The sequence below is a fragment of the Euleptes europaea genome, chromosome 11 (assembly GCF_029931775.1).
Source record: "Euleptes europaea isolate rEulEur1 chromosome 11, rEulEur1.hap1, whole genome shotgun sequence".
In the NCBI taxonomy this organism is placed as follows: domain Eukaryota; kingdom Metazoa; phylum Chordata; class Lepidosauria; order Squamata; family Sphaerodactylidae; genus Euleptes; species Euleptes europaea.
The window spans coordinates 3,087,727-3,159,815 of record NC_079322.1 but is presented as its reverse complement, the minus strand read 5'-3'; positions in this window follow the sequence as shown (position 1 = coordinate 3,159,815).

Sequence of the window (72,089 nt, the reverse complement as noted above, 5' to 3'; positions counted from 1 at the left end):
CTTTTAGCAGCCTAGTCACTGCAATACCAAACTGGATGTCATCAGCATACTGTGAAGGCCAAAGTAGGACCTACTGGAGCAAACAGACTTCAAGGCAACAGCTTGGAGCATAGATGTCAAACATACAGCCCGCAGGCGGGATCCAGCCCCCTGAGAGCTCTTATTCACCCTGCAAGCCAGCTGAGGCAGCCACCCCCCACTCCTAATTTGGGCCACTCCTAGGATTGCTATGTCCCTCTTCACCACTGGCAGGAGGCTTTTGAGGCACAGCCTGAGGAAGGCGGGGTTTGGGCGGGGGGGGGGGGGGACACTTCAATGCCATTGAGTCCAATTGCAAAAGCAGCCATTTTCTCCAGCGGAACTGATCTCTATTGGCTGGAGAGCAGTAGTAATAGCAGGAGTTCTCCAGGCACTACTTGGAGGTTGGCATCCCCAGCCACTCCCCCCACTCCCACTGCAGGCTCACCAGCCGAGGCAGCCACCCCTGCAGTCCTGTGGTGTCAATTATCAAAGATTGTTAAATAAAAGTTAATACTGTTAAGAGTGTTGTTTTTAAAGCATGTTTGTATTTTAAATAAAAAATAAAGTAAAAGAATAATATAATTAAGTGGCTGTGCCTGTGTCTTGTCATCTATAAAGTTTGTTATCTCCAGTACCTGGCATTAAATTTTATAGTTACACATGGCCCAGCCTGACAAAGTGATATTTATATCATATCCAGCTCTCGAAACAAATGAGTTTGCCACCCCTGGCTTGGAGAATCAAGGAAGGATTGTCTGTCTTTCCCTTCTTGCTCTGGGAAGTGGCAGAAGGGATGTGTTCTGGGGATTAGGACCAAAGAAGGACTGGACTTCCTGACGTACCAGAAAGTGGGTCGAATCCACTAGAGAACCCAACCACACTATCTACATGGTGCATACAGGACTTGAGCTACAGAATCAATTAGACTTGCCTTCAAAGTAGCTTTATTTAGACAGCATATCTGTAGGAAGTGGAACCTTCCTTCTGATGGCTTCCATTTATTGGCATTTAAAATGTGCTTATCACATTAAATGGGTACCCAAAAAAATGCTGCCTTCAATCAGCCCGGAATATCATAATTACTTCTTGATTGAACAAGATGCTTGATTGCAATTTGCACTGTATCTTGTTAATTATAGATGACCCTCTTAAATTGCTTTTTATTTCTAAACTTGGAAGCTTAAGTGACATTGACAAGTTTCTCCCCTGATTGTTTCCCTCCTGACTTTAATGACATATTTAAAGCAGCCTTCAGAATCAGTTCAATCCATCCTGGAATTTTGTTGCGTGGCTAGTTCAAGCGTGGTCCCCACCCTCTCCCTCCCAGCTTGTACCTTAAAACCTTATTGCTTTTCTCTTCAAAGAGTCACTGATCAATTCTTCTGAAACTTAGGGGTGCCACTTGCAGATTTCAATAAGGCTGGGAAAGATTCAACAACACAGCTTCACCTTATTATAAGGTTAAATTGTGAAAAAGTAAGGTATTCAGAGCTTTTTTGTGGTTGTATTTTAAGTCATTTGAAATGTGGTGTTGGAGAAGAGTTTTACAGATACCAGAGACCACCAAAAAGACAAAGAAGTGGGGCTGAGATCAAATCAAGCTTGAACTCTCCCTGGAAGCTAAAATAACTCAACTGAGGCTACAGTACTTTGGTCACATTAGGAGAAGACAAGACTCACTGGAAAAGACAATCATGCTAGGAAAAGTTGAAGGCATCAGGAAAAGAGGAAGATCCAACATGAAATATATTGACTCTATAAAGGAAGCCACATCCCTCAATTTGCAAGATCTCAGCAAGGTTGTTAATGAGAGGATGTTTTGGAGGTCATTAATTCATAGGATTGCCATAAATTGGAAGCAACTTGATGGCACATAATATGCAATGTTCTAAGAAATTTTTGGAAAGGGTGGTACTGAGGTTTGGCTCTGCTCTCAGATTAGCATTCTTAGCTTCCTTTTCCCATTCCCCGCAAATTTTACCTTCCAACAGGGATTGGATGGCAGATGTGTCAAGGGAAGAACTGCATTCCATGAGGGAGATACTTGGGAATTGTATTTGCTTTGCATGTTCAGATACTTAGTGCCAAGAAGCTTTAGCAAACTACAGTTCCTCAGAATGTTTTACCTGAAGCTTGGAATTGGTTGAGTGTTAAATGATATCTTTGGGGCCTGATCTGAAATGAGCTAAAATTAGCTCATTTGAGGAGAGTTTATTCCAAATGGAAAGAGGAGAATCTCACTTTATATGCTGCAAACTCCTTTGGAAAATGTTCAGAGCACATGGGCAAAGAAAGCTATTCACAGTATTCAGGGGATTTCTGCAGTTTTCTCCTGGCCTCGCTGGCTTCTAGTATCAGAGGACACCTGGGAGAAAAATGTCAAAATCAAGCAAGCGAATGCAGTCAGGTAACATACAGGAGGGGGCAGGGTTTAGACCTGCTTGTGTTACAGCAAGCACAGGGCATTTTGCCCCCAAAACCTCCCGCTGGTAGCAAAGAGGGACCTGGTAACCCTATTGGTGACCTCCTCTTCAGCCTGTCAAAGAGCATTTTCATTTATAAGACCAAGATTATGGATGATCTGATCAAGGAGGTATCTTTACTCATATTTTCATAGGATACTTAAAAGGGTTCAGTTTCCAGGAGACTTTGCTGAAGACTGATGTGGTTGGTGGATATCTTACATGGAAGTTGTTGTGTATTTTAGGCTGCTGAGGCTTTCTTGCATATGTTATTGAGCATGCCGGGACTGGTCTTATTGATTTTCTTTTTCTACTGCAACCTAGCATAAGTCATCTCGAGTCTACAGAGAAAGACAAGCTATAAATATTTGCCTAGATAAATAATATATATGTTACCTCTTCAGAGTTGTGAGTTATTGGACCACGTGGGATGATGCACAACAAAGACCATGTCACGACACATCATGTGAATTTGTTGAGGCAAAATACAAAACGGTGGCATTTCTTTGACCAGTATGTGATGCTCTTAGGGATGCATGAAATGCTCTCTAAAAGAACAGGGAAGGTAGATGAGACAGGGAAATATGACAATGTGTGGGAAATGGTGCATTACATTAACAGGTGAACTAAACAGGGAGTGTGCAGTGGGGTACTTTGGGGAAGAGGTCTCTAAGCCAGAGACAGTTTCTTTCAGCTGAATATAAACAGGCAGGGCCAATCTTTATCTTCTCAGGTGCACCTCTGACTTTCTACTCTTTCCCAGGCAGGCAAAGCTATGAAACCACTAAAGGGAAAAGTTGCACACTTGTGACTTGACATGGTTTCTCCACAGAGAACAGGGATCCCTTTGGGAGAAAGGCTCAGGCTTTTGTGTACTATTTTATGCATTGTGTAATTTTTTTTGAAGAGAAAAATGATAGAGAATTGTATCCTGAACACATGAATCATGAACACATGAATTTGCCTTATACTGAATAATACCCTTGGGCCATCAAGGTCAGTATTGTCAACTCTGACTGGCAGCGGTTCTCCAGGGTCTCAGCTGATTGCTTTCACATCACCTATTGGCAGATCCTTTTAACTGGAGATGCCAGGGATTGAACCTGGGACCTCGAGCAGGTCAAGTAGATGCTCTACGACTGAGCCACAGCCCCTCCCCTACCACCCCACTCAGCCACATTTGAAGCTTTTCTCCAGTCCAAGGAACTTCCTTCAATAGGCTGGGGGCTCTTCCACCAGCAGAAGAGTGCTCTTTCATTGGAGGAAATCTCCTTAGGCCAGAGTAGGGTTGCCATTCTCCAGGTGGTGGCAAGAGATCTCCTGCTATTACAGCTGATCTCCAGGTGACAGAGATCAGTTCACCTGGAGAAAATGGCTGCTTTGGCAATTGGAGTCTATGGCATTGAAGTCCCTCCCCTCTCCAAGCCCCACCCTCCTCAGGCTCCAACCCCAAAAACCTCCCACCGGTGGTGAAGAGGGACCTGGAAACCCTAGGCCAGAGTAGGGTTGCCAACCTCCTGGTACTAGCTGGAGATCTTCTGCTATTACAACTGATCTCCAGCCAATAGAGATCAGCTCGCCTGGAGAAAATGGCCACTTTGGCAATTGGACTGTATGGCATTGAAGTCCTTGCCCTCCCCAAACTCTGCGCTCCTCAGACACCACCCCAAAAACCTCCCGCCGGTGGCAAAGAGGGACCTAGCAACCACAGGCCAGAGGAAGGCTTCGGCCTTGGCTGAACAGAGTTGCAGGATACAAGCCAAGGTCTTTTATTTGTTGACAGAACCTATTTCTCCTTACTAATAGTACTGCTGTCACTGTTATTTCTGCTACCATTGTGGGGGGCTGTGTTTACTGTTTGCGCTGCCCGTGTGGCAAATTTTACATAGGCTCATCAATTAGACCAATTAAAATGCGCATATTGGAGCATAAATCCAGGATACGGGCTAAGATAGTATCTGCCCCGGTTGTAGAACATTTTCTCGAGATGCACCATAATGAAAATGAGCTTCGCTATTTTGTAATCTGGCGACTGCAGAGGAAATGTTTTAATATAGGTGACAACGAAAGATTGTTAAGGCAGAAGGAGGCTTTCTTCATTCACCTTTTGAACACGATGTCTCCAAATGGATTAAACCTGGATAATGATCTTTCTTGCTTTCTATAGGGTAAAGCCGATGTTAAAATGCTGTTAAAATATACACTGTCACTTTAAGAATTCTAACCAACTACCCACCACAAATTGCATTATTGGGGTTGCCAGTTTGTGACCTGAAGCATTACTCTTTGCCCTTAAATGGTGGACTATATGGCATTATACTAGGATTGCCAGTTCTAAGATTGCCAAGCTCCAGGTGGGGCCTGGAGATTTCTTACTTTCTATAGGGTAAAGCTGATGTTAAAATGCTGCTAAAATATACACTGTCACTTTAAGAATTCTAACCCACTTCGGGGATGCATCATCAGCAACACCTGGGTTTTCCTATGTATTTGATTAAGACTCTGTTCTAGTTTACTAGCTGGACTATGTGATGTACTTTACTGACGTCTGATTGTAATTGCTTATACTTACCCTGTGTGGGAAGAAATGATGAATATGTAACAGCACTTTTGTATTGTAAGTATATTGTATTGACTCATTTTTTAATAGTCATAATCTTTATATATTTATATACTGATGGTAATATATTAATTTTTAGAAGGACTGAAGAAAGATTTCCACTGCTGTGGATCTGAAACGGCCGTATCCATCGATGATTGTGGCTCTATATGAACTTTACACAAGGATTACAATATTAGCATTCATTTGGTACTCAGTTGAGACCTTTGGAACTTCCTCTATATATTTTTGGTACTCAGTTGAGACCTTTGGAAATTTCTCTACATTTTTTGTGTGAACTGTACATATTGTATATAATTGTGTTGTGTATATGTCACGTATATGGTCTATGTTTCACCTCAGTAGCTTATAAATATTTGCACTTTGTGTATATACAGTTTCCTGTACTGTTTTTCTAAACCTTTTGGTACGAGTACAGAGGTGCCGTTTTTCTCCCCCCTTGTTCAAGGTGGGGGCAGCTAGCTTTCACCTGTGGTTCTTGGATGCCGCTCACACATGTCTCCTGCCCACTCCATTCACCGCTAGGGTTGCCAGCCTCCAGTTGGGACCTGGAGATCTCCCAGAATTGCAATTGATCTCCAGACTGGAGAGATCAGTTCTCCTGGACAAAATGGCAGCTTCAGAGGGCAGACTCTATGACATTATGTCCTGCTCAGGTACCTCCCTTCCCCAAACCCCCACCCTCCCCAGTTTCCACCCTCAATTGCCCAACCTGGAGCTGGCAATACCTCTTCACCGCAGTAGTTCAAGTGAAGTGGGGCTGTTTCCAGATGGCAGCGGCACAAGGCGGGGCAGTCAGCTCACAGTGGCAGTAGCTCCTGCCCACCTCAAGTGGGAGGTAGGGTAGTCCATTGGGGGCGGTGCCCATTGGGACTTTTCCTGGTAGCCTTCAGGCCCATCTTCCCAACGGCTTCTGCTGCTACTGCTGATGCTTCCACTACCAGAAGCTACTAAAGTGCTTTTCAAGGGAGCAGCCATGGTGCATTTATAAACTGTTCAGGCCCGCCCTTTTGTCAGGAGACACAAGGTTCTGGTCACCATTGCAAAATTGTTGAAATTGCCTGCAGGTCTCCGAACGGCTTTAGTATGTATTGTTTCTGTTTAGTATCTCTTGTGGCTCTCGCCCCTCTCTTCAGCGGCATCCCTTTCGCATGCAGGGTCTACCGTCATCCTCAGCCGGCATTTGTCAACAATGACTCTTTCTTTATTTCCTCCCCATGTTATTAATCTGCCTTTCTGCCCCTCTTATTATGTTCCTGTTATCAACAGAGTAGGCCCGCTCTCTCAATATGGCAATATACAAATATTCCATGGAAGTGCTTTTCTTTCTCTGTCTTTCAGATCAGTGAACTGATACCAAAACTTGAATCAGTCCCTCCTATGAGAAAAGAATTTCAGGCTCCGTGTCACCATTATTTCATTTTCCACTGGTGCTTCTGCTCCATCAGCATTTTGGTACCTAATTAACAGAGATGAATATAGCTGATACAAGTACAGATTAAGTCTTATAATGCAACACAGCAAAAAGTTTGCTGACCATCTAATTTGAATATTGATACTTCTAATTTTCAACTTGGACTGTGGATACTTAAATCTGTAGACTGGAGATGGGCAGACAAAAGAGATCTTTCTACAAACCTGAGAAAAGCCCCAAGTTTGCCAGAAAAATCTGAAATAAATAAAAAAAAACTTGGGGGGGGGGGGGTAAAGATCCTAAAATGATAGAAGCAGTGCCTGTAGCTTTAAGAAACAAATTACCTCAGTGGCTGTTGTTAAGCAACCATAACAGCTAGCCTTCCAGTCTTAGTTTTAGTCAGGAAAAGGTGAAGGGAGGGAGTAGGGCCCTTTCCAGGGCTGTTTTGGCCTTTGAGGGAGGACTTATTGGGACCACACCTTCAAGCAACCAATAAGCAATTTAATACCACACAATTTGCTTGACTTACCCAGGCCTGGCTGCTTGTTCAACAGCAGTCACCTGATGAAAGCCAGGGTGATGAAGTGATTAGAGTTTCAGATGAAAATCTCAGAGACCCAGTTTTGAATCACCACTCTGCCATGGAAGAAGAAGCAGAGTTGGTTTTTATATGCCGACTTTCTCTACCACTTAAGGGAGACTCAAACTGGCTTACAATCACCTTCCCCTCCCCTCCCCACAACAGACACCCTGTGAAGTAGGTGGGGCTGAGAGAGCTCGAAGAGAGCTGTGACTTGCCCAAGGTCACCCAGCTGGCTTCATGTGGGGGAAACAAATCCAGTTCACCAGATTAGCCTCCGCCGCTCATGTGGAGGAGCGGGGGAATCAAACCCGGTTCTCCAGATCAGAGTCCACTGCTCCAAACCACCGCTCTTAACCACCACACCACGCTGGCTCTCTTAAGCTCTCTGGGTGTGACCTTAGACCAGTCATACTTTCTGATTGAGTACTAAAGCTAACAGATTTGTAGAATGTGCAATAGCATATTCCAGTTCAAATTCACTCTGAAACTCAGGAGCATCCTCTCTTTTCTAAATAATAATACGACATCAAGTTCACAGAACCATCCTTGTTTGCTTAGTTCCTGACACTGGAATTGCTGTTAGTCACGACTCGGGACAGCTTTCCTCTCATTATTTGAAAATCAGTGTCTCCTTCCTTTGTTTTGAATGATGACACACGTCTCTTGCAATCTTTCAGGAAAGCTTCACAATGACAGAGCATATTTATTGGCTCAGTCTTCTGGTCATGGGTCTCCAGAGCTGCTGATCTGTATTTGTCTCAATTTCCCTATGTATTCTCCCTTGCCTGCTTTTAACAATAAATATTGCAAGATATCTCAAAAGGACTTGTCAGCTATCCAGCATTTCTCCTTCTTTTTGAGGTCACCCTTTCTGAATAGTAGCCCAGGCAGGGTTGCCATCCTCCAGATGGGGCCTGGAGATCTCCTGGAATTACAGCTGATCTCCAGGTGACAACAATCAGTTCCCCTGGAGAAAATGGCCGCATTGAAGGGTAGACTATATGCTGCTGAAGTTCCTCCCCTTCCCAAACCCTGCCTTCCCAGGCTCCACTCCCAAATCTCCATTTCACAACCCAGAGTTGGTAGCTCTAAGCCCAGTACAGATCCCACCAATGGGAACCTTCCTTTGGCTTGTACCTAGGGTTGCCAACCTCCAGGTACTAGCTAGAGATTTCCTGCTGTTACAACTGATCTCCAGCCAATGGAGACCAGTTCACCTGGAGAAAATGGCCACTTTTGCAACTGGACTCTATGGCATCGAAGTCCCTCCCCTCCCCAAACCCCGCCTTCCTCAGGCTCCCCCCCAAAAAAAATTTCCAGGTATTTCTCAACCCAGAGCTGGCAACCCTACTTGTACCTTGGAAACGTGGGGCAACTGGGGGGGGGGGAGGAAGAGGGCATGGGAACAGCTTTGTGTACATATGTCAGCATTTTGCAGGTATCCTGTGGCACACTTGCCAATGCCTGTCAAAACTTCTCAAATATTAAATGGGGATCTTTGGACCATGCCAGCATTTACCTGTTGAGCATGGGGGTATTTGCCAATCATCATTTACAAGGTAGTGTGGAAGCTTTTGATGGGAAACACGAAGGCCCTTTCACAATATAGCAATCAAGGTAGTGGTGGAAAGTGCTGTCAAATCACAATTGACTTATGGAGAGCCCGTAGGGTTTTCAAGGCAAGCAATGTTTAGAGGTGGTTTGCGATTGCCTGCCTTGGCATAGCAACCCTGGACTTCCTTGGTGGTCTCCCATCCAAGTAGAAGAGTTGGTTTTTTATACCCCGCTTTTCTCTACTTTAAGGATTCTCCAAGCAGCTTACAATCTCCTTCCCTTCCGCTCCCCACAACAGGCACCTGGTGAGGTAGATGGGGCTGAGAGAGTTCAGAGGGAACTGTGACTAGCCCAAGGTCACCCAGCAGGCTTCATGTGGAGGAGTGGGGGAATCAAACCCGCTTCTCCAGATTAGAGTCCACCACTCCTAACCACTACCCCATGCTGGTTCAGCCAGAGCTCACCTGGGCCATCCAGGCTCACCATCAGGCTCACCTGGGCCATCCAGGTCAGAGCAATAGCAGTCCTAATAGCAGCGAAATAGCAACGCTAAATTTTAGGATTGACATGGAAAAGGACAGTGTTATATAGTGGTTAGAGTACTCAACTAACTCCGAGGAGATCTAAGTCTAAACCCAATGCTGACTATTGACTCTCATAACCTGACCTACTTGGCAGGGCTGTTGTAACGTTACAGTGACAGAAGGGAAACCACGTAAGCCTCCTTGGGTCTTTGGAGGAACAGCAGGGCCGAGTCAGAGACGCAGACAAGATGAGTTGCTCCTCGGCACAGAGGATGTCGATATGCAGAAGAGCTTGGCTTGTTAAAGACTAGAGACAGGCTGTGCCTTGTGTTGGTTTAAATTTATATTGACCCTACATGGCTGAATCCCTCCGATACAGGAATGTGCTTCAGGAAAGGGGGAGAAGGAGGGCTGATAAACAGTTTCCTCTTTCCTGTTATGACCGTGTGACCATTTGCTGTTTGTTCTTACGATTTTGCCACTGTCTTTGGTTTGTGAACCATGTGATTTGTTTTGAGCAGCTCTTGCTATTACTCATTTATTTCACTTATCCACAATGGGTATTGTGCTCAAACAAAAGGTTCATTCATTCCATTGAATCAGTAGGGTGGACAGGTCCCTCTTCACCACTGGTAGGAGGTTTTATGGGCAGAGCCTGAGGAGGGCGGGGTTTGGAGAGGGGAGGGACTTCAATGCCATTGAGTCCAATTGCCAAAACAGCCATTTTCTCCAGGGGAACTGACCTCTATCGGCTGGAGATCAGTTGTGATAGCAGGAGATCTCCGGTTGTACCTGGAGGTTGGCAACCCTACCACCAATCCATTGCCTGGCTCGGAAGTTGAGATCACTTGCATGCGTAGCTGCACCGATGCGATCGTGTCACTTCCGGTTTACACCTGGAAGCACCACACTGCAAAGGGCCTTTTATGACTCAAACTCACAGTATGAGTGGTAAAAGGCCTCAGATCCACCCCAAAAATCACCTGTCAGAGGATAGGGAGGAACCTGGCAACCCTACTTTTCTTTCTTTTTATCCCTTAGAAGCTCCTTGATCAATTGATCTTGAGCAGCATATATCGAGTGTTGGAGGGATATAAGGACTGATATAAGGACTGAAACCTGGAAGCACCACACTGCAAAGGGCCTTTTATGACTCAAACTCACAGTATGAGTGGTAAAAGGCCTCAGATCCACCCCAAAAATCACCCGTCAGAGGATAGGGAGGAACCTGGCAACCCTACTTTTCTTTCTTTTTATCCCTTAGAAGCTCCTTGATCAATTGATCTTGAGCAGCATATATCTAGTGTTGGAGGGATATAAGGACTGAAACAAATCTTGCCACTGACAATGTAGCCTTGGGGACCCTATCACTTAGTAAAAAAGGCATTATGTCAGTCACAGAGGCATTGGATTTGTATATTAAAAGGAGGGAAATATAGTGCGATCGAAGTTCCTCGTAAAAGCGGCATTCCAAAAGGGCATGGGCTAATGTGTCAATAGAGCCAGAAGAGCAAGGGCAGATCCTGTCTGAGTATGGTATATTCCGAATTCTGCCCTGCATTACCATAGAAGGATTAGCATTCAATCTAGCCAAGCAAAAAGCTCTACAGAGACGAGGAGTTGTCAGATAATATGTATAGGCAGGCAGACCACGTGGAGGGGGTATTCCGAAGAACTGGGATGAACAGACGCGACGAGCACGAAAAGTAGTGCTGTTATAATCGAGCTCTTTAATGCGCTTTTTAATTTTGGCAAAAGCTTCAGTTTTCCCAAGATCTGATATCATATCCTGCGAGAAGCCCAGCAACGCCAGTTTCTCATCTAAGATTTTTTGCCATGAGGATTTGAAAGGGTCATGCTTCAGAGAAGCTAGGAACCCCTCAGTGCTAAAGCACAGTTTAAGGTGGAGTTTAAAGGCGGCCAACCATGCCCTAGCTTCAAGTGACATTTGGCCAAACTCGGAATGAAAAGCAACACATCGAGGGGCAACACATCGAGGGGCATTTAGGAGTTTTCGTAAGAACTGAAACAAGTGGACGATCTATAGATTCATTGATGACTGTAATCCAGATGGCAACACCAAAGAGGATAATTGGGGTAATTTTCAGGTTAAAAACCTGAATAGCCCCTGGAATATATTTGCCACCTTTGGTGTGAAAAAAATTGACAATGGCACCAACCCCAGGTTTAATTTTGTTGGACACTGCTTTTTGATGGGCATTCCAATTTAGGTTATGGGGAAACAGAATGCCAAGGTAAACAAACTCCTTGACTTGGTCAACCTCAAAGCCATCTAATACCTAGCGAAAAAGAGGCATTTTTCTCCTCTTAGTGAAGATCATGATCTTAGATTTATTATGGTTTATTTTAAGACCTTCCCTAGAGCAGTACTCAGAAAAAGTTTGCAAAGATCTTTTCAAACCAATTCTTGTGCGGGACAGGAGAACTGCATCGTCAGCATAGAGTAGAATCGGGGTGGAATGGCTTGCAAGCTTTGGGGGGTGGCAAAACTCTGAGAAATTGGTTGCCATATCATTCAGGTAAAGATTAAACAAGAGAGGAGCAAGGAGGCAACCTTGTCTAACTCCCTTGGCCAGTTCAAAAGGCTCGGTTAGTTCTCCTTGGTTGCCACAGCGAACCTGAGCTGTGAGGCCAGTATGAAATTGCTGGATAAGCCATAGTAACCTCCTATCCATAGTAGAATGCGATAGTTTCAACCATAGCCTCTCCCTCGGGATGGTATCAAAAGCTCCCTTAAGAACCATAAAACCCGCATAAAGGGGCAACCCTACTTGTGAGGGATTTGTCTCATGGACATTTTAGGGTGGGGGCATGGCTCAGTGGTAGAGCACCCACTTGCCATGCAGAAGCCCCCAGGTTCAATCCCTGGCATCTCCAGCAAAAGTATCTGGCCATAGGTGATGTGAAAGACCTCAGCCTGAGACCCTGGAGAGCCACTGCCAGTTTGAGTAGACAACGCTGGCTGTGATGGACCAGTGGTCTGATTCAGTATAAGGCAGCTTGATGTATTCCTCTGGCTGAAGAAGGGGGAGCACAGTGGCTTAGGATACACATGAACACATGAAGATGCTTTATATTAAATCAGACCCTTTGTCCATCAAAGTCTGTATTGTGTACTCAGACCGGCAGCAGCTCTCCAGGGTCTCAGGCAGAGGTCTTCCACATCACCTACCAGTCTAGTCCCTTTGACTGGAGATGCCGGGGATTGAACCTGGGACCTTCTGCATGCCAAGCAGATGCTCTACCACTGAGCCATGGCCCCTCTCCATGTGGGTGTGGGAAATCCTCTTGTTCTCAGCTCCCCCATAGACAGAAGGGCAAACTGTCATGGCTAAGTGCCACCAAAGAGTCTGCGGCTCTTCAAAGCCCTCTCAGTGTAGCTATAAATAAGCACCGTGCTCTCAAGGATCACTCATGTGTCCTAGCCGGCCACAGTCGCTAATTTCTATTTTCCTTTTAGGGCCTTTTAATTGTTTTTCATCAATGTGAAAGGACTTCTAGTGACTTCATCCATGACTGTTAGCGTTTATTCTGCTTGAATGCCAGTGAACAGAAAATGAATTCTTTTAATTACAATGGAAAGAGATGGGATCGTGTTTATGGCTCAGTGAGCGGGTACAGCTTTTAGTACACAGTGTCATCTAGAGGCCATACTACTTTAAAAAAAATCTTTGTCATGATGTCTTATTATAATAATTATCAAAAATTATATTTCCTTGGCTAACCCAATAAATTGTCCCCCACAAACAGACTGTTGCATTAATGCAAGTGTTCCTACTGAACCGGGCACTTGGTACAGCAGTGATCAGCCAGAGGTTACATGTTGGTGCATAAACTGTGCATGAGTAGGGATGAAAGTTGCCAATTCTGGACTGAGAAACTCCTGGAGCTTTATGGAGTGGAGCCTGGGGAGGATGGAGTTTGAGGAAGGGAAGATGCCCAGCGGCACCCTCCAGCGCTGCCATTTTCTCTGTTGTCTTCTGGAGATCAGATCTCCAGGCCCCACCTGGAGAATGGCAACCCTGGTAGGGATGCTCGAACTCTTGCATCATAATCACTAGGTGCCAACATGTCACTGATTTATTGACTGGTTGGGGAACTATTTGCCAGAGTTCACTGGTGGTTGATGGCAGCTGCACAACCCCACTTACACACACACAGCTTTCAGTAGGGTTGCCAGCCTCCAGGTGGTAGCTGGAGATCTCTTGGGATTACAACTGATCTCCAGGCAATAGAGATCAGTTCACCTGGAGAAAATGGCCACTTTGGAAGGTAGACTTTATGGCATTATAAAGTCCCTGCCCTTCTCAGGCTCCACCTCCAAAATCTCCAGGTATTTCCACACCCAGAGCTGGCAACCCTATTCAGGCCAGATCTCAATAGGCCTCTTACCACCCAGACCAGCTGCGCTGTACTACACCGTGCCGACAAAATCGTGATGGAAAAAAGGGTTGTTTCTTTGCTGTCATCACCAGTACGGGGTATGCTTTAAAATGAGCTTTTGCCAGTGTCTTACTGGATCCACCCTCAGGTTACCTCCACCGTCACTCTAGTTGTCTCCTTCATCTGTTCATCACCCACAGCTCTTTGGTAAACCAAAGGTCCACCTGGGCCCCAGCACTTGAGAGAAGGTACCTGGGAGTTACCATTTCAACCACCCTGGTTATTTCCTCCTTCTAGAGGTCAACCAGGACATTGCCAGGAGCACAAAGCAGATCAAAATCCCCTAAAGCCATTAGAAAGCTATTCAGATCCACCTGGCTCTGGGGGCGGATCCCCCACCTCTGCAGAACATGGCTATCCTTGCAAGTCTAGACCCAAGCAAAGAGTGATCTGTTGGGAGATAGACTGACAGATGCCTCACAGTTTATAACAGGGAAAGCAGAAGGCAGGGAAGGTGGTGGTTTTGACATTGTGTGTGTGGTGGGTGCTCAGGGCTGGTTCAAAGTAGCTTGTCGGTCCAACACACCCCTGAGCCAGTGCTGCTGGCAGCTGGGTCCAAGCCTTAAGAACATACCAATCCCCTACATGAAATTTTTCTGTCTCTACACACAATATTTGCACATCACTCTCGGTTGCATCATCAACTCTTCAGTTCAATGTTAACTGTATTTGCAGCAATAATAAGGACTCCATAGCCAATAAGGCAGTGCAACTCAGAGCACACAGAACTGTCTAATGTTTGCAATGTCCACTCCTTCCCAAGAAGGAAGACTAGCCATAACTTGACACAGCCATAGAAATTCCATGCCCCTCACCCCAATACTAAAATAGGGACGAGATATTTTTTCACTCAACCCATCGGCAAGGTAAGCAGATGTTATGGTGAAATTCCATATAAAGAATCTTGACCTAAGTAGAGTTTAGGTGTGTGCATATCGATAAACCCGAACTGAAAATAAACCCGAAATTAGCCATTTTGGTAAATTTCCAGTTCAGGTTTACCGAATGCACAAACCTGGGGGGAAAGCTGAAGCCAAACAGGCAATTCTGGAAAAAGCCAAATAATTATTCAGCTTTTTCTGGTTCTGGGGAGGTCATTTTTTTAGGTACAACCCCCAAATTCACTGCAAAGCTTGAAGGGACTGTTCTTGCACAAACCCCAAAGTTTGGTGAAGATTGGGTCAGGGGGTCCAATTTTATGTGGTTCAGAAGGGGTCACCCCCCCTTCTCCATAGACAATCATTGCGAAGTCCCTTCAAGCTACGCTGTGAATTTGGGAGCTCTACCTCAAAAAATCCCCCCCCCCCGGAGAATTTTAAATGTACTGACCTTTTTAGACTTGTTGTCAGCAATGGCTGCCGGTCGGCTTCCTCCCTCCCTCATGGTCAATTGCAAGGTTGCTGTTAATTATGGGAAATTGAGTTTTCCCACACTTGTAATGGCCGCTTCCTTCCAAACTTTGGGATTTGTGCAAGAACAGTCCCTTCAAGCTACACTGTGAATTTTTGGAGGTAGAGCCCCCAAATTAACAGCATAGCTTGAAGGGAGTCTCCTTGCATGACCCCCGAAGTTTGGTGAGGAGGGAGGCGACCCCTTCCGAACCCCATAAAATCTGACCCCAGACCCAATCTTCACCAAACTTTGGGGTTTGTACAAGAATAGTCCCTTCAAGCTACGCTGTGAATTTGAGGACTCTACCTTGAAAAATTACCCCCCCCCAGGTCGATTTCCCCCCCAGAAAACCCAGAAAAGCCATATTTACCAGTATGGGTGTTTGGCTTATTTCAGGTTTCCCTGGGAAAAATAGGACCCGATAAACCCAAACCTGAAATTTAACAATTTTTTTTCCACAGCCTAGGCTAGCCTGATCTTGTCAGATCTCAGAAGCTAAACAGGGTCAGCCCTGGTTAGTATTTGGATGGGAGACCACCAAGGAATACCAGGGTTGCTGCGCAGAGGAAGGCACTGGCAAACCACCTCTGTTAGTCTCTTGCCATGAAAACCCCAAAAGGGGTTGCCATAAGTCATCTGCGACTTGACGGCACTTTATACACACACACACACAGTAGGGTTGAGGCTGGGGACATTCACTGATTGTATCCGCTTGGACTGTCATTATAACATTTAATAGAACTAAGAAACATATCCCACTTGTTTTTTGCATGAACACTATCAACATCTTCCCAGCAATTTTGTCAGGTTGTGATGGTCACTAGAGTGTTTTCATGTAGACTCCTGGAAGCCCTCAACAAAGGTTTATTTGGTCGGTGGCGATGGGTGAAGGAGACTTTGGGTCTTTCCAGAGAACCGAGAAACATACTGGATGTGCGTGACAGGCATTTGAGAAAGATGGCTGTTATTATGGAGCTTTTAATAAGCTTGAGCAAACAGCTTTTCACTGGAAACTCAGTTTAATATCTGCAGATATTACATAGTTGTCATTAAAAATGAGATGTAACACACTGAAGTAAACAGCCCTTGGGCCAAAGCCAATGACAACACATTTTGTTAAACAAGCAACCTCGCTTCATCTGTTAGAATAGCCCAGAACGAAGCAGGGAACACAGGGGGAGAATTCCCCCACTAAACAGCCCAAATAGAATGGAGATATCAGGACCCTGGCGTAGAATCACAAAGGTCATTTATGCATGGGCACTTTCACTCATGTTTGCCCCCGGTCTGTCTCGGTTGTTCCTTGGAGTTATGCATGAGTTTTCCCTCCATTAGAGATGACCTCGCTGCCAGCCTGCACAAATCTTGGGACTTCTCGTTCCTCTGTTAACCCAATTCTTCCCTCTCTCCTGAGCTCAGCCCGGGTGAAATCCGTATACATAAGGCAAAGCGCGGGACACGCAAGATTGGTTTCTCTCACAGCCATTTACAAATCAGCATGTAAAGAGGCAGGGATTGAAATGCTTCCTGCTTCCTGGGAGCTCTTTCTGAGCAGAAGAAAGGCTTTTAAAAACTGAGGCAAGGATCCCCCCCCCTTTCAGATTGCTCTGGTTTTTGGTTTTTGTTCTTAAAATGCTTTTTTATGAAGCAGTTGGGTTTGGGGGTGGAGGGTTTCTCTCACAGTAAGCTCTACAAAGTAAGCCAATTACAAAGCATAATTTAAACAGGCGGGGACTTGATTTGGAGACTGCTGGTGCAGAGAGAGGAAAGTGTGGGTCTAGCAAGCAACAAACCTCAGGTAAAAACCCCATGCATAAATGACCAAAAAGAGTCCTGTGTGTGTTCAACCCACCAGGCCTTCTTGTCTGGCATCCTGTTTCCCACACTGGCCAATATTTTGCAGTGAGTAACAGCAGTGAGACAGCATGGTGTAGTGATTAAGAGCAGTGGATTCTAATCTGGAGAACCCGGTTCGATTCCCCACTCCTCCACAGGAAGCTTACTGGGTGACCTTGGGCCAGTCACAGTTCTCTCCGAACCCTCTCAGCCCATGCAGAGGCAGGCGATTGCAAACCACCTCTCAACATCTCTTGCCTTGAAAACCTGAAGCAGGTCAATGCCTTTCAGTTGACTATGCTCTTAGAATCGACCCCTTCCTGAGAAGAAGTATGTTATTTTATTCAGTTAGACACCTAATAAGCAGGACTCAACTGCTTTCTTACCGAAGTAAGCTTTGTATTGAATTGCTTCAAAAACATGTACAATATATAAAATTAACATAATGTAGTATGTATTTATGTAGACGGTTACAAAGTCTTAAAATGTTACAAATGTTACAAAATAAAGTTCAGACATTATGAGTCTTAAACATGTTTATGTTGCAAACAATCTTAAACAATCTCTATTTTGCCTTTCTATTTGAGAGTATCAAACCTTAAACAATAATAACATATTATTCATATTATCTTAATTCAAATTCAAAGTATCTTAATTCAAAGTATCTAGAATATCATAAGAATAAGTTGGCATACTTTACCCAATCATGTCATCTGTGAAACTCTCCAGTCCATCAGGACTAGCGAGATCTGAGAGTCCTCAGTCCATGCTAAAACTGGGTAGACCTCTAAGACTCTCCATTTGTTGTTGGAGTCTCTGAGAATCTCTAGTATATGTAAAGACCAGAGAAATCTCTGAGTATTCTCTGAGTTCATGTAAGAACTGAATCTAGGAGTCTCTGTTTTATGCAAAGATCAGAGAGATCTGTGTGTGAACCCCTAGTTCAGGCAAGAACTAGAAAGCTCCATGAACCTTTAATCCATGCAAAGATTAAAGAGTTCTGTGTAAGACCTCCTAGCTGAGAAGCTAGGAAAGTCTAAGAACTTCCTGTCCATAAGGACTGGAGTGCTCATGCAAGGGCTAGATAGATCTTAGTGAAAACTCCTTAATCCATGCTAGAATTAAGGCGATCTCAGTGTCTCCATACAAGGGATGGAGAGATCTATCAAAAGTGAGCTAGGGAGCTCTTAGAACCTCCAAGTTTATGCAAAGACTTGGAAGGATCTAAGCTCCTCCAGTCCATGGGGACTGGAAAGCTCTAAGAGCCTCAATCCACGCAAGGATCAAGGTCTGAGAGCTTACATCCCATGCAAGGGATGGAGAGATCCATAAGTATTGGTTTTCCTGATTTTTTATCCGATCTGATCTGTGAGATGTATTCTGAGTTTGCGCACAACTGCTGTATGAATCCAGTAAATTCCTTGGATCCCATATAAGGAGTTCCTCTTCCAGTAGGTAGGTTGCTTACTGGTCATAACTACATATGCTTAACAGTCAGTTTGTGTCTTTGTTATACCTTTATAATGGATAAATATATCAGCATTTTACATCTCTCAAAGTGTATGCTAACATGAATATATTTACTAACATTCAACTGTAATTCATTCATATTTAAACTTAAAACCCAATATAACATTATACAACACTGTTTGCTAATGTTTTCAATCAGTTACAGCTCTATACAGTCATTGTTAGTGACAGCTTGGATTCCGGAAACTTAGTTTCTAAAAGCGTAGGATTCCAGAAGAATCTGGAATCCTCTAAAAGAGTCTCTTGGCCAGTCTTCCAAAAGGAGTTACATGTCTAGGCACATCTAGGCTTGCCTAGTTTCAAATGAAAGACAAGCCTCTAACGGTGTTTTATTAACTTTAAATAGGAAAGTTCTACAAATCCATCTATTCCATGTGTTTCTATAAGCTTCTATATGGCGTATATGTCCTGGCCTATAACAAACCCTATTGAGTCTCCATAAGTCAGCTGTGACTTGACAGCACGCGCACACACACACACACAGACACACACACAACAGCAGTGAAGGAAATCAGCATTTATTGAACTGACAGTGCCAGGGTAGTTTGCAGGGCAATCTAGTGGTTCCCCATGCCAGGTTTCATCTTGGGTATGTCACATTTATTATTTACCAGCAAGTCTGGGCAGAAGAGGAGATGGTCTGTTGCAGTGGCCAGTAGGGGAAGAGGACACTGCCTGGTTGGCCGAGGTCTTATCCCGCTACTCTGTCACCCCCAAGTGCAGCACTGTACTTTTTGCTATCAGAAAAAGGCATTCACTTCTTCACTTGCATGGGAGGAAGCAAAAGGGCACACTCAGAGACATAGTTGGTACTGGGGTAAATTTGGCTTCCATCTAGAGTTGCCAACCTCCAGGTGGGACTTGGAAATCTCCTGGAATTACAACTGATCTCCAGACAACAGAGATTAATTCCCCTGGAGAAAAGCAAGGCTTTGGAGAGTGGAATCTATGGCATCATACCCCTGCTGATCTCCTTTCCCTCCCCAAACTCTACCTTCCCTAGGTTCCCAACCGATATGGTTTGGGGGCAACATACCTGAAGGACCACCTACTCCATTATGAACCCGCCCAACCATTAAAGTCATCTTCAGAGACCTTGTTTCAGGTGCCCAGGCCTTCTGGGATTAGGCAGATGGAAACTCAGGAGAGAGAGCCAAACTTTGGAATTCTCTCTAGGGAGATTCATCTGTCCCCTTATGTTGCCATCTTCTGCCAGCAGATGAAGAATTCTTGTTGTGTTTAGCCTTCCCTCAGTTATCCTTCCTTCCTGACCAATGTTTAATCTTTGTTTTTATGGTTTTTGATGCATTTTAGCTCTGTTCTTTATTGTTTTAATGATGTGTGCATTGGGGGGGTTGATTTTAAAATATGATTTTTATCATGCATGTTTTGAATTGTTCACCACCTTGGTGGGCCTTGTGAGGCCAGAAAGGTGGGATATAAATTTTGCAAAATAGATAAAAGTAAATCTGGAGTTGGCAACCCAACCTCCATCCCTTGGTGACCAGTGCCTGGATTGTGTTTGTTTCAAATGCGTTCTGTATTGCACTTATTACTGTGTCTCATAGGAGCCATTGAGTAATATCTGCATGGTTCTGTTACTTTCCCACCGTATCATACTGGTTTGCCAGGTATCCCCTGACAACCTGAAGGGGTGTGGGGTGGGGACTTACCATCAGCAAAAGGAGTCCTAGGCCAGTTTGCCGGCAATGTGGCGATGTCACCTCTGGCGCACACTGCAGGGAACACTCTGGTATTTGGGCAAAAACTCCATGGTGTAAGTCATTTTAACCACATTTTTCCCAAATGCCAGAGCATCCCCTTCAGGGACAAGCTGCTAGCCCCATGTCCTCTACATCACGGCCCCTTCCAGTAGCTACCCGAAGGTTCCAGTTAGAGGTCTAAGGCTTCTGCCTCCAGGATGAGCCCTTTAACCTGATCAGTTGGTCCTGGGTGTGAAGATGGTGCTAGCTCTGCTTTTCCTTGTTTGGGTTCCTGCCTTGTCCCTGCCCTGCACATCCCTAGGGTTGCCAACCTCCAAGTAGTGGCTGGAGATCTCCTGCTATTACAACTGATCTCCAGCCAATAGGGATCAGTTCCCTGGAGAAAATGGCTGCTTGGCAATTGGACTCTATGGCACTGAAGTCCCTCCCCTCCCAAACCCGTGGAAAGGCGAGAATGTGTTTTTAATGCCTTTATTCCAATTGGTGATTTTTGGGGGGGACCCCTTCCGGGCCCCATATCTCAGGATCCCCTGACCCAATCTTTACAAAACTTGGTGGTTCTTGCAAGAAGGGTCCCCTCAAGCTACACTGAAATTTTGGGACCTCTACTTCCAAAAATGCCCCCCCCGGAGCCTCTGAAAGGCGCATATATGTTTTTAATGGCTTTAAATGGCCAAATGCTGCTATTTGCTTACTAAATGACGGTTATGCTGATGATTTGGAGCCCCCGAATTTGCTGAATTTATTTGGCGATTGCCCCGAACTCGCCGAATTCGGCTCGTTGTTTTCCCGCCTTTTTTTAATTCGGTTCCATCCGAACTAGAAACTGCTGAATCGGGGAAAATTCAGCTGTTTTTCAGTTTGGGCGAACCGAATCAACAGCCCTAGTGGAAAGCATTATTAAAGATAGAATTGTCAAGCATATAGAAGGGCAAGGTCTGCTGGGCAAAACCCAACATGGCTTCTGTAAGGGTAGGTCCTGTCTCACTAACCTATTAGAGTTTTTTTGAAAGCGTCACTAAACATGTGGACTGGAATGAGCCTGTGGATATTGTGTATTTGGATTTCCAAAAAGCTTTTGGCAAAGGCCCCAACCAAAGACTGCTAAGCAAACTTCATACATGGGATAAGAGGACAAGTCCTCTTATGGATTGAGAGCTGGCTGAAAAATAGGAAGCAGAGAGTAGGAATCAATGGTCAGTTCTCCCAATGGCGGGATGTGAGCAGTGGGGTGCCTCAGGCATCTGTGTTGGGACCGGTGCTTTTCAACCTGTTCATCAATGACCTGGAGTTGGGGTTAAACAGTGTAGTAGCCAAGTTTGCAGATGACACCAAATTATTTCGGGTGGTTAAAACAAAATCGGACTGTGAAGAGCTCCGAAAGGATTACTACATACTGGAAGAATGGTCATTAAAATGGCAAATGAAATTCAATGTGAGTAAGTGTAAAGTGATGCATATTGGGGCAAAAAATCCCAGCTTCACATATACACTGATGGGATCTGTGCTAGCAGTGACAGACCAAGAAAGGGATTGTGGGGTGGTAGTGGATAGTTCAATGAAGATGTCAACCCAGTGTGCGGCTGCTGTAAAAAAAGGCAAATTCCATGCTGGCCATAATTAGACGAGGAATAGAGAATAAAACTGCTGATATCATACTGCCCTTGTACAAATCTGTGGTGAGACCACACTTGGAATACTATGTACAGTTCTGGTCACCACACCTAAAAAAGGATATTACAGAGCTTGAGAAGGTGCAGAAAAGAGCAACCAAAATGATTAGGGGACTAGAGCAACTGTCCTATGGGGAGCGGTTAAGATGCTTAGGGCTGTTTAGCTTGGAAAGAAGGTGGCTAAGGGGAGACATGATAAGAGGTCTATAAATTATGCATGGTTTGGAGAGAGTGGACAGGGAGAAGTTTTTCTGCGTCTCCCATAATACTAGAACGCGGGGTCATCTGCTGAAGCTGGAGGGTGAGAGATTCAAAACAGATAAAAGGAAGTATTTTTTTTCACACAATGCATAGTTAAATTGTGGAACTCCCTGCCCCACGATGTGGTGATGGCTGCCAGCTTGGAAGGCTTTAAGAGGGGAGTGGACATGTTCCTGGAGGAAAGGGGTATTCATGGCTACTAGTAAAAATGGATACTAGTCATGCTGCATACCTATTTTCTCTAGTATCAGAGGAGAATGCCTATTATATTGGGTGCGGTGGAACACAGGCAGGATGGTGCCGCTGCAGTCGTCTTGTTTGGGGGCTTCCTAGAGGCACCTGGTTGGCCACTGTGTGAACAGACTGCTGGACTTGACGGGCCTTGGTATGATCCAGCAGGGCATTTCTTATGTTCTTATGGTAACAGATATGTTTACACATCAAAGGAAAATAACAGAAATTAAAGGATTTTGCTTCCCTTAGAGCATAAATATCCAATTCACATTAATGTACCATTCTCAGTATTTAGACATTTAAACTCTTATTTCCCAAACCACAGATAAAGAACAGGGATCTCAAATGAGGCACTGTAGGAGCCTGAAGCAGATGCACCAGTAGGGTTGCCAACCTCCAGGTACTACCTGGAGATCTCCTGCTATAACAACTGATCTCCAGCCAATAGAGATCAGTTCACCTGGGGAAAACAGCTGCTCTGGCATTGAAGCCCCTCCCCTCCCCAAATCCTGCCCTATGTTTCAACTGCTGGTTTTGTGCTTTATATATGCAGTTCTCCTGTTCTTTTCCCATCACATGTCTGCTTTTTCCAGGATCCCCTTTGTTATGGCTTTTTTTCTTTTGTTGTGGGATAGGACAACAAAAGAAAAATCCAAACTAATCAGCTCCTGGAAAAAATCACGAGCATAATAGGGAAAGAACTGCATATTGGTATTGAAGTCACCTGCAGCCACCATTAAAACTATGTGTGTGATGGATGGCAATTGCCCCACAATTAGGGTTTCCAACCTCCAGGGACTAGCTGATCTCCTGCTTGTCAGGCCTTTGCCTTTTTGTTGCTGGAGCAAAGGCTCTTGACATGAGTCAGGCCAGGTTCTGGCCACACGTCAAGTCCTTGGTTCTCATGCCTATGAACATCCGTGTACAGTTCTGCTCATCCTGTTTTCTGCAGCTGTGGTAATGTTTAGTTTGTCTTCCTGGGAACCGCTTATCTCGGGGTTGCCTAGCAACGTTTACTTTTTCAGTCCGTAGTGTCTTAAGCATGTAACCTGCCTGTGTTCACCATTACCAGCCTCACCTGCCTGTAGGCAGTCAGTCCTTTAATCTGTCTTTTTGCTCCTAATAAAGTATTACTGCTTCAGAGCTACCTGCCTGGATGAGTTTGCTTATGGGATGCTAGGGACAGACGCCTGATACTGACACTGCTATTACAACTGGTCTCCATCCGACAGAGAGCACCTGGAGAAAATGGCTGCTTTGGCCATTGGACTCTATGGCATTGAAGTCCCCCCTCTCCCCAAGCCCCGCTCTCCTCAGGCTCCTCCCCAAAAACCTCCCACCGGTGGTGACCCTAAGAACCAGCCTGTAGGTGATGGATTTTATGTGTCTGGAAAACATATAGGCTATTTTAAACTGTTCATAGAGAGATGTCATTACTACTAAACATTTTGAACAGGGTATATATCACACGTAGTGGGAAACATTTACAATAACTGCCAAGGTTCCACATCTACGAAAAGGGCAGGTGTGTAATGTTGTGCTACTCAGTGATTCTTTGAACTCTGTTTTGGATACAAGGTGATTCTCAATAAAAAATTAATCTAGTGCCAGAATAGGTCAGAGAAAGAAGACATTACAAACTGGCTCCGAGTAGGGTTCCTATTTGCCCGCATTATGTCAGGAGACCTCCAGCCAATTGCAGCCCTTGCCAGCTAATGCTCAGCTGATTGGTGGGTGGAAACTGGAGCCAAAAAGGTGGAGGTGGTGGTCCTGGGGAGAAACATTACAAAGAAAAATAAGGCCTAGTCTACATACAGAAATTTCTGACCATGAAATTTCTGACAATTCCTAGAACAACCTGGAAGAGAAAAGTGTAGCTCTAGCAATCACCAGAACTTCTATGGTGAGATTACTTCCAGGTAGCTCTAGGAATGACCAGGAACTCCATGATTAGAACTTCCAGTAAGTAGCCAGGGGCTTATTTTTCTTTTTTCTTTTTCTCCCAGGACTATGCTCCCACACAACCCACCTGCCTCCCAGTAACCTCCCTTTCACACATACTTTTTTAGTTTGGGGAAATTCAATGCAACCCTGATCTACGTCAGGTGGCAAAACCTCCTACAGAAATGCATTTAACTACAATCCTCTCCAAGAGTTTGAATCCTGTACTTCTTTTGAGAAGGAAGAACATATGACAGAGTGGGGCTTTAGACTAAATGGGCCTTTAATCTGATTTAGCACAGCTCTTCCTATGTACTTATGAAAGAGCTCCCTGCATGCAGAAAACTAGTCCAGCCTCTTCCCTGACATGCTAGATTTCTATGTATAGGTTTTTTGTACAAGAGAACATTCAATCATGAGATCCCTGTCTGTGATCTGAAATTAGGGTTGGCAACCTCATGGTACTAGCTGGAGATCTCCTGCTTTTACAACTGATCTCCAGCTGATAGAGATCAGCTTACCTAGAGAAAATGGCCACTTTGGCAATTGGACTCTGTGGCATTGTAGTCCCTCCCCTCCCTAAACCCCACCCTCCTCAGGCACTGCCCTAGGGTTGCCAAGCGCCAGGTGGTGGCAGGCAACCCCCCACCAATCCTGGCTGCCCGTCGACTAGCTGAAGGTCAGCAGGCAATGCATGCACACTCACCTGCCTGCCGCACCACGTCACATCCGGTTTACACTTGGAAGCGCCACATCGCAACTTCCGGTGTAAACCAGAAGTGATGCAATTGCGTCGGCGCAGCCACGCATGCAATCTTTGCTCACCTCTGCCCCAAAAACCGCCCGCCGTAGGAGAGGGGGGACCTAGCAACCCTACTCCACCCACAAAGCCTCCTGGTGGTGGCAAAGAGGGACCTGGCAACTCTATCTGAAATGGAGTCATCCAGGAATAATTTTATCATCACTTAATGCATTGTTTGTCTGGAGTTCTTCCTGTATAATAAAAGACAAATAACTGTTTCAGAATGGGCCTGATTTGATGCGACTCTCAGGGTTGAAGTAACTGGAAGCCTACTAGAGGCACAACTCCTGACCCTTTTGACATGTGTAATAAATATCTCTTTCTAGCAGCTCTACGGGCATGCTCTGATCACTTATTACTAATGAAGCATTCACTTAGTCCCAGGAAACAGGCACTGTTACTCATCACAAAGACATTGCCAGGATAACAGTTTATCATGGTTCTCTGTCATCTCAGAAGAACGGTAATTAAGAAGAATCTTTATGTCTTATTTTCTTCAAAGGGTGACTGAATTTTGCATCAAGGAAGGAACATTTTCTTTTAACAGTGACCCTTGAAACAGAAGATAAAAAACATTAGGGAGACTTGTATACCGCAAATCCTAACAAGTTTGATTGTGGTGTAACTTCTTGTGGACAAGAGGCCACTTTTCAAGATGATGTTGAATGCTATTTTCAACTGGCAGGGACAGGTAGCGGATAGCTGAATGAGAGAGAGAGCCGCTGAGGTCACCTCGACACCAGACTCTGATGCCAGGCGGGACGCAGGTGCGGCCGCCTCATCTCCTGGCCCAGCCTCCCAGGAAAACACCTCCCAGGGGGCTCAAACCCCACCAGGAGGAGAGGGCAGAGATGGGGCAGCAGGACAGGGAAGGGCGGTGAACTCCACCAGAGGCTGTCAGGACGCAGGAGAGCCGGTGCCCGCCAGTCAATGGGCAGGAAGCCACGGCAGTGGGGAAGGAAAGGCCAGGGGGGCTAAACACGGCCTTCGCCGCCCCTACCCAGCCAACCCCCGCAAGCCAGATGAGGGAATGGGGGAGAGCCCAGGGAAAACCCAGGGGCCTCACTGACCTGCCTGGAGCCAAGTACAGGCTGCTCCGCCCCCCCACCCCCATGCTCTGCCTCACTACCCAGGGGAAGAGACACAAATGAGCCATGGTAGAACATCTGCTTGGCATGCAGAAGGTCCCAGGTTCAATGTCTGGCATCTCCAGTTAAAGAGACTAGGCAAGGAGGTGATGTGAAAGACCCTTTTCTGCCTGAGACCCTGGAGAGCTGCTGCCGGTCTGAGTAGACAATACTGGTTTTGATGGACCAAGGGTCTGATCCAGTATAAAGCAGCTTCATGTGTTCATGTGAGCTGCTCACGAGGAGCCTTGGTACAGGTGGTGGAGCCAGACCACACCCTTGGGGGAGCTGGGGAGCTAAAGGTAAATGGGACAAAGGGAAGCACCTGGTGGTAAAGGTGGGGACTGGAAGGGAAGAGGGCAATGGACATTGGGGGGAAGGATAAAAGGAGACAGGAAGGGCCAGCCAAGGAGGATGCTGGATGAGAGCCTGAAGCCCAGATAGGTTGCCAGGCTAAAGTCCAGGGCAGAAGGGATGCCAGGAGGACTTCTTCATTACATTTACACAGCCCAAGTTGATCCATGTGTTCTCTGTTGGATTGAGACCAGAGCATTATATGAATATTGGTTGTAACTATTACAGTTAAGGTATTGCACTATTTTTATGGGAAGGGCAGCCCATTCCTGAAGGGGAGGGCAATTAGACAGTGGTGGGGAATGGCGCAGCCACGTCGCCTCCACAGATGCTAGACGGCCGCCGCAAAGAAAATAAAAGCCATTTACAAATAAAAAAGGGGAAATGCCCCCATAGAGTAAAGTGAGGTTATGCCACTAAAATACCTGGCATAGCAATGCCACAGCTCGAGAGGGCATTCTTGGACCCAAAGGGGTTAGGAAGGCAGTGCCACCCCCAGGAATGCCCCCCACGCCAGTGTGGGATCACACTTCCAAAATTTCACCGCTGGTGTAGCAGTGCCGGCAGCGGAGCCCCACGCAGCAGCATGGCTTCCTGGCACCGGCCTGTTTGCCCCCGTCCTGGCGTATGTGCTACTTTATTCTCTGATAAGGTGGCACCTATGCCAGTGAGGGGTCAAGCGAGCTCCTAAAGAGCTTCACCCCCCCTTTCAAGATTGCAGCCTTAAAGTATTGATGTAAAAAAAGAAAAACCCTACACAAATTAAATGAGTTTATGATGCCGGACTAAAAAGTCAGCATAATTGTGTGTGTGTAAAGTGCCTTCAAGTCACAGCCGACTTATGGCGACCCCTTTTTGGGGGTTTTCATGGCAAGAGACTAACAGAGGTGGTTTGCCAGTGCCTTCCTCTGCACAGCAACACCGGTATTCCTTGGTGGTCTCCCTTCCAAATACTAACCAGGGCCAACCCTGCTTAGCTTCTGAGATCTGACGAGATCAGGCTAGCCTGGGCCAGGACTCTAAATGCTTAATAGGGGAAATCTGTTCTGCATTCTCCAAGCGTTCAGTAGCGCAAAATAAATAAATTAAATCTCCAGTATAAAAAACCTATATTTGTAATGGAAGCTCTAGAAATTTTGAGTCAAATGTTCCTCTACAGAATATTTCTCTAGCAGACATTAATTCTTTTCACCAAAAAGAGAAAAGGAAATGAGAAAAAAGAGGCAGGAGTAATTGCAATGTCAATTATTTCTGAACGAGCCACTGTCAAAAGATGCTAATCTTCATTAATATTCTGGTACAACTAAATTGGCAGAGGAGCCAACAGCAGTGCAAGAACTCCTCTGTACGTCTGGATGTAGATATTCTGAGATTCATAGCAAAGAATTTTTAAAATGCAGATTATGTCATTTTTCACAAGAAGGAGCTTTGAGTAGGAAACATGGATCATACGGAGAGAGTCTGCGTGGCACAGAGGTTAGAGCGTTGGACTAGGACCTGGGGCAATTGGTTTTGAAACCCTGCTCTGTCCTTGGAAACTTGCTGGGTGACCTTGGGCCATTCATCATCTCTCTGCAACAGGGTTGCTGTTGTGAGGTTGAAGTGACGAAGGGGAGAATGATACAATAGGCCTCTTTGGATTTCCATGAAGGAGAAAAGTGGGATACAATTTTTTAATGAAAAATACTAAAGACTTGTCAACCATGTGTTCATTCATTGACATCATTTATATCCCACCTTTACATCGTAAAACAGATCACCCAAGGCAGCTGACAACAAGATTGCAAAAGAAGATAAAGGCATACTCACTATTTCAAAGAACCGCTAATCAAAAGCAGCCCCTAATTTGCCAGCCACATTAAAAAACAGCTACTACACCACAAAAAGCCCCTTTATCCAAATCCATTGATAGGTCACGACAACACCATTTTACTATAACTTTATTTTTTTTATTATTTTTTTTATTAGACTTATAGCCCACCCTCCCCCGGCATATGCTTCAGCTTGCTAAGAACAAAAGACCCAGCAGTTAAGACAAAGATACCCAACCCAGCGCTCATGGGCACGATAGTGCCCATCAACACCTTGCCTGGTGCCCACCGAGCATTTTCAGAAAGTGGGCAGGACCAGGTGGGGCTCTTGCCCAGTGTAGCTTCTGATTGGCTGCGCAGCCACCACAGTGGTGGTTTTATTCTGTCTCTCACATCTCCTTCCAAGTGTATTGCTTTAAATTACCCCTTTTCTTCTCCATACTTGGACTTTCTCGGGGTATGTGTGTGGCTCCACCTCCAATGGCAGCCATTTTGTGATTGTGTCCACCACTCTGTGTCAGAATTCCAAAGTTCCAAATCACAAGATGTCATAGTCCCACTGTACACCGCATTGGTACGGCTGCACCTGGAGTCCTGGTGCAGTTCTGGAGGTCTCACTTCAAAAAGGATGTGGACAGAATGGAGTGGGTGCAGAGGAGAGCATCGAGGAGGATCAGGGGCCTGGAGACCAAGCCCTGAGAGGAAAGGCTGAGGGACTTGGGAATGTTCAGTCTGGAGAAGAGGAGGTCTGGGGGGGACATGATTGCTGTCTTTAAGTATTTTAAGGGCTGTCACTTAGGGAAGGGTAGGAAGCTGTTCCTGTTGGCAGCAGAGGATAGGGCTCGCAACAATGGGTTTAAATTGTGGGAATCGGCTGGATATTAGGGATTTTTTTTTTTACAGTAAGAGTTGTTCAACAGTGGAAGCAGCTCCCTAGGGAGGTGGTGAGCTCCTGCTCACTGGCAGTCTTTAAGCAGAGGCTGGACAAGCACTTGTCAGGGATGCTCTAAGCTGATCCTGCATTGAGCAGGGGGTTGGACTACATAGCCTGTATGGCCCCTTCCAACTCTATGATTCTAGGTGGGATTTTTCTTCTGTGGTCTGTGGATGGAACTACAGAGAGCAAAAAAAGGAGGGACTGGATAAGTCTGGACACAATTCTATGATTCTATGTGATTTACTTTGGGGGCCTTTTTACATGATGGTCAGTTTAGTGCTAAAGAATCTCACTGTTTTGCTGTTGCTTGCTTTTTAGCTTCCAACTAGGGTTGCCAACCTCCAGGTGGACTAGGGTTGCCATGCCCCTTTTCGCCACCAGTGAGAGGTTCACACCTGTCGTTTGTTATGTGATCTTTAAAATAGAACAGTTAAGCATAGGAACCTAAGGTGCCTACAAGGCTCATAGAAATGGAACTTTGAATCACAAAACTGTGATCGGGTAAGAGGATGTTAATTTTGTATAATGTGATGCTATTATATTAATTTTGTAATATTTATATTGTGATGAGTTCAAGGGGTATTTTATATGTATATTTGTATTTATAGATGGAATTGTAATTATCTGAGGAAGCAAAAACCAGCGAAACAAGGCATAACCGGTTGCTTGTCATAACTACTATTGCATCAGCCCCTGTTCATCCACCATGGTGGACAAATAGCATGAACTGTGGAATGGCTGTGCAAAGAGGAATCCTAGAGGTCAGCTATCATCAGCAGACCTTCAGAAGATGCATTGCAATATGACACTGTGAAGCATGATGTCGGTATAATTTCTCTTTGAGGACTGGAAGAGTGAGATCTTGTGGACAATTTATCAATCTTATCTTTGTTGTTAAAGTGTTTGTGAATCATGTTATGAAAGTTTTGTGAACTGGTATTTAAAGGCACATAAGGCATTGGAAAAATATAAAAATAACAAAAGAATTGTAAGTGGCTGCGTGTTGAGATATTCATTCCTTAACAGGAGATTAGCCAGCTCTTATATACAACACGCTCTTACTTAATAGTTTAGTACCTGGAGGTTGGCAACCCTAAGATGGACCCTGGAGATCTTTTGAAATTACAACTGATCTCCACATTATAGAGTTCAGTTCCCCAGGAGAAAATGGCTACTTTGGAGATTAGTCACACACACATACATGAACCTTTATTGGCATAATAACCACATTGCCAGATGCATTTGAACAGGCACCTTAAAACAAAAAAAAATCATGTTACATCATAAAATGACAATCAGATAAAATCAGTACATAACTAACATTAAAAAAGATCTCATATTTCAAGCTAATAAAACCATCTGGACCCTTAAATAAAAAACACACTGATACATTTCTATGCTCACCATTCTTGTCCTATACCATCATTCTCTCTCTCTCTTTGTCTTTATAACGTTTGCAAGAAATTCAGATTAGTTTCTATGGCATTATACCCACTGAGGTTCCTCCCCTGCCCAAGCCCTGCTCTCCCCAGAATCTACCCCCAAATCACCAGGAATTTTTTAACCCAGAGTTGGTAATCTGACATCTCACAAGGAAATTCATTGATGCTGGCTGTAGCATATTCTTCTTCTTCTTCTTTTTTAGTAATAGTATAGTGTTTTAGAGTGGGCCAACATGTGTTCTCTCGATAATCTTTGTATCATCCCTGTAAAGTACACCAATATTATTCTCTACATCTTGCTGTCAGGGGAGAGAGTGGATGATGAGAGAAAGTTGCTTCTCTAGAACCACTTTCCTGGGAGTAAGCCCCATTGAATAGACTTCAGTAGGATGCTTAGGATTGTTCTTAGAATCACAGAATCATAGAATTGGAAAGGACCACCAAGGTCATCTAATCCAACCCCCTGCACAATGCAGGAAATTCACAACTACCTCCCCCCCCCACTCCCAGTGACCCCTACTCCATGCCCAGAAGATGGACAAGATGCCCTCCCTCTCATGATCTGCCTAAGGTCATAGAATCAGCATTGCTGACAGTTGGCCATCTAGCCTCTGCTAAAAAAAACCTCCAGGGAAGGAGAGCTTACCACCTCCCAAGGAAGTCTGTTCCACTGAGGAACCGCTCTAACTGTTAGAAAGTTTTTCCTGATGTCTAGATGGAAACTCTTTTGATTTAATTTCAACCAGTTGGTTCTGGTCCAACCTTCTGGGGGAACAGAAAACAACTTGGCACCCTCCTCTATATGACAGCCCTTCAAGTACTTGAAGATGGTTATCATATCACCTCTCAGTCTCCTCCTCTTCAGGCTAAACATATCCAGCTCCTTCAACCTTTCATCATAGAACTTGGCTTCCAGACCCATTACCATCTTTGCTGCCCTCCTCTGGAATTGTTCCAGCTTGTCTACATCATTCTTGAATTGCGGTGCCCAGAACTGAACACAATACTCTTGGTGAGGTCTAACCAGAGTAGAATAAAGTGATACCATCACTAGGGTTGTTGAAATTTTTTTTTTGATAAAATTTGGATTCGGCAAAATTCGGCCTGTTTTTATTCAGAAAATGCCAAATTCTGAACTCCCCCGATTTGGATCTGTGCAATTCGGCACCAAGGTCGGAGTTTGTGAATAAATTCGGACGTTTAAAGCCATTAAAAACACATTCTTTCCATGGCTCCGGGGGGCATTTTTGGAGGTAGAGGCCCCAAACTTTCAGCGTAGCTTGAGGAGACCCTTCTTGCAAGATCCCCCAATTTTGATGACGATTGGGGCAGGGGGGGTGAGATATGGGGCCCGGAAGGGTTCCCCCATCTGCCCATCGCAATAAAGCCATCACAAACACATTCACGCCTTTCCGCAGCTTTGGGGGGGGGTCATCTTTGGAGGTAGAGGCCCCAAACCTTCAGCGTAGCTTGAGGGGTCTCTTCTTGCAAGAACCCCCAAATTTGGTGACGATTGGGGCAGGGGGGGTGAGATATGGGGCCCGGAAGGGTTCCCCCCATCTGCCCATCGCAATAAAGCCATCACAAACACATTCACGCCTTTCCGCAGCTTTGGGGGGGTCATCTTTGGAGGTAGAGGCCCCAAACTTTCAGCATAGCTTGAGGGGTCCCTTCTTGCAAGAACCCCCAAGTATGGTGACGATTGGGGCAGGGGGTCCTGAGGTATTGGGCCCAGAAGGGGTCCCCCACCATGATCAGCCCATTGGAACGAATAGACCTTTCGGAATTTGCTAACCATCGCAATGCAAAGCAACACGTGAGCGGCCATGGGAAGGAACTTAGGCATGCTAGCTATGCATAATGCTATTAGTAAAAATCTTTTCACTTTCAGGTGTTTATACAGCCTTTCTCACTTGTGTTTCAAAGCACACAAAACAAAAAAATTAGAAAAACGATTTGCGATTTAGTCTTGGTTAAAAGTGGGTCAGTGCTTAAGGCAAGGTCACTCTTCCCTCATCGTTGAATACTACATCTACTGGCAGCCAGGAGCTGCCCCAACAACCGTTTGACCTTTTAAGCTATTTAAAAATCAAGATCCCTTGCCCTTTTAAAGACCTAGCTGAGCCTAGTTGTTGAGAACGAAGCTGACCGGCCCTACCCCTATAGTTTAAATGTATGCCCAGACACTCCCTAACAGATCTTATTAAACAGAGGGAACACACACAGCCCTGGCAGAGAGACAGAGACAACCTTCACTCCAGGCACAATTGGCAACCACCTACAAATGACCCAAGGACTGGAGGGGGTGGGGCAGTTGGCGAGTGAAGGGAGAGACTCACGCACACGCGCACTGCCACATGGGCTCTACTTCAGGCGAGGACTGGCCGTGGCCATAGGCCACGGGCAGAAGAAAAGCAGCAGAATGCAACCTCCTGCAGAGGCGAGTGGGCACAAACACAAACACACGGCAGAACCGGCACACCCCTCCCCCTCAAACCAGCACGGCTAGGCTCAACCCCAAATAAAGGCGAGCAGGCACCAAACCCCCCCTCAAGCCAGTACGGCTTGGCTCAAAGTACCTACAAAAGCACAACACTAACTCCCGCAGAGGCGAGTGGCCACAAACACAAATCCCTGGCAGAACTGGCAAACACCCCGTTTGGCTTTCCCCCCCACCCACAGGAACTGCTCCCCCACACACAGAGAGAGAATCTGCTTTCCCCCCACACACACACACACAGGAGAAAAGGTATAGAGGAAAACCCCCAAAATCAAACTGTGTGGATGTCTTCCAGCAGGAGCATGGAGCAGAAGTAAATCCAATCCAGTCCTATTCCAGCAAGCAGGAATCGGGGACTCTAAGAGTCAGGAGCAGCACCCCCAAAATGGAAGGAATTCCAGACTCGAGTGGGGGCGGGAGGACAGGAATTTTTATACTCTTTTCCTGGCCAATTCAAAAGGGAGAATCCCTGTTCTGATTGGTCAGGAGAAGACCCGGCTTGGCCACCATTGGCCGAGGGAGAACGCTGCTAGTTGCTTACTAACTGACGGTTATGCTGCTGCTTCGGAGCCCCCGAATTTACTTAATTTATTCGGCAATAGCCCCAAACTCGATGAATTCGGCTTGTCGTTTTCCCGCCTTTTTTGAATTCAGTTCCATCTGAACTGAAAAGCGCCGAATCGGGGGAAATTTGGCTGTTTTTCGGTTCGGGATGAACCGAATCGACAGCCCTAACCATCACTTCATGTAATCTGGACACTTTATACTTCTGTTGATACAGCCCAAGATTGCATTTGCCTTTTTAGCTACCGTATCACACTGCTGATTCATGTTCAATGTTTGGTCTACTAAGACCCCAAGATCCTTTTCACATACACTACTGCTGAGAAAAATCTCCACCATCCTATAATTATGCATTTGATTTTTCCTACCAAAATGCAGAACTTTACATTTATCTTTGTTGAAGTACATTTTATTAGTTTTAGCCCAATTCTCCAGCCTGTCAAGATCATCCTGTATCCTGGCTCTGTCTTCTACCATCTTTGCTATCCCTCCCAATTTAGTATCATCTGCAAATTTAATAACCATCCCTTTTATTCCTTCATCTAAATCATTTATAAAGATGTTGAACAACACAGAGCCCAGGACAGATCCCTGAGGAACTCCACTAGTCACTTCTCTCCAAGTGGATGAGGAACCATTAACTAGCACACTTTGGGTACGATCTGTCAACCAGTTACAGATCCACCTAACAGAAATAGGATCTAAACCACATTTTCCCAATTTGTCAACAATATTATGTGGAACCTTGTCAAAGAGCTACCCAACCTGTCTCCACCAGTTGGAGGCTGCTTTGGTTTGGTCAAAAGTTTTCCAAAAGACAAAACCTTGAACTCCAGGCTTTCGCCCCAAGTCCAAGGAGTAGCTGCCACCAGCCCTTTCAAAAGATTGAGCTCCAGGGGTAAGATAAGGGCAATCCTCTCCCAACTCACTCCAAAATTGAGTGCAACGCTTACCCTGCAAGGTAGAGGCCTGCCAGGGAAAGATTACACTCCCAAAATGTCTTAGGTTTTTGGTAGGTGGTTTTTACACTCACACAAAGGCACTTAGAATTAGGCTTGGAATCCCAAAATCACAGACACAAGCCATTTAAAGGCTAACAATTTATTTATAAGATTCAAGCTGGTTTACAGGAAAGAAAAAGTCATGAAGTGTTAAGCAAGAAAATAATAAACTATTTAGCATAACTAGCTAATACATTCAAAAGCCTTTTTGGTTCAAAAGGATTGGCAAAGGTTTCTTGCATCAGGTTTATAGTTACCAACTTCCAAAGATGCTTCCAGCATTCAAGAGTTTCAAAAGGTTGTCCAAAAGGTTTCTTCAAGCAGGTCAAGTTGACCAGAGTTTCCCCGTAGGGCCAAAATCAAATGGGTTGTGATGCAGCCAGCACAGCCTTCCTGCTGTACCCCCAAAGCATGCATAGTTTTCTCAAGGGTTGGTTTGTCCTTATATTCGTTTTCTCAGTGGCACGAGCTCATAGAGGCCAATTGAGAAAACGCAAGCACTTAGCTGTTAATTAATCGCTTGGTCAGAATTGCTGACTCACTCAGAGATGTGTTCAGGTGAGGAAGCCTGCAGAACTACCTGCACCTGGACATTGTCATGATGGCTGACCATTTAATTACCATGGCAATGCACGGCCTTGCATTCCAAAAAGGGGAGGTTAACTAGCACCAGCTGGGGCTTACTCCCTCCACAGAAGCAGTTTTCAAAAGGAAACTTATTTTGCTGGTCTAAAATCTCAATAACACAAAATTCATAGGCCTCCCAGGCCTGAACCAAAAAATCATGCAATCCAAGAAATTGAGAGACCTCAACTTCTTGACAAACCTCATCAAAAGCCTTACTGAAATCAAGATAAACTATGTCTGCAGCACTCCCCTGATCCAGCAAGGTAGTAACTTTCTCAAAAAAGGAGATAAGATTAGTCTGACATGACTTGTTCTTGAGAAACCCGTGCTGGCTCTTAGTAATCAGATCCATCCTTTTTAAATGCTTAAGTGTTGGGAATTAGACAGTGAGTTTTGTCTAAGTCAGGACAACAAAGATAGTTAAATGTTTATAGTTGTTTGCATAGTCACAGGGAACAGTGCTGGCCACTTAGCCAATGGTAATTGGTCAGTTAAGCTGGTACTGGTCATGTGACATTCAGCTGCATGCCAAAAAGCAGCGGTTAAACTGCCGTTTTGTAGTAGAGAGACTTGCTATGTAAAAACACTTCTTCCTCAAGTTATGAGCAACATGACAGTTGTTATTTTGAATTCCAAGTTTACCCTCCCTATAATACCAGACTGGTGTGTGGAAGCTGAGGCAACAGGAGGGGCAGACTTGGGGACCCTTTGCCCTAGTGTGGGGTAACCCTATCCAAGGGTGGTGGCAGTACTACCTGGGGAAGCTGAGTAAGGTCTCAGCTTCAGAGCAGTTAACCCACAGCACTTGCCTCCTAACTTCAACCATAGAGGAAAGAGTCCTGCAGGGCTGCGGCTAGGGTGCCCAACCTCTAGGTAGTAGCAGGAGATCTCCTGGTATTTCAACTGATCTCCAGCCAATAGAGATCAGATCACCTGGAGAACATGGTCGCTTTGGCCATTGGACTCTATGGCATTGAAATCCCTCCCCTCCCCAAACCCCACCCTCCTCAGGCTCCGCCCCAAAAACCTCCCGCCGGTGGTGAAGAGGGACCTGGCAACCCTAGCTGCGGCCAACTGGGGCTCTCCTCCTCCTTGACACAAGGGTCTGGTTCAGTATAAGGCAGCTTCATGAGAACTGCCACACTGAGTATCCACCTGGCAAGACTGAAAACTGCTGTGCCAGGAGGCCTCACTCTGGCAAACCTGCCTCTCATTAAAGTCAATTAGAGAAAGGGGGCAGTGAGGGGAATTGCAGGGGGGGTTGCAGTATTGTGGGTCGAGATGGGGAATCCTCATGAGGCCTGCAGGCCATAGTGGGACTGAGCTAAAACCGGTCAGTTTGGCTTCTAACCTAATTGAGTTTGAATGAATTCATTGATGCTTAGGGTTGCCAAGTTCCTTGGATGGGTGGGCAATTGCCCACCTATCCATCAGCCGGCTCAAAGAGGCCGTGCACAACACAATTACATCACTGCTAGCATTCTGGGGGTTGAGTGCTAAAGTGTCCTGTCGCGATGTGCTTCCGGGGGAAACCTGGAAGTGATGTCATTGCACCATGCATGGAGGATCATCGGCCCAGCCTCACCCCAAAAATCTGCCAGAGGAGAGGGGGGACCTGACAACCCTATTGGTGCTGGGGCCAGTCCAAATCGTGGAGGGTCTTAGAAGTCTACCCCGTCTTTACCTAGACTGGGGGCTCTCAGATCTCTTCAGTCCTATGGACTGGAGGATTTCACAGAAGACATGATTGGGTAATGTATATCTACTTATTTAGATGCTATGCTAGATATTTTGAATTAAGGTTCTTTTAACTGAATCAGGCTTCTTTAACTGTTATATTTTAAGTTTTGGATTTTAAGACTACTTAGTATATAGAACTTGTAGCATGAAATATGTTTAAGACTTATAATGTCTGAACTTTCATAACATTTAAAGACTTTGTTACATACATACATATTTTATGTGTTAAAGACTTTACATACACACACACACACACATATATATATATATATGTATTGTTTGAAATTATGTTGTGTCCTGCTTATTAGGTGATTAACGGAATACGATAACATACTTCTTCATAGGAAGGCATTGATTCTAAGAGCATAATCACTGAAAGGCACTGACCTGCTTCAGAAGCAGGAATAGGCAAGAAACTATGGGGATCTTCAGGGATGGGAAAGAGGAAATATTGGTGGGAGGGAGGATTGAGATGCCCCTGTAACTCCTTGCGGGTTCCCATTGTATCTCTGTCTACAGAGCAAAGGGCTGAGCATGTTTGGCTAGGGAAATCCACCCAATAAGACTTCAGCAATGACACAAGGTTCTACAAACTTTGGGGAACCCAAAGTGGTTTACATCATTCTCCTCTCCTCTATTCTACCCACAGATTTTGGGGTTAGGTGTTACCAAGGCTAAGATAAGAGTGATTGTAGAGAGGAACAACTGATTTTCCCCTCACTTCTCCACATTCTCTTGTTTGGTGCCCAGTTCAGGGTCAATCTTTTCCATTTATCTAAATGCCCTTCACTGCCATTCCCATTCCCCTGATGATGACCGTGCCCTCACCAAATTATGGTTTGCAACTATCAATCAGTGCACCCAGGGAAATGAAGTCTCTCCCTCTCTCCCTCCCTCCCTCCCTCCCTCCCTCTCCTCTGCTCCATATCATTTGCTCATATTTATTCAGGTCAAAGTGTGGCTGCTGCTGCAACTCTGCCATTTGTACAAGCAGGCTTAAAAATGAGCTTTCTGGAGTCCAAAGTATTAAGATAAATGGTCTCAACTTTGCTGTTCCCTTTAATAGCAAAAGTTAATGTGACTGACTTCTCATACACTTTGTGGATCTAAATTTCAAAGGGCAAATTACAAATTCTTTTAAATCACCTGTTTCCTTAAAGTAAATATGGAATTATATAGTTGACAGTGACCATTTATCATGGTACAGATACTATTAGATAAGAAGTCTATCGTGTAGGCATAGCATTTCAGTAGCAATTCATTGAAGAGCAAACGCTTGATAGAGTTTTTAATACACTTCAGTGTTTTCTTCTATTTCCTTCTTGCTTTTCTTCATGTTTTCTTCTTGACATGGATAATGTGACTTCTAGACAGAGCAGTGGTGCATTATACAAGCTGTGATTGGAAAGATGGCGGGTCTTTGTTTGTTGGGGCCTGCTCTCCCATTTATTCTTGACAAGGTCAGAGAACTTCTCCAATTCAACTTTGTGCTTGATTGGGGATAACAGCTGACTAAATGAAAGGTGGGGGGGGGGACACAACTTTTGTATGAAGTTTTACTACACCTACCTACAAGCAATGTAGGTTTCATGATGCTTCATTAATTGTTTGTACATTTTAAGCCATCCTCCAAGCCAACCCCAAGCCAAACACAACCCTCCAAGAGGGTTATCATGAGGACCAAAGATCTGGGGTTTGCTGGAGTCGCAACATTCCATCTAGGGTTGCCTGGTCTCTCTCTCTAGGGGCAGATCTCCTGCCAGTAACCCCCACCACACCCTGGCCTGTTCAGTAGGTCAGTTGGGGGAAAATGAAAAAAAAAATGGCATTGCTTCAATAGTGTGATGTCACTTCTGGGGTATATCAGGAAGTGGCATCATACCATTCTAGGATTCAGTGGAAACTCTATGGTCAAAATTTCCACTGAATCCTAGATCAGCAAGATATCACTTCTGGGTTAACCCTAGAAATGACATGCTGTTGATGCTACAGTGACCCCCCCCCATGCCCCCGGTCTCTCTGGCCAGGTGCCACTTGCTGCCTGGCAACCCTAATCCCATTTGGTATACATTTGAGTCATTAGCTGGCTGGGATTATTTCTCTCTTTCTCATCACTGCTCAGAGATAAGAAAAAATATATGCAGGCAGGCATAAATTCAGCAAATTCGGGGTTTGGCGCAGCAGCATAACCGTCAGTTAGTAAGCAGCATTCTCCTGCGGCCAATCGGTGGCCAAGCTGGGTCTTCTTCCCCACCCTTAATGTGCATCTCTGACAATGGGGGGGGGTTGCAATTAGCAGAGCTTGCCGCCCATGCCCAAAGCTCCCAGCCCTGACAAACAGCTGAGCTGCGGGGGGCAAGGGCGGGGCAGGTGCGAAGCAGATGGGACAGAAGACATCTACAGTAAGACCCGTTTTGGGGCTTTTATCTATAATTTTTCTCCTGTGTGTGGGGGGTGGGGGGAAGCAGAGTCTGTGTGTGTGTGGTGGGGAGGGAGCAGTTTCTGTGGGTGGGTGGGAAGCCAAAGGGGGCTTTCGCCTGTTCTGCGGGGGGTGCCCCCTGATGGAACAGAAGACATCCACAGTAAGACCCATTTTGGGGCTTTTCTCTATAATTTTTCTCCTGTGTGTGTGTGGGGGGGAATAATCAGAGTCTGTGTGTGTGGGGAGGGAGCAGTTTCTGTGGGTGGGGGGGAAGCCAAAGGGGGCTTTTTCCTGTTCTGCAGGGGGGTGCCCCCTGAGTCTCTCTCTCCCTGGTTTGAGGGAGGGGGCTTCAGTTGTGTGTCCTCAGGTTTTCCCTCATTCATAAGATCGATTAGGTCTATTTTGATGCTTGCTCAAAACTGGTTTTCAAATTGTGACTTTGCCTGGTCCTGAGTCCAATGCAAAAGGGGAAATTCCACCCCCTCCTGCTCCTTATGCATAGCTAGCTGCCTCTGTCCCTTTCCATGGTTTGCAAACTCCCAGGTGTCAGGTGTTGCTTTGCATGGTTGCAAACATATTGCTTTGCATGGTTTACATGGCTGCAAATGTGTTGCTTTGCATGGTTTGCAAACTTCTTCGCACCTGCCCCACCCTTGCTTCCCGCAGCTCAGCTGTTTGTCAGGGCTGGGAGCTTCGGGAGTGGGCAGCAAGCTCTGCTAATTGCAAACCCCCATTGTCAGAGATGCACATTAAGGAGGGGGGACCCCTTTCGGGGCCCATATCTTAGCCCCCCCCCTGACCCAATCTTTACAAAACTTGGGGGTTCTTGCAAGAAGGGTCTCCTCAAGCTACGCTGAAAGTTTTGGACCTCTACCCCAAAAAATGCCCTCCCGGAGCCGCAGAAAAGCGCGATTGTGTTTTTAATGGCTTTATTCGGCCGAATTTTTCCCCGAACTCCGGATCTCATGCCGAATTGCACAGACCCGAAGCTGGGGAGTTCGGACTTCAGCATTTCCCGAATAAAAATGGGCCGAATTTTGCTGAATCTGAATTTTACCGATTTTTTTTTCAACAGCCCTACTTACACCTCTAAAGGGAGCGTTGGGGTCATGGTTAGGATAATGTGAAGGATCTACCATTCCCTGTTTGTGCAGTGTCCCCCAATACTCTTCTATCTCTGGGCTTTTCCACACACTTGACTCACTCCTGATTTTCTCGGCAATCGATCCACATGCATTGGAATCAGTTTGGGCATGGTTCTTCCACAGGTCTGCCGTCCCCGTGAATTTTCATAGTTGTAGAGTCAGTTTATTTATACACATGCCTTAAATAATTAGGATTTTCAAAAGAGGGTGCTATGGTAACACCGGTGGCATCACAGCACATTTCCCTTATAACTCACCAAAGGAAGGGGCTACAGACTTTTAAAAAAAGAAAAGAAAAAAGATGAAAGCTGTGAATTCAAAGAAAATGCTAAGCCTATTGTTACAACGTTCCATCGATATATTGATAGTTTAGTCCCTTAAAAAAAGAAAAGAAAGAGAAGTCACTCATCTTCAGGGTGGGAGGTAGAGGGAGTGGTTTGATCACAACAGTCCAATCATCGAACCGTGGTCAGGAGGTGGGTGGGAGGGGCAAAGAAAAACGACATGAGCAAAAAGCTGACTCAAAATTAGCTTCCAGAAAAACATTGGGGTCAAAGTGGTCTCAAACAAACTGGAAAGAAACTGGGGGGAGACCCCAAAGTGAAAACTAAAGGCACACAAATCTACATGGAAATTTGGATAAACTGAAGCAGTATGGGGCCAGAATCAATCTAAAAATCCCATGTGGAAGAGCCCTCTGTCTCCCCTCTTTTTGCTTCCCTCCTTGATATTTGTGCCCCCATCACAGTTTTATAGGACCCTTCCCCTGAAGCATGGGTTGTGGACCCTGCGCTTAGCTGGGGAGTGGCTGGAGATAGCTGCCCAGACCCCAACCCATGCAAAAACCCAGGCATGCACAAATCAAGCATAAGAAAATGGCCACAACTTTATTGGTTTCAGCAGAAGGCATTGGCATAACATAGGAGCTGGATCCAGGGCATTCGCTGACTCGCCTACCGACCAATGCGTGCTCCTACTCCCAGCCTGCCTGCTGGGGAGTAGCCTAGGATATAGGATTGCCAGGACCGTCTTTGCCACCAGCGGGAGATTTTTGAGGCGGGGCCTGAGGAGGGTGGAGATTGGGGAGGGGAGGGAGTTCTATGCCATAGAGTCCAATTGCCAAAGTGGCCATTTTCTCCAGGGGAACTGATCTCCATCAGCTGGAGATCAGTTGTAATAGCAGGAGATCTCCAGCTAGTACCTAAAGGTTGGAAACCCTACTGGGATAGCCGTATGCGGGATGCCACCTGGACTTGAGCTGCTATGTGGTTCTCCTGCCACTTGAAGGAGGCAGCCCTGACTGCCCCCGAGCTTGGCATGTCCCCCACACTGTATCTGGCCCCATGCAAACACTGCCAAAAAGTTGTGAAGAAAAGACAATAATAACAGAACACATTGGTAGCCATTTTGTGGCTGCGCCCACCACACTGTGCCAAAATCCCAAAGGTGCCCACAGGCTCAAAGAGTTTTGGGGACCTCTGAACTAGTCTGTGGGATGTGGCATTGCCTCTGTACAGCAGCCCGTTAAAATGGAAAGGGAAAAAAACACCTCCCTCCAATGAGGCAAATTGGTGTTTCCATGACTTAAGGTGCATTTGCAGCAATTATTTTCATTTTAAGTATATTGTACCCTTTGCTTCTCAGAATTAAATCAGGGAACAATTTCAAAATCCAGGGAAAATCCAGCAATCAATATACATCAAAAATTTTAAGGCAGGCTAAAAAAGCAAAAGCAAAAATATGAAAGCCTCCACTAATTTCTGTCACAGAAAAATACCTGATGGAGGGCAATAACTATCAAGTGTCCTTAACTGAAATTAAGAAGTGCTTCTACAAATTGACTCTCCAGCCACAAATGTGCTCTGCCCCTGGATACATTTTTATGTGACACAAAGCTGTGAGTCAGAGAATTAAAAGCACCATTGTCTGCTATAATGATACACACACACACACAAACCAGATTAGGCTTCACATTTTACAAGCAAGGGACAGATGCAGCGCAGGTAAAGCTTAAAAAGGAAGCAGTTTTTTTGACACAAAAACTCTGTTTTTCTGCTCCACGGGCACAGGTATGCCACATGGAGCGGCAAAATAATTTGCCACAAAAAACAGTTTCACATGAGAAAACCTCTGGGCAGGGAGGCAGGAACATCCCCCCCCCCACAACACACACACAATGCTATTCCAAGCGCATTTGATCTCTCCTCTTTCTTTTCTTTTTTAAAGTAGTTCTCTGCAGATGCTGTGTGGCTGCAGTAAACATGGGCAAACAAGTGATGAAACCTATCATGTAGTTTGCCGCCCAGGTTCAAATTTCACTAGTCACCTTTGTGTCGCAGGGTTTTACACTGTCCTGACTTCCTTATAGGAAACAAATACCTAAAATCCCTCATCACATCTCACACATCACATGGCTCATAGAAATCTTCCACAGAAGAGCAATGTGGACCAAGCTACCTCGGAAGTGGCTTTTAGAATTAATTTTGTTTTCTTCTTTCCCCTCTATATTTGGCAAGGCTGCAATGGCAGTGATATTCTTTCATTACCGCTCTGATGATAAATTCTGCAGCGGGCAGCCGTAGAAACGGTGACAAGTGTTTATACGGAATTACACTTACACTGGCAGTATTTATTTCTCACAAGGTCAAACAACTCCTTAGGTTGTGTACTGAGCTTGGCTAGTGATGAAAAGCCGGCATAGACTTTGATGGTAAAAGCCCCCCCCCCCCAACATCAAAAGATGAACAGTTCCCAGTTACTTCTAGCAGTGACGGATAATATATGCCGAGGACAATACCCCCGGAAAAAAAAGAGGACTCTCTACTATTTCAAGGAGACTGAAATGTAGTGTGCCCTTAGAGGTATTGCTGTATGGTTTATTTTAGAGATGTACTAGACAAAAAAAAAAAAAATCCACTAGGTAACTCGCTTTGTATAGACGTTCAATCAACTCTGTGTTCACAGTAACGCAGGATACAATCCCTGCATCGTGAATTTACTTCTGGCTACTGGGCTTTTCATTCAGTAGAGTGTATTTCACAACAACCCCAGCAGCATCCTTTCATATTACATTATAATTTACACTCTCAGGGCTGCTGTTAATTGGCTGTTTTCCAGCTCTTTAAAGTCAGAGAGACATAAATACCTTTTCATTTCATGCAAAGGAGGAGGCGCCACTCGTAGAAATGTCCTCTGATGACTAGGTCAACAGAGGTGAACTGAAATTAAAAGGAACTCATGAAATGCTATGCAAATACATACTTTGTATTCCAAAAAAATTTGTTCAGTTGCAGGGGTATTTGTTAACTTTCTCACTTTCATTTAAAAATATTGCATATTTGATTGGTTGGACACAAACAAACATTATGCAAATGGTGTTGATATAACATGGTAGGAAAGGTGCTCACAACCTGCACAAGTTTTGCACTTTTCTAAACCGTGTTTTTAAATGATGCCTGATTGCACCGCCACATACACTACTTCATTTCATGAGTGCCAAAGTGGCAGAGTGACTGGCAGAGTCATCCTAAACAGATAGGCTTGTCAGGTCCCTCTTTGCCAATGGTAGGAGATTTTGGCGGCAGAGCCTGAGGAGGGCGGGGTTTGGGGAGGGGAGGGACTTCAATGCCATAGAGTCCAATTGCCAAAGGTGCCATTTTCTCCAGGTGAACTGATGTCTATCGGCTGGAGATCAGTTGTAACAGCAGATCACCAGCTACTACCTGGATGTTGGCAACCCTACTCCCTCACTTCTTTCTTTCTTTCTCTTGCCCATGTCTCTCTCTTTCTTCTGCTGTTCTGTCAGAGCTGACTGTGAGAGAAAATCCCTTCCCCAACCCAACTGCCACATAAAAAAGCATTTTAAGAACAAAAAACAAAAACCAGAGCAATCTGAAAAGGTGTGTGTGTGGGGGGGGGGAATTCAAGCCTTGGTTTTAAAAAGCTTTTCTTTTGTTCAGAAAGAGCTCCCAGGAAGCAGGAAGCATTTCAATCCCCGCCTCTGGACATGCAGCTTTGTAATTGGCTGTGAGAGAAACCAATCTTGCGTGTCCCGCGCTTTGCCTTATGCATGGGGATTTCACCCAGGCTGAGCTCAGGGGAGAGGGAAGAATTGGGTTAACAGAGGAACGAGAAGTCCCAAGATTTGTGCAGGCTGGCAGCGAGGTCATCTCTAATGGAGGGAAAACTCATGCATAACTCCAAGGAACAACCGAGACAGACCGGGGGCAAACATGAGTGAAAGTGCCCATGCATAAATGACCTTTGTGATTCTACGCCAGGGTCCTGATATCTCCATTCTATTTGGGCTGTTTAGTGGGGGAATTCTCCCCCTGTGTTCCCTGCTTCGTTCTGGGCTATTCTAACAGATGAAGTGAGGTTGCTTGTTTAACAAAACGTGTTGTCTTTGGCTTTGGCCCAAGGGCTGTTTACTTCAGTGTGTTACATCTCATTTTTAATGACAACTATGTAATATCTGCAGATATTAAACTGAGTTTCCAGCGAAAAGCTGTTTGCTCAAGCTTATTAAAAGCTCCATAATAACAGCCATCTTTCTCAAATGCCTGTCACGCACATCCAGTATGTTTCTAGGTTCTCTGGAAAGACCCAAAGTCTACTTCACCCATCGCCACCGACCAAATAAACCTTTGTTGAGGGCTTCCAGGAGTCTACATGAAAACACTCTAGTGACCATCACAACCTGACAAAATTGCTGGGCAGATGGTTCTTGTAGGTTATCCGGGCTGTGTAACCGTGGTCTTCGTATTTTCTTTCCTGACGTTTCGCCAGCAGCTGTGGCAGGCAACTTCAGAGGAGTAACACTGAAGGACAGGGTCTCTCAGTGTCAAGTGTGTAGGAAGAGTAATATATAGTCAGAAAGGGGTTGGGTTTGAGCTGAATCATTGTCCTGCAAAAAGTATCAAAGGTGATGTGCTAATCATTGTCCTGTAAGTATCAAGATATCAGGAGTATATCGTATACCTTGCAGTTGTGGACAAGTTTACATGGGACCACACAACGCAGCATACAAACAAGGATAAAAGAACATGAAGGATACTGCAGACTTGGCCAGCATGAGAAATCAGCAGTGGCTGAACATGGACTGACCCAAACAGGACACAGGGTCTTATTCCAAGACACTGAAAGACTGGACAATTCTACCAACTATTTTGTCAGATTGAACAGAGAAGCCACTGAAATTCATAAACATCAGCACAACTTTAACAGAAAAGAAGAGAGTTTAAGAATGAATACGGCTTGGCTTCCTGTCCTGAAAACCTCCCAACTAACAAAGACTACAGTCCACAATAGCCATGTGGATTAGTGTTGGATTTCACACATTGACAGATCACTTCAGGATACAATGGTTCCACATTAACATACTACACCCTCATTAGCACATTATCTTGATACTTACAGGACAAAGATTAGCACATTACCTTGGATACTTTTTGCAGGACAATGATTCAGCTCAAACCCACCCCTTTCTGACTATATATTACTCTTCCTACACACTTGACACTGAGAGACACTGTCCTTCAGTGTTACTCCTCTGAAGATGCCTGCCACAGCTGCTGGCGAAACATCAGGAAAGAAAATACCAAGACCACGGTTACACAGCCCGGATAACCTACAAGAACCAATGAACTCTGACCGTGAAAGCCTTCGACAATATGCTGGGCAGATGTTGATAGTGTTCATGCAAAAAACAATTGGGATATATTTCTTTGTTCTATTAAATGTTATTATGACAGTCCAAGAGGATATGGTCAGTGAATGTCCCCAGCCTCAAGCTCCCTTATCAACTGGCCAACTCTACTAGGGCTGTGCAAAAAAAAAAAAAAAATCGTTAAATTTCAAGTTTGGGTTTATTGGGGCCGAATTTCCCCCCTGGGAAACCTGAAATAAGCGGAATACCCATACTGGTGAATATGGGCATTTGGCTTATTTCCGGGTTTCCCAAAAAAATTCAGCCTGGAGGGTCATTTTTTGAGGTAGAGCCCCCAAATTCAGTGTAGCTTGAAGGGACTGTTCTTGCATAAACCCCAAAGTTTGGTGAAGATTGAGTCAGGGGGTCCGATTTTATGGGGTTTGGAAGGTGTCACCCCCCCTCCATAGACAATCTTCACCAAACTTCAGGGGTCGTGCAAGGAGAGTCCCTTCAAGTTACGCTGTGAATTTGGGGGCTCTACCTCCAAAAATGACCCTCCAGGCTGATTTTTTTCTGGAAAACCCGGAAATGAGCCAAATGCCCATATTTACCAGTATTTCAGAGCAGGTTTTCATGGAGGAGATTATGATATCGGAGCCAGCCAAAGTCATGACCAAAAAGCAACAGCAATGGGCTCAAAGTGTACTTTATCTTAAAGAATCACTGTGCCTGTGAACCGACGCACATAGCAACAACACCCTAAACAAATATACTAAGACAATAAACCTTCTAACCCCGGATAATAAGAACTGAATAGGAATACTCTGGTCACCAATGTCCAAAGGAAACACCAATACAAATACTGTTTAGAATATTATTTAAACTGTCCTGTGCCAGAGATTTTACCACTTAAAAAAACCAAAAACGGCTATGATCCTATGCAGAGATGTTGCATATTAGCATATCAAGGCAATCTGGATGGATGCTGGAATCCTGCGCAGAAAACGCTGTGCGATGGCACTGATGGAGCAGGCAGAAGACGTGAGGAAAAATGCCAAAGGAAAAATAGTATTCCTATCATATTCCTTAACTTGAGAAGACACTTCCAAGCAGTCCACGGGGGAGGAGGAGGATCAGAGGGATCCAGGACGTGTTTTCTAGATAGCAATTAACATGTTTCGAATTCAGGGCTTCATCAGCCTATGTCTAATAATGAATAAATATAAATCTTTTCAGGACCCAATGGACCCATACATCGACCTCAAAGGGTTCTAAGTCAATTCTGAATCCTAGAGGAGTCTTCTAAAGAACCCCAATAAGCAGCTGAGGAAGCTGGCATTTTTTAGTTGGAGGGTATATCCCTCCGGACGGGACTGGGTGAGCCCCATCTCTTAAGTGCAAATCAGCCCACCGCCTGGTTGGTCAGACCAAGTTAGCTCCAATTACTCAACGCCTACCTCAAAAGGGCCCTAACTATGGGGCCCTAACAAAACCAGTTTAAAAGATAGAAAAATGGGAGAAGGCACAGAGCTGTGCATCTCAGCAAAGGCGCCTATTCAGCTTCAGGCAGATTCCCAGGTTTTGGTATTCGGTCAAACCAAAATCTGAATCGGTTCTTGTAGGTTATCCGGGATGTGTGACCGTGGTCTTGGTATTTTCTTTCCTGATGTTTCGCCAGCAGCTGTGGCAGGCATCTTCAGAGGAGTAACCTTCAGAGTTACTCCTCTGAAGATGCCTGCCACAGCTGCTGGCGAAACGTCAGGAAAGAAAATACCAAGACCACGGTCACACAGCCCGGATAACCTACAAGAACCAATGAACTCTGACAGTGAAAGCCTTCGACAATATTTCAAAATCTGAATATTGCCAAAATGGCAAATTTTTGGTTTATTTTTGGTTTGTTTTTTTTTGAAATTTTTTTATTGGTTTTTATAATTTAAATTTTCCATGTTAACAAACAACAATATACGTGGCATTAAAAACTAAATCATAGGTAATGTTGTTATAATTGTTTAAGTGCTAAATAAAAATAAAAAATAAAGGAAAATTTATTGACTTCCCCATTTGGTTTATTTTTGGTTTATTTTTGGATCCGGTATATCGATATGCACAACCCTCATTGGCTGGGCTGTTTGCTCCCAAGAAAAGACAGCGTGCCCCTGGTATTAGTGTAGAGTCAACTTTGAAGAGAGAACTCCACGAGGCTCTAGTAAAATAGTCTCCTCCCATGTGAGGCTATTTGAGTCCTTGTTAAATACACCAACACTTACTGAAGTGGATTTCTCTGAGGGATAGGGACATTTCTGTAGAGCCACACTTGTGGAATGTCCTGTTTACTGCTGAACATCAGACACTCTCTTTTACGTTTATTAATTTTCTGTCAATAATGTGCTTGAGAAGGCATAACACTGTTGTAAATAAAATAACGAAGCAAACAATAAAATAAAATATGTGTCCTGAACATGTGCCAAATGAATGAGACCCACTGAGCAATACATTTCAGATTCATTCTGGGGAAACCTCTACATGTATTCATTTGTAGGCTGGAACGCAGCCGACATATAAAAGTGTACACATGTATTCTCGCTTCATACAGTTAAGAAGCATGCATTATCAGGATTCCCCTTTCTAAGGGGAGGGGTCTGGTAAATACAGTTGTATGCATGCAGGTATTATTCCATCCTTCAGTTGAATGCACCTAGCTTGGGTGCAGAGCTTGGCAACGCAACACTGGCCCTCCATGTAAAATTAACTAAGGCTCGGGTGAAGACCCCAGTGGTCAGGAAGTGGGGCTTCTCATCAGGCACTGTCCATCTACCTTGCATTTTTTCACAAATCCCAGCTAAAGCACAAAATGAAAGGGGTCCTTGGGTGCAAGTCTTCCTGGAGGTCATACCCTCAACCGTAGAAGCCTTGACTTTTAATGTCCTATTTGTAAGTGTGGAGAGTTAGAAGACAGAACTCTCAAACTTTGGTCATTCACTGTATTTGTCTGGGATTAACTTTCACATGTGAGTGTTGTCTTCACAATGCTTCCGGATGTCACAGATGTTACTTGAGAATAAAAGCATTGGCATAGCTTTCTGGATGTGACTGTGAAGGAGAAGTTTGATATTAAGGTCTAATTTATATCCATAATCCAGTATCTTGTCATAACCATTCAGACATTGAGGCCTAGCAGTACCCAGAACCAAAGCATTCATAAGCTGACATATCTATGAATTTTACAACATATTTTCATTCTGTTACAACATCCTTGGAACAGCCAAGTATGTTTCTGAGAAGTGAACTTTTTGGTGATAGTGGGGGCCAGGGCCTGCCAAGAGGTTAACTCGACAACTAGGCTCCTGTCAGGCTGTTATCTCGATTTAGATGTTTCCTTTCGTTTCTCTGCTGAACCGTCCAGACTCAAGGACGGCTACACATACCAAAGCCTGGGAACGCCACTCCTGGGAAATAATGCTCTGTTTATGCTTTGTAATCTCCCGCCGTTTCTCTGCCTTATATTTCCAAATAACGGGCAAGACAAGCCATAGCTGTCATCTTGCCTTTCATGCACTGTATTGCCTATTTGACCAGTAAAGCCATCTGCTTGGAATCTGATTGTCTCTGTGGTGATTTCTGGTTCGATGGGTCAAGAGCTCACATTATGACAGCTCTCCCTTCTTCATCGATTCTTTAGTCAGGCTGGAGCCCTGGAGGGTTCGCCTGCCACTCGGATGGGAGCTAGGAGGGCGCTCTCCGAGTGAACCGTGACTACTGCTTCTTGGAACCCTGGAGTCCTCCTCAGAGGATCCTACCCTCCTACGGGACATAGTAGCTGAACTCTTTAGGACTAATTCAGAGGTTTGCCGCTTGAGTGGACTGGTCCAGACGCAGTGGCGATCTCTAGTGAGGGTTCTCTGGATGTTAACGTCGAAGGATACTAATGCTTGTTTAGACCTCCAGGATTTTGATCAGTTGCTGGATGATGCCCGGCTGGCAACTGAGGACTTACAAATACTAACCGGTTTATTGGATAAGCTTATTGCCCGTGAGACTCTCTCATCCACGGCTCTAAGGCGTCCTGTCGCCTTGGGGAAGGTACCATGGCGGGAGCCGCACCGGCAGGTTTTTCTTTGGTACCCAATGCAGCTGACTGTCAAGCTGAAGCCAAGAGGATCGCTATCCAGACGGCCCTCCTCTTTGCGGATTGTACAAAGGATACCACGATAGCCACCTTGGCTCAACGTTTGACCCTGACGTTCGGGGCCGATGCACCCGCGGTCGCGGTCCGAGTGCAACCATTGTTAGGTGGGGAGCCCGACCCCCTACTCATGCTCCTGGAAACAGAACTTTTACCGCACATTACCGCAGCTGCCGCTCTGAGATTTGAAAGCGCACAGGCTCTCGCGGATAGGGAAGCTGCTGAAGCGGCTAAGGCGGAAGCCGAGGCTCAAGCAGCAAGGGACAAAGAGCAGCAGTTGGCTGCGGATCGGGCGCGGACAGGCGGCCGCCCCAAAGACTCCGGACGGAGCGGTCCTCCATTGGGTCTGTCGTTTTCCCCGGTATTTGCCCCGTCGCGCACGACCCAACGCGCACGCTGCCTCGCAGAACGACGCCAAGACTCCGAGGAGTCTGAGGAAGAGGACTTTTATGGGGACAGTTCTCAATGGGCCACAAGTTTTCAGACAAGCAAACCTCATCGTACAGGTGGCCCGGGTGAGGACGTTCACCTGTTACGAGCTCAGAATCGGAAGCTATCTGGCCGTGTAGATCAACTCCAGGAGCTAATGGAACGCTTGCTTCAGGACAACAGGCAGTTACAGCAGGCCCTGACAACCCCGGCACAACCCGTTCCACAGGGGGCCGCAGTACCGGTTCAACAGGGAGTGCCAGCCCAGCCACCCGCTAATGTGCCTGTTCAACCCCTGGTTCCCGGAGGTCCCATTTTACCTGCACCCAGGGCACCCGTGCAACCGGGCCAACCCATGCCCGGTCCTTGGAAACAACTCAAATTGAAAACTACTTACGATGGATCTCTCGAAACCCTGTCCTGTTTCTTGCATCAGGTAGACAGCTATATGCGAGAACAAGGACAGTTCTTCCCTACAGAGGACAGCCGGGTTCGCTATGTGGCTTCCCTTTTGACAGGTAAAGCAGCCGACTGGATGGTCCTCCAGTTTGATACCCGATCCCGCTCGATCCGTTCCCTCAACAATTTCATGACTGCCTTACGGAGGAGGTTTGAGGATCCCTTTCTGGGGGAACGAGCCAAAGCGGAGCTTCTACAACTAAGACAAGGCTCTACTCCAGTTCGAGAGTTTGCCGATGAATTCCAGAGACTAGCAAGCAGAATTGTGGGCTGGCCCGAAGCCACCCTAATTCACCATTTCAGGGAAGCCTTACACCCTGACATTCTGAACTGGTCATATATGCGGGGTGATCCCGACACCCTCGAAGATTGGATTCTATTAGCCAAGGAGGTGGAAAGCCGCCAGCGCTTTATTTCCCTTGTCCGCCAAAGAAACAAGGAGAAAAGCGTCCAAAAACCCCAGCCCAAGGCACCGCTCCCCAATCCACGGAAGCCCGCGCGTCCACCCCAGGATCGTGAAACATGGTTTCAAAGAGGAGCTGGGCCACTTTGCGGCAGTCTGCCCACATCGCCCTGAACCCTTTCGCCCCAGCATGGCAACCAGAGCTCGAGGACGACCTCAACGCAGAGGCACTGTGGCCACCCGCAGCGGAGCGCCGGGGAGACCCACACCCTCTGCACTTCACGTTGAGGACTCATCTAACCTTCCTACATCGAGTGACCCCGCCGGGTCCCGGATTACAAATGCCCCATTGGGGGACAACTCTCCTTCTTCTGACGAAGAGAACCCATGGGATCCTCCAGCTTTGAACCTGGAAACCCCCCTTGATTTGTCAAAAAACGGCTCCAGTCTGTGGTGAGTGGAGCGTCTCCACAGACCCCTGCAGAATCTCCTGCTAAACCGAAAGCTCCCACCAAGGTGAAGGAAGTGGAAACCACCGTTTATGTGGACGCAGTTTTACAACACTATAAAGGTGGTCCCCAACTACCCGTTAAGGCACTCATTGACTCCGGTTGCGGTCGCACTCTAATCAATGAGGCCACTTTTGCAGCACTCAAAGTCAAATCCGAGGCTTTACCAGCCCCCGTCCAATTTGCCCAAATGGACGGAAGCCATTTCAAGGGGGGCCCAGTTGATCATTGCACTACAGGGGTGGCGATGGGTATTGGCTCCCACTGGGAGCAAATAGACTTTACCATAGCCCCTATCCAATTTGAACTGGTCCTGGGAATTAACTGGATTAAAGGTCATAGTCCCAGTATAGACTGGGAGACGAACACTATCTCCTTTGCCAACCCCAAATGCGATCAGCACCGACAGCAAGTTGCGGTGCTGTCTCCACCCACTCCGGCATTAACCTCCGATGTCCCATCACCGCCGTCCCTACCTGATGTATACCAGGACTTTGCGGATGTCTTTAACATTAAAGAATGTGATACCTTACCCCCCCACCGGGCCACTGACTGTGTAATTGAGGTGGTGAAGGACTGCACATTAACCAAGAGTAAGATTTACCCTATGAGCGCTTCTGAGCGCACTGTACTACGGGACTTTTTGGACAAAAACCTTGCCAGAGGGTTCATTCGCCCATCGAATGCTCCCAACTCAGCCCCCGCATTTTTCGTCCGAAAAAAGGAGGGCGACCTGCGCCTATGCATCGACTTCCGAAAGTTCAATGCAGTTACCCAAGCCAACGCCTACCCTATACCGCTGATTTCAGATATTTTGGGGCAGTTGCAGGAGGGACGTATATTCTCCAAGTTGGACCTAGTAGAAGCCTACTACCGCGTCCGTATCCGCGAGGGAGACGAACCCCTCACTGCCTTCTCTAGCTGTTTTGGAATGTTTGAATTCCTTGTGATGCCTTTCGGGTTAAAAGGGGCCCCGGGGGTCTTCATGCAACTCATCAACGAAATCCTCCACGATTTACTGTACCGTGGGGTGGTGGTTTATTTAGATGACATTCTTATTTATTCAAAAACCATGGATGAGCATGTCGCTCTGGTCCAAGAAGTTCTGCAGCGCCTGCGCAATCACCAACTCTTTGCAAAGTTGGCTAAATGCGATTTTCATCAGAGCAAGATAACGTTCTTGGGATATATAATCTCCCACCATGGCCTTAGCATGGACCCGGCCAAGGTCCAATCCGTCCTCGATTGGACCCCTCCCTCCAACCGCAAACAAGTACAACAGTTTCTAGGTTTTGCTAATTTCTATCGCGGGTTCATCCCTAACTTCGCCCAAGTGGCGCTGCCCATCACCGACCTGCTGAAAACAAAGGGTAAAGGAAGCTTGGCTACATTACCCTCCGCTAAGATACTGTGGACTGATCAATGCCAGGCCGCTTTTGTAGCCCTCAAATGCCTTTTCACTTCGGAGCCCGTGCTACGGCACCCAGACCCGAATCAAATGTTCATTGTGCAAGTCGATGCCTCCGACGTGGCTATGGGAGGGGCCCTTCTCCAAAGAGGACCAGATGGTCTCCTTCACCCTTGCGCTTACTTCTCAAAGAAGTTTGCGCACTCCCAATTGAACTGGCCCATTTGGGAGAAAGAAGCATCGGCCGTTCACCATGCACTTACTCTGTGGCGACAATTCCTGGAGGGGTCTAAAGTACCCTTTGAAGTCTGGACCGATCACAAAAATCTAGCTGCCCTCACGGGGACCCATAAATTGTCTGCCAAACAACAGCGTTGGGCGGATTTCTTTGCTCAGTTTCGTTTTGTCCTGAAGCATGTCCCTGGAAAACAAAACGTTCTCGCAGATGCTCTCTCCCGACTGCCTCAGTACCCGGTGAAACTCAATCAGCCAACAGACTCTTTATTTACGCCCGCGCAAAGAGAAGCCCTACCCGTGCTGTACAAACCCGATCCCAAACCCGATCCCAAACACTGCCCCCACAACAGAAGCACGCAGTGGCCGACGCACCAACTCCTCCAACCCAACCGGCCGCCAAGCCGCCTGCAGTCAGCGCACCACCGCACGTAAGCGCTTCCCCCTCGTCGACCCCCATATCTGCTCCTGCTTCCACCGTAATAAAGGGGGGGTTCCCGTCTCCGAGTCTTTCTTAAATTCCCTTCGGGCACAATGCCTAATGGAACGCTCCGCTCAAACCCTGCCTCCCGATGTAATCGAACGAGGAGGTTGTTGGTACAAAGACTCGAAATTATGCATGCCCAAAACGCTCCGAAAAGAAGTCTTACATTTGGCTTATGGAGTAAAAGCAGCTGGACACTTTGGGTTCCTAAAGACCCTTCACCAGTTGCGCAGGCAGTTCTGGTGGGGGGGGGATGCGTTCTGACATTGACTCTTTTATTCGCAGCTGTCCTGTTTGCGCCACGGTCAAACGATCTCAAGGCAAACCCCCAGGACTACTGCAACCACTTGAAATACCCAGCAAACCCTGGGAAGTGATTGCTATGGATTTTATGACGAATCTCCCTCTCAGCGGGGGAAAAACTGTGTTATGGGTTATCACTGACTTATTTTCTAAGCAAATACACTTGGTTCCATGTGCGGGGATCCCCTCCGCTCAGAAGTTGGCCCGCCTCTTCGTGTCACATGTCTTTAGACTACATTCGTTTCCGCGCAAGATAATCTGCGACCGCGGAAGTAGTTTTGTTGCTAAGTTTTGGAAAGCTTTTCTCAAATTGGTGGGGGTGGAACAAGGGTTGTCTAGTGCATACCATCCCCAAACGGATGGTCAAACTGAACGTGTCAATGCTGTACTCGAATGTTATTTGCGCTGTTATGTCAATTACCACCAAGATGACTGGGTAGAACTATTGCCTTTTGCAGAATATGCCTACAATAATGCTGTACATCAATCCACAGGTTTCAGCCCATTTTATGCGGTGTATGGACAGGACTTCGGTCCTATCACCCCTGTAGAAGGATCAGAGGGGGAGGGGGATGCCGACATTGCCTGATGGGCTCACACCCTCTGTACAACATGACCCTGGCTGATTAGCAACCTGGACCGAGCCAAGCGCAAATACAAGGCGCAGGCTGACAAACATCGTTCCCCAAATATGGACCTGCAAGTGGGTGACCTGGTATACCTATCCACCAAGAACCTGCGCTCCACCCGTCCTTGCCATAAGCTCAGTGCTAGATACATTGGCCCATTTCCCATCACCCGCCTCATAAATCCTGTCACGGTGGAACTGTCTCTCCCCAAAACTCTGAGGCGTGTGCACCTCGTTTTCCATGTCAGCCTTCTAAAGCCCCATGTTGCTTCCCCACAATGGCACCTGGAGCCGCCTCCTGAACAACCCATAATGGTGGGGGGGGGAGGAACATTTCGAAGTCTCCAAAATCCTGGATTCCCACATACACCATGGGGCCTTGCAATACCTGATCCGCTGGAAACACTTCCCCCCTGCCTATGACGAGTGGGTTCGCGCGCGGGATGTCTCCGCCCCCAAACTCATCAACGCCTTTCACGATGCCAACCCGGACAGACCAGCCCCCTTGCCGGATGGGAGGGGGACTTAAGGGGAGCAGGATGTCATGCTGTTATCTCGGTTTAGATGTTTCCTTTCGTTTCTCTGCTGAACCGTTGTCAGCCCTTGGCCCACAGAACCAGAAATCACCACAAAGTCATATAGAGTCCAAACAGATGGCTTTTACTGGTCAAATAGGCATACAGTGCAAACGAATAAAATGACAGCTATGAGAGACTCACTAGCTGGGAGATAATATAAGGCAGAAAAGGCGGGAGGTTACAAGCATAGGCTGAATACAGTTTCCCAGGAGCTGAGTTCCCAGGCCTAGGTATGCGACCTTGAGGGCCAGACAGTACAACGCAGAGACAGAGGCAATAACGAAACCGAGATAGCAGCCTGACATTCTGCTCCCCTCAAGGCCCCCTCCCAGTTCGCAAGGGGGCTGGCTTATCCAGGTAAGCAATGTGAAAGGCGTTGACGAGGTCGGGGGCGGAGACATCCCGTGCGCGCACCCATTCGTCATAGGCAGGGGGGAAATGTTTCCAACGGACTAAATACTGCAGGTTGCCATGGTGAACACGGGAGTCAAGGATCTTGGAGACTTCGAAGTGTTCCTCCCCCCCCCCCATGATGGGTTGCGCAGGAGGTGGATCCGGATGCCACTGTGGAGAAGCAACATGGGGTTTGAGGAGGCTAATGTGGAAAACAGGGTGCACACGCCTCAAGGATTTGGGGAGAGCCAGTTCCACCGTGACAGGGTTTATGACCCGGGTGATGGGGAAAGGGCCAATGAATTTAGCACTGAGCTTATGGCACGGACGGGTGGAACGGAGATTTTTGGTGGAAAGGTAAACCAAAGCACCCACTTGCAGATCACCCCCGGGGGAGCGATGTTTGTCAGCTTGCGCTTTGTATTTACGCTTGGCCCGGTCGAGGTTGCTAACGAGCCAGGGCCAAGTGGTACGGAGGGCGTGTGCCCAGGAGGCAATGTCGGGGTTCCCCTCCCCCTCTACATCATCTGCAGGAGCAATAGGACTGAAATCTTGTCCATACACAGCAAAGAATGGGCTAAAACCTGTGGATTGATGCATGGCATTATTGTAGGCATATTCTGCTAAAGGTAACAGTTCCACCCAGTCATCCTGGTGGTAGTTAACATAACAGCGTAAATAACATTCAAGTACAGCATTGACACGTTCAGTTTGACCATCAGTTTGAGGATGGTATGCACTAGACAACCCTTGTTCCACTCCCACCAACTTGAGGAAAGCTTTCCAAAACTTAGAAACGAAACCACTTCCGCGGTCACAAATTATCTTACGCGGAAACGAATGTAAACGAAAGATATGCGTCACGAAGAGGCGGGCCAGTTTCTGAGCAGAGGGGATCCCTGCGCATGGAATCAAATGTATTTGTTTAGAAAACAAATCAGTAACAACCCACAACACAGTTTTACCCCCACTGAGAGGGAGATCAGTCATAAAGTCCATAGCAATCACTTCCCAAGGTTTGCTGGGCGTTTCAAGAGGTTGTAGCAGTCCCGGGGGTTTGCCCTGCGATCGTTTCGCAGCGGCACAAACAGGACAGCTGCGGATGAAGGAGTCAATGTCGGAACGCATTCCCCCCCACCAGAACTGTCTGCGCAATAAGTGAAGGGTTTTCAGAAACCCAAAGTGCCCAGCTGTTTTGGCTCCATGAGCTAAATGTAAAACGTCCTTCCGGAGAGCTTTGGGTACATACAATTTCGAGTCCTTGTACCAGGACCCTCCCTGTTCCAAAACACCAGGAGGTAGGGTATGAGCGGAGCGTTCTAAAAGGCACTGGTCCCGAAGGACATTTAAAAAGGACTCGGAGATGGGGATTTTGGAGGGGGCCCCCCCGTCGGCCATGGAGATCTTAGAAACAGTTATGGGGCTAGTGCTTACGTGCGGCGGCGCGCAGACTGCAGGCGGCTGGGCGGCCGGAGGGGTAGGAAGGGCGGGAACGCCGGTCTGTTGCGGTGGCGGCTGGGCAGCCGGTTGGGCTGGCGGAGCTTGTAAGTTGGGTAAGGCGTGCTGATGCTGGGATCGAGTTTGCACAGCCAGCATAGGTAGGGCCCCACGTTGCATAGGGGTGAACAGAGAGTTGGTGGGTCTCTCGAGTTTTACCGGATATTGTGGTAAACGGGAGAGGGCATCCGCGAGAACGTTCTGCTTCCCAGGGACGTGCTTCAGGGTGAAACGGAACTGAGCAAAGAACTCCGCCCACCGTTGTTGTTTCGCCGATAGCTTATGGGACCCCGTGAGGGCAGCTAGATTTTTGTGATCGGTCCAAACCTCAAAGGGGACTTTAGACCCTTCCAAGAATTGTCGCCATAGAGTCAGTGCATGATGAACTGCTGAGGCCTCTTTCTCCCAGATGGGCCAGTTTAATTGAGCGTGCGCAATTTTTTTGAAAAGTAAGCGCAAGGGTGAAGAAGACCATCCGGTCCTTGCTGGAGGAGAGCCCCTCCCATGGCTACATCGGAAGCATCGACTTGCACAATGAACATTTGATTTGGGTCTGGGTGCCGTAGCACCGGCTCCGAAGTGAAGAGGCGTTTGAGGGCCAGAAAAGCGGCTTGGCATTGCTCAGTCCATAGGATTTTTGCGGAGGGCAAGGCAGCCGAGCTTACTTTTCCCTTAGTTTTCAGTAGGTCCGTAATGGGTAGAGCCACCTGGGCGAAGTTAGGGATGAATCCCCGATAGAAGTTTGCAAATCCCAGAAATTGTTGTACTTGCTTACGGTTGGTGGGGGGAGTCCAATCGAGGACGGCTTGGACTTTGGCGGGGTCCATGCGAAGACCTTGGTGGGAGATGATGTATCCCAAAAACGTGAGTTTGCTTTGATGAAATTCGCACTTAGCTAGTTTTGCGAAAAGTTGATGGTCACGCAGGCGTTGCAGAACTTCCCGGACCAGAGCCACATGCTCGTTCATAGTTTTCGAATAAATGAGAATGTCATCTAAATAGACCACCACCCCACGATATAGAAGGTCATGTAGGATTTCATTGATGAGTTGCATGAAGACCCCCGGGGCCCCTTTTAATCCGAACGGCATCACAAGGAATTCATACATTCCGAAACAGCTAGAGAAGGCAGTGAGGTGCTCATCCCCTTCGCGGATACGGACTCGGTAGTAAGCTTCCACCAAGTCTAATTTAGAGAACACACGGCCTTCCTGTAATTGTCCCAAAATATCCGATATTAATGGGATAGGATAGGCGTTGGTCTGGGTAACCGCATTGAGCTTTCTGAAGTCAATGCACAGGCGAAGGTCGCCCTCTTTTTTCCGGACGAAAAACGCGGGGGCCGAGTTTGGGGCATTCGAAGGGCGAATGAACCCTCTGGCGAGGTTTTTGTCCAAAAAGTCCCGGAGGACAGTGCGCTCGGAAGCGCTCATAGGGTAAATCTTACTCTTGGTTAATGTGCAGTCCTTTACCACTTCAATCGCACAGTCTGAGGCCCGGTGGGGGGGTAAGGCATCACATTCCCTAAGGTCGAAGACATCTTCAAAGTCCCGGTATACAGCAGGTAGAACCGGTGGTGCTGGGGCAGTAGAGGTTAATGCTGGAACGGGCGGATATAGCAGAGCAAAGTTCTGCCGATGCTGGTCGCAGGTGGGACTAGCGAAGGAGATAGTGTTTGTTTCCCAATCAATACTGGGACTATGTCCTTTAATCCAGTTAATTCCCAAGACCACTTCAAATCGGATAGGGGCTATAGTGAAGTCTATTTGTTCCCAGTGGGAACCAATTCCCATTGCCACCCCTATGGTGCGGTGATCAACTGGACCCCCCTGGAAATGGCTTCCGTCCATTTGGGCAAATTGGACGGGGGCTGGTAAAGCCTCAGAGTCGGCTCTGAGTGCAGCAAAAGTGGCTTCGCTTATGAGAGTGCGACAGCAACCGGAGTCAATTAGTGCTTTGACGGGGAGTTGTGGGCCACCGTTAAGGTGTTGTAAAACTGCATCCACGTAGACGGTGGAGTCCACTTCTTTGATTTTGGTAGGAGCATTCGGTTTGATAGGAAGATCCTGAGAGGTCTGTGGAGACGCTCCATTCACCACAGACCGGAGCCGTTTTTTGACAAGTCGAGGGGAGATTCCAGGTTTAAGGCTGGAGAAATCCAAGGATTTTCCTCATCCGAAGAGGGAAAGTTGTCCCCCAATGGGGCACTTGTAATCCGAGACCCGGCGGGGTCGTTGGTAGTAGGCAGGGAGGCTGGGTCCCCGGCATGGAGTGCAGAGGGTGTGGGTCTTCCCGGAGCTGCGCTGCGGATGGCCGCGGTGCCTCTGCGTGGTGGACGACCTCGGGCGCGGGTTGTCGTGCTGGGACGAAATAATTCCTGGCGGCGCGGGCAAACGGCTGCAAAGTGGCCCATTTCTCCGCAAGTAAGACAGGCACCCCTCTGAAATCGGGCTTCACGTTCCTGGGGCGGACGTGGGGGATTTCGTGGGACGAGCAGTGGTGCCTTGGGTTGAGGCTTTTGGGTGCCTTTTTCCTTGTGCTTTTGACGGACGAGAGAAATAAAGCGTCGGCGGCTTTCCACTTCCTCGGCTAATAGGATCCAGTCTTCGAGGGTATCGGGATCGCCCCGCATGTAAGACCAGTTCAGAATGTCAGGATGCAAGGCTTCCCTGAAATGATGGATCAGGGTGGTCTCGGGCCAACCTACAATTTTACTTGCCAGTCGTTGAAATTCATCGGCAAATTCTCGAACTGTAGCAGAGCCTTGTTTTAATTGTAAGAGTTCCGTTTTGGCTCTTTCCCCCAGGAAGGGGTCCTCAAACCTCCTTCTCAGGGCAGTCATGAAGTTGTTGAGGGAACGAATAGCACGAGAGCGGGTGTCAAACTGGAGGACCATCCAGTCAGCCGCTTTACCTGTCAGAAGGGAAGCTACGTAACGCACCCGGCTATCTTCCGTGGGGAAAAGTTGTCCTTGTTCTCGCATATAACTGTCCACTTGATGCAAGAAACAAGGCAAAGTCTCGAGAGATCCGTCGTACGTAGTCCTCAATTTGAGTTGCTTCCAAGGGCCGGGCGCAGGTTGGCCCGGTTGCACGGGTGGTCCGGGCGGAGGAACAACAGGAGCTCCAGGAGGCAAGGGTGGAGCAGGCACATTAGCGGGTGGTTGGGGTGGCTGTACGGGTACCCCCTGACCCGGTATCGGAACGGGCTGTCTCTGAGCTATCAGGGTTTGTTGTAATTGTCTGTTCTCCTGAAGCATACGTTCCATTAGTTCCTGGAGTTGATCAACACGGTCGGAGAGCTCCCGATTCTGGGCTCGTAAGAGATGAACCTCCTCACTTGGGCCACCAGTAAGATGAGGTTTACTGGTCCGGAAGCTTGTGGCCCATTGAGAGCTATCCCCATATAGATCCTCGTCTTCAGACTCTCCTGAGTCTCGACGTCGGTCAGCCAAACGGCGTGCGCGTTGGGTCGCGTGCGACGGGACAAACGCCGGGGAAAAAGACAGACCTGATAGCCCTTGTACATTGTCCTTGGGGCGCGTGTCCACGTTCGCCCGATCCCTAATCCTTGCTGCAGCCGCCCTGGCTGCTTCCGCAGCTTCTCTCTCTCTTGCGACCTTAGCCGCTTCGGCGGCTTGCTGATCCGCAAGAACTTTGGCGTTCTCAAGTCTTAGGGCAGCCTCTGCCGTAATGCGCGGCAAAAGTTCTGTCTCCAGGAGTGAGAGTATGGGGTCGGGTTCCCCGCCCAGCAGAGGTTGTACTCGAACCGCCAGTGCGGGTGCCTCGGCCCCAAAAGTCGAGGTCAAAACTTGAGCCAAGGTGGCTACCGGGGTGTCCTTTGTACATTCCACAAGGAGAAGAGCGGTGCTAATAGCGACTCGCTTGGCCTCAGCCTGACAGCTGGCTGCATCCGGGATCAGGGAAAAACCCTCCGGCGGGGCTCCCGCCATGGTAGAAAGAGTTTCTCGAGAAATAAGATTATCCAAAAGTCCAGTTAATATTTGTAAATCCTCAGTTGCCAACCGGGCATCGTCCAGTAATTGATCCAAGTCTTGAAGATCTAAACGAGTATCAGTATCCTCCGACGTCAACATCCAGAGAGTTCCTTTAAGAGATTGCCACTGTTCCTGTACCAGTCCCCTCAAGCGGCAAACCTCTCGGGTAGTCCGGAAAAGTTCAGCGATTAAGTCTTGTAACAGAGTAGGATCCTCAGAGAAGGGCTCCAGGGTAGTAGATCACCTGGAGAGCTGCACAGCTCCCATCCAAGTGGCAGGCGAACCCCCCTGGGCTCCAGCCTGGCTAGTAGAATGGTGAAGAGATAGCTGTCATAATGTCAGCCCTTGGCCCACAGAACCAGAAATCACCACAAAGTCATATAGAGTCCAAACAGATGGCTTTTACTGGTCAAATAGGCATACAGTGCAAACGAATAAAATGACAGCTATGAGAGACTCACTAGCTGGGAGATAATATAAGGCAGAAAAGGCGGGAGGTTACAAGCATAGGCTGAATACAGTTTCCCAGGAGCTGAGTTCCCAGGCCTAGGTATGCGACCTTGGGGGGCAGACAATACAGCGCAGAGACAGAGGCAATAACGAAACCGAGATAGCAGCCTGACAACCGTCCAGACTCAAGGACGGCTACACATACCAAAGCCTGGGAACGCCACTCCTGGGAAATAATGCTCTGTTTATGCTTTGTAATCTCCCACCGTTTCTCTGCCTTATATTTCCACATAACGGGCAAGACAAGCCATAGCTGTCATCTTGCCTTCCATGCACTGTATTGCCTATTTGACCAGTAAAGCCATCTGCTTGGAATCTGATTGTCTCTGTGGTGATTTCTGGTTCGATGGGTCAAGAGCTCACAGCTCCTGGCCATGGTTAATGACAATAGAGGGATTTAGGAATAGTCTGGTTTGAGTTGTGTAACAGATGGGATGTTGTTTATTTGTCTCTATAAGATGCTGGGCTGCTTGTCATTAAGTTAAGAGAGAACGGTTTTAGATCCGTGCTGTCTCTCTTTCCCAACTGCAGATGTTTGTGTATGTTTTTGCGTGTTTAACTGTGATGCCTTTTTCCGGATATGCATTGTTTCTTTCATTAAAGCAGTATTTCTACATTTTGGGGGTTCTCTGAGTCCATTCTTAAATAAAATTATGTTCAGCCTGGAGAAAACCCACATCAACTGTATGTAAATTGGCACTTCACTAATATCAGGAGCTCAGCAATCCTTACCTCTTTCATTATTAAGGTTGCCAACCTCCTGCTGGTGGCTGGAGATCTCCTGCTATTACAACTCATTTCAAGGCAACAGAGATCAGTTCACGTGGAGAAAATGGCCACTTTGGAAGATGGACTCTATGGCATTATACCCCTTTGAAGTCCCTGTTGGATTAAACACTGGAGCCGAACTTGATTGACACAGGGCCCTGTGCTCCTCCAGAATCAGCCCCTCCCTTCTTGTAACCAACTGACTCTGCCAACTGCCTCTGTCTCTTTCTTCTTCACACTCTCTCAAGATGTCACACTGTTTCACTTAACATGTTATAGAAACCTCTTAAGGAAAATGTGGTTTGTTTTAAAGGACTTCATAAACATTTATTAAAAAACGTTTCCTTCAATTTTAATACATGTGCTATTCATATTTCTCCACATTTATAGTATTGGCTGTTTTGAACTCTGCTGCTTGAAACAGGTGGAATATCCTGCACCGAGTGAGTGCTGGGATATTGCCCCACCAGAAGGGATTGGATTAATTTCCATCCCCCCCAAACTCCGCCCTGCTCAGGCTCCACCCCCAAAATCTCCAGGTATTTCCCAGAGCTGGCCGCCCTATTCACTACTTACATGAGTTGGCTGATGAATCAATAACATTTTGTTCATTTTGTTCTGATCTTCTCTGGGCCTCAGTGAGAGAAAATGAACGTACAACACCCAGCTGAGACTGACCTGAAATTAGCCACAATATAACTACAAACCATTGCGCAAAGAATCTGTAGAATATCTCTGAATGGTTTTGAAATCAGAACTCTCTTGGAGACAATGCAACATTTTCTTCATTGATAACTTATAGCCTTCCCCTACAATCATCTAGAACTGCCAATATTTTCTTTAGGAAAAATCCACTATGCCATCAATATACAGGAATATACTCAATGAAGCAACTCATTCAAAGACCTCCCTCAAAATAATTTTACCCTCCAATATGCTTTAAGAAGGGTATAGATAAGCTGGAACGAGTCCAGAGGAGGGGCTGTGGCTCAGTGGTAGAGCATCCGCTTGGCACGCAGAAGGTCCCAGGTTCAATCCCCGGCATCTCCAGGTAAAGGGACGAGGCAAGTAGCTGACGTGAAAGACCTCTGCCTGAGACGCTGGACAGCCACTGCCAATCTCGGTAGACAATACTGTCTTTGATGGACCGAGAGTCTGATTCAGTATAAGGCAGCTTCATATGTTCAACAAAGATGGGGAGGGAGGACTTGGACACCAAGGAAAGGTTGAAGGAGCTGGGTATGTTTAGCCTGAAGAGGAGAAGGCTTAGAGGGGATAGGATAACCATCTTCAAGTACTTGAAGGGCTGTCACATAGAGGAGGGTGCCGTGTTGTTTTCTGTTGCCCCAGAAGGTCGGACCAGAACCAACGGGTTGAAATTAAACCAAAAGAGTTTCCGTCTAGACATTAGGAAGAATTTTCTAACAGAGCGGTTCCTCAGTCTGTATGTCAGGACAAAATTCAGGGAGATTTTATTACTCCCTAAAAAACTCCTATTGCCACATTCCAGACAGACAGAATAAAGGGATCCCTCTTTTTGAGGTAATAAAAGGCCTGTTTGTCACCAAAGATACTTTTAATTGGTTTAAATATTTTTAACAATCTGATTCACATGCCATTCGAAACACATCCTTCTGTGTCCATGACTTAGACTGGGGAAATTCTGCTCAGGACGGCAAAGTAATTAGCAGAAAGGCTGTGCAGCCCTCAAATTAAAATTCACTGCCTCTGTCTGACCAACTTCCTTCAATATCTGAATAGAAACTTCATGCACGAGTCCGAAAACCAGATTCAGGATTTTGTGTGTGTGTGTGTGTGTGTGTGTGTTCTGGAGATTTTTAGCTGGCCTCTGTGGAACATAAGATATCTGGATACATGGATCCTTGTCCAACCAGGCTCTTCATATATTTGTGGGTTCTCTAAGATCTGATTTTACAGCAAAGTTTGGCCTTTCTTGTATAATATTTCTTTACCGCTTTGGGAAGCAAAGATGGTGTACTTGAATCAAAAGGTCTTTTGAGAGGGCCCTTTGACAGGTAGGTATTTCTCAGAGGGAGTGGACTGTTTATGCAGTACTTAAAATGAAACATTTTCCTGAAAGAATCCAAAAATGTTGTTTTGGATTATGAATCAGCCCTTGAAGTATAAGAAGGATGCTAAGGGCTCTTAGGGGAGTTCTTCAGAGAATTTATATGCTTCAGTCCTTCCCAAATCAACATGCATTAGGAGTGGATTAGGTGCATGTTCTTTTGCAGATAAAATACTAAGCATTTGATTCTCCACTTGCCCTTCTGGAGAAAAGCCATCGTTTTCCCATACAGAGACTATCTGCATGAGCCAGTGACTTTCCCCTCAGAGCACATGTCTAGATCCTGTGTACTTCACTGCAGCTCTGTCAGAAAATTATTCTTACAGCTTCCTGGTGCAGGAGTTGCTGGAGAGAGGGGGGCAGTAAATAAATAGTAAATAATTAAAGCTATAAAAGAGAGGGCATGCTTTTAAAAAAAAGATGTTTATGGGACAAGTTGAAAAGCAATTACTGAAGTCTTTTCTTGATAAGAAAGAAAACCTGCATTGCTGCAAACCAAGGATATAATGTTTTCCAATTTTTGTGGTAAAGGCAATGATAAAAGATCTAAGAGCAGAACTCTTTGACTTCTGTGGTTCAGTGGTGAAGCATATGCTTTGAAAATCCCCGGTTCTGTTCCTAGTATCTCCAGTTTTTTAAAAAATGGGTCTTCAGTGTCAGGGTGTGGGAAAGACCTTTGCCAGTGACCTCGGTGGATACATTATCCAATATGACAGCTTCGTGTGTTTCTATGAACTCTTTGCTTTGTGTTTTTTTGCTCCCACCAGGCATTCAACTTTGGGGAAAGCCCATCAGAGACTCACAATAACTAGACATCAAGGCCACAGCAATATAATGCCTATGAAAATTATCTTTGATATCATGTCGCATTACTTCAAATTTCATTTCTGTCCATGTTGTTGGTGTGACACAGTGTTCTCCAGAATATGTCTTCCTTTTGGGGATTACAGGTGCCCCTGATAAGAAGCAACCTGTTCCTCATTCATATTTTTCCCTAAGCCTAACTTTGAATCAAAGGAGTTTTTGAAAGAGTTGGGTTGATATTATGTGATTTTTTTTTAATTACTTTCAGCCTTTCAGAAATAAGGCATCAGTATTATAAAAAAAATGTATGTAAAGCACTTTTTTCCTCCGGTATAATAATTGCTTCTGTCACCAAAGGTGCAATGCCATAGACAGCAAAGCAGTTTAATTTGTAGGGTTGCCAAGTCCCTTTTTGCCACCAGCGGGAGGTTGTTGGGGCGGAGCCTGAGGAGGGCAGGGTTTGGGGAGGGGAGGGACATCGATGCCATAGAGTCCAATGGCCAAAGTGGCCATTTTCTCCAGGTGAACTGGTCTCTATCGGCTGGAGATCCGTTGTAATAGCAGGAGATCTCCAGCTAGTACCTGGAAGTTTGACTATATACATTGAAATCAAAATAAAAATTTAAACAAGATAATACAGTGTTCAGTCACACCATTCAATGTCAGAATCAGTTACTCAAGTGTAAGCTGTAAAAGAGTCCATTACTCAAGTGTAAGCTGCTAGAGAGTCCAAATGAAATTCAAAAACAAACCAAGGTATAAATCATGCTGTGGCTGTCTTCTTGCAGCCAAAAGTCAAACCAAGGTGTAAATCACGCTGCGGCTGCCTTCCTGCAGCCAAAAGTCAGGGATTCTGTATGGCTTGTGAGCATCAAAGTTCAAAACAAAAAGTCATACCGGAGTTCTCCCGGTCAAGAATACCACAAAATAGAACAACGTAAAGTCCAACTCAACGACACCCTAGGTTGGTGCTCGTTTCGTGTGCTTCATCAGTAAGTTGGCTTTCCTTTTGGATATTTATCTGAATTCTTTGTGGGAAATTGCCCACGTTGTGTTATTCAGGTATGAAACCTCTTAATACATTGTTTGATGACCAAATAAGGTTCTGACACACAGAAATCCAAGCCTTGTTTTAAAAAAGCTTTTCTTTTGCTCAGAAAGAGCTCTGAGGTAGCAGGAAGCACTTAAATCCCCGCCTCTTTACACATTGCTTTGTGATTGGCTGTGAGAGAAGTCAATCTTCTGTTTTCCCATGTTTAACCATCAGCATGCTGCTTTGAGGAGGGGGTTGGATAAGGGTGGGGTGTGATGGCACGGGGAAGCTCAACCTGAGAATGGTGTATGCACACTCTGTGACTCCAGAATGAGCCAGGATGAACAGTTTAATTCGGGCCAGAAGAAAAATGGGGAAAGCCGGGTTCGTTTTGCATCAGAGCAGCGTTGAGCTTCCAAGTAATGAGATATTGTGCATACTGAAAAATTTGTTCCTGGCTGAAACGGGGAATAAAGGAGGTTAAAGCGACCACGCATAAAACACCTTAGTGCAAAGTAAAATTACACTTTAGTTTTGGTTCATACTTCATTATATCCTTTCTGGGATTTATACATTCCTGATGATTGCCATTTGAGGATGTCTGCCTTTTGCATGTTCTGCATGGTCCTGGCTCTGCCCTAGACATCTGGTTTTCTGGAGGGCCTCTTCTATATTGGCCATTGTTTGCATGGCCCGTGCCTGGATCCTGTTTCTTGGCAACACTAAAATGTGAAAAAGGCCAGAAAGTGGGATAAGATGTTAAGAACTGGCTAGATTTGAATGCAGTAGCTCCTTAGAGACCAACAAGATTTTTGGAGTATATGCTTTCAAAAGTCAACGTTCCTTTCATCAAATACAAGTTGGATGAAAGGACTAAAGGATCTCCATTCCGACTTGTATCTGATAAAGGGAGATTTGACTCTCAAAAGCGTATATCTCAAAAATCTTGTTGGTCTCTAAAGTGGACTGGACTCAGATCTAGCTGTTCTACTGCAGACCAGCATGTCTACCTTCTGAAATTAAGAACTGACTTTTTATGCAGACTGATATGATACAAAGGAATGTTCTTGATAGCATCAACAAGATCTGCCAAGTAGTGTGAATCTATATTTGTTTCTAGACCATTGTTAGACAACCATTTCTGACTTCAGTCCAGTCGCATTGTGAAGATTCATGTCCAAGCTGAAGCAATGCAGTTCAGATGCGGTGATAGCCAAGATATACTGGAATGTAACCCAGTGAAAAAGGGTTGAAAAGAACAAAAGAAAAGAAAGCAAATAACAGCATCAACAACCCAAAATGGGGAAAAAATCCACTCCAAAAATATTCCCTTCTCCACATTCCACAATTGCCTCATTGCAAAATGAAGGATTTTCTGTTTTATTTACAGCTGCAGATAAATCTCAAATATTAATTAGGTTTGTATGAGTCTGTGTTATTTGTGTTACTCTGTACTTTACCCTTTGACAGTTACAGTATATTTATGCAGATTGAGCCCATTTTGGGATACATTTAATCAAGGGGAAATGGCAGGTATGTTCCTAGCATATTTTGTGGGCAATTTATCTGCATATTTGCAGTTATGAATGGGGAACACAGACAGGGTTTGCTCCTGGGGCTGATATTCAAAGGTCTTGTTCAATACGAGTCATCTGTGGGAAATTCACAGGAGAACTGGGCAGGGAGCAGAAAACGTTTGGCCGAGGGTCCCTCTCATCCCCCAGATTGAGGTTAGACATCAGTACCAGACTTTTCTTCTCCTCTGTCTCAGCTCAGCATTGCCAACTCCAGCCTGGGAAATTCCTGGAGACATGAAGGCAGAGCCTGTGGAATGGTAAATTTGGGGAGGGCTTTCACCTAGAGTCCATGGTATACCATAGAATCTGCCCTCTGAAGCTGCCATTTTCTCCATGGGAACTGATCTCTGTAGTTTGGAGACCAATTGCAATTCTGGGAGAATTCAAGGCCCCACCTGGTGGCTGACCACCGTGACTCATCTTTCAGGCACCCAAGTGACCTCCTAAGGAATCCTCTGTTGCTGTATGGCCTACCACTAGCCATTGAAAGCTGCCTTCCAGTCCAAACCTGGTTTCTGTTTCCTCTCCAGCTCTATCAAGCCAAGGGGAAAGATTTTCGAGGTCTGCCCATGGAGTTGGAATCACATTTCTCAGCTCCAGGACCTTCCCAATCCATCATGCACCATTTCTTGCCCCATGATTCCATGTGACTTTTTCATCCCTGCAGATCTGACTAAAAAAAAAAAATCCTCATTTCACTTTTGTGTCTCTGTTAAACCTGTGCATCTTTCATTTCATACCACTTACATTTAAGTGGGCCCTGACCTGGATGGCCCAAGCTAACCCAATCTTGGCAGTTCTCAGAAGCTAAGCAGGTTCAGCCCTGGTTAGTACTTGGATGGGAGACCACCAAGGAAGTCCAGGGTCACTATTCAGAGGCAAACAATGGCAAAAACCACCTCTGAACATCTCTTGTGATGAAAACTCTATGGGGTGGATAAGTCAGCTGCAACTTGACAGCACTTTCCACCACCACCACCATCACATGCGTGTGGAATTTTTCAGTTTCCATGAGGGGTTTTTTGTGCCTAATATACATCACTGGTCTGTAACATAAACACTGTAAACATAGTACCAAAGGAACAAATGAAAGGGGAGCTCCAGTAGCAAAAAAAGGGGGGCAGAACGACTTATCCTCAGGTTGAGGTCAGGTTGAGGTCTTTCACATCACCTACTTGCCTGATCCCTTTAGCTGGAGGTGCCGGGGATTGAACCTAGAACCTTCTGCATGCCAAGCAGAGTCACAGAATAACTTCCTCCTCTAATAATTCTGCATCATCATACAGTGGGAGCAGAAAGAGGGAATACTAAGCATGGAATTATAAGAGTTGGAAGGGGCCACAGAGGCCACCTAGTCCAACCCCCTGCTCAGTGCAGGATCAGCCTACAGCATTACTGACAAGAGTTCATCCAGCCACTGCTTGAAAACTGCCAGTGAAGGGCAGCTCACCACCTCCCTTCAAGCTCCATATGCTCCTGAGCCCATCCTCTTTGAGGTGACAAATCTGAAGCCTCCATCAACATGCATGAGAGTCCTACCGGCCACATCCATCCCTCTCTTGGGAGATGGAATGGAAAGGATGCAAGCTTTGGCTTTGCATGGTTTCTAGCAGCAGTAAAATAGGCAGGCCAAAGGTCTTGAGATGTGTGTGGTGATGCCACTGAAGAAGAAAAAGAAGAGTTGTTTTTTATATCTCACTTTTAACTACATTAAAGAGTCTCAGAGCAGCTGACAATCGCCTCCCCCCCCCCTGCACACACACAACAGGCACCTTGTGAGGTAGGTAGGGCTGAGAGAGTTCTGAGAGAACTGTGACTGGCCCAAGGTCACCCAGCAGGCTGCATGTAGAGGGGTGGGGAATCAAACTCGGTTCTCCAGATTAGAGTCCGCCACTCTTAACCACCACATCATGCTGGCTCTCATTGGCTGTATGTGGGGTTACCCCCCTTTTGGGTAATGAAGTATGTGGGGCTACACATGGTTGCTAGTACTTCATGCTTTTGGTGGTGGAAAATACCCTTGTGGCAGCCAACTTATGGGGCAACTCCTCACAGGGGTTTTAAGGTAAAAGATGTTCAGAAGGGGTTTGGCTCTGTGTCTTGGGTCAGCCTGCTGACACCTCAGATGAAGAGGAGGAAGAGGATGTCAGTCCCAGCCACGGGCTGATGACAGAGGAGAACTCACAGGCAGAAGTTATAACAGAGGAGCAGTTGCAAGCAGAAGCTGCTGCACTGTGCTGAAACCCAGCAATAGTCAGCTTCACCTTTAGGGTCACCAGAGCCTTCAGAACAAAGGAGGAGGCATTTACAACGAGAACTGCAGGAGAGATGAAGAAGCACAAGATTGCTGGCTCAGCACAGATCAATACCTGACAGCAGCACTGAGGCAGATGAATAACACCTGGCTTGGGATGCCAGAACAACCTAATTAATTGCAGCTGGTTTATCTGTCCCAACAAGATAATCTCCTATGTAAGCAACCAGTGAAGAGAAGCTAGCATGGGAGCAACGCGTCACTACCCCTTGTGTGCCTGCCTTCATAGCCATGCTATACTTCATACTCTCTGCAAACCTGACTCTTCTAGACCAGACCAGACCATGCATTTTGGATTTGCCCTCTCCTTCTCTGACGCTTTGGACTCAGAATTATCTGTGTTTGATCTTGGACTGCATCCACTGACCGTGTCTCCTGTCTCCTGCCATAGCCAGATACCTGACTCTGGACACTCTGTGTGGCAACCCTGGACTTCCATGGTGGTCTCCCATCCATGTATTAACCAGGGCTGACCCGTCTTAGCTTCTGATATCTAAGGAGATTGCCCTAGCCTAGGCTATCCAGGTTCATGCCTCTACCTATGACTACTTCAGTAGCCATGGGCCACATGGATGCAGCTTTCCATGAAAGAGAAAGGGAAAGCATGCCTCTGGGACACAGAAGGTCCCAGGTTCAATCCCCAGCATTGCTAGTTAAAAGGACCAGGCAGTAGGTGATGCAAAAGACCTCTGCTTGAGACCCTGGAGAGCTGTTGCCAGACAGAGTAGACAATGATGATTTGGATGGACCAAGGGTCTTATTCAGTAGAAAGCAGCTTCATGTGTTTATGTGCTCATCTGACTCCGGGTTCACTCAGCCAAACACATATGAAAAATATTGAATAGCAAGCTGAAGTACATATCCAAATACATGTTTAGGGGCAAAATGCAAACAACAAAAAATCTGAAGAAAAGAGAAACAGAGTGCTTATGGACAGATAATCAGAGGAACGCTGATGGCATGAAGCCAAGGGAATGCACCCCTTCCTTCACAAGGTCTCGCAAAGTCTTTTGTGATTAAAACAATGGATGGGTCCCATTAGGCTTTCAGCTGTAAACAAACACTGGCACAGCATACAGAGATTTGTGTTTATCATTATTGCCTTGCACTGTTTGACAAATTGCTTTTCTA